Source organism: Chanodichthys erythropterus, chromosome 3 (assembly GCF_024489055.1).
Source record: "Chanodichthys erythropterus isolate Z2021 chromosome 3, ASM2448905v1, whole genome shotgun sequence".
NCBI classification, from domain to species: Eukaryota; Metazoa; Chordata; class Actinopteri; order Cypriniformes; family Xenocyprididae; genus Chanodichthys; species Chanodichthys erythropterus.
The window spans coordinates 34,265,441-34,337,150 of NC_090223.1; the positions used below are offsets into that span (position 1 = coordinate 34,265,441).

Sequence of the window (71,710 nt, forward strand, 5' to 3'; positions counted from 1 at the left end):
ACAGCGAGGAAATCTTGTCTTATTAATTCAAATGTGTATCTTGCAAAGTCAGTCCCTTGGAAACCATTCGGATGTGCATAATATGTCTGATATAACTTCGCCACTGTGTATCTTATAGCATAAACATTAATTAGGGTAAATATTTTAATTAATTAAGATTAATTTAGTGTAAAATATTATAAAATAGATTCTGGAATATATCTTAAAAAGCATACTAAGTGATTTTTTTTTTGAAAATGTAAAAATGCAGAGTTTTCTGTTAGGGTTGTGTTTAAGGGGTTAGGTTTAGGGGATAAACCATACAGTTTGTACAGTATAAAAAACATTATGTCTGCGGAAAGTCCTCATAAAACTTGGAAACCCTTGTATGTGATCTGTCTGTGATGTGGTCAAATGCACAGAATCATTAAATCATTTTCTCTACTGTATGTCCCTTGAATTTTACCCCCAAACCAACATTACTGATACAGATTAATGTTACTGTTTGCTCTCTTTCAGGCGTAAGCTGGTGTCTAATGGTTCCTTCTGAAGAAAGGAAGCAAGTTGCCATTGCAGATGCAGGCAGATAGAGGTGTTAATGAGATAACATCTCAGTCAGTATCAAAACTACTTTTCACACACTGCTGATTGTACAGTAAAACATTCATTTCAGGATGCATTAAACAGAAATAATCCATTTACAAGGTCTGTTATGTGCCGAACACTCATTTTGTTATAGAATGAACATAAAATGATTCAAAAACGAATTATACATTATTATAAAATCACTGTCATCCTAGTTATAATGGCAAATCTATGACTCAATTCATTGCTGAAACTAAGAAAATAACCAGAAGAGCATGTTAACAGTTCCCGACAATCTTTTTCTCATTTTGTGCAAAAAAAAAAAAAAAAGAGTTCCGAATCAAGTTCTGACTTGTGTTATCAAAGAGCAATCTTATCATCAAGAAGCACATCATGTGCTGAAAGAAGTGATAGACTTCACACTCAAATCACTCAAACTCCATTTTAAAAATAGTGTACTGTACACGTCTGTAGTATTTCATGTATTCCCTGTTCCTTCATGTTGTGCAGCACTTCGAGGTACACGCTTCGTGATAGGCTAGCTTTAGTGACCAGCACATAATGGCATGCATTTATAGACAGTACTGGACAGTAGTTATATAACAGTTGGTCAGGATATAGCAGCGGAATCCCATTCACTTCTGCATTCTGACCTGTCTGAGGTCATGTTCTGTGTTCTGTCAGGAAGCTTAACTTAATTATTGACAGACAAGGAAGGATATTTGTCAAAAAGGAGTTAACCCAGAGTTACCACAGCTCATATCCACCTGAACATAAAATAACAGCCGTTTCAGAGTTGTTGGAAATGGGGGGTCACATTTTACATTGCTATATCAATGTTTCATTGTAAGTAGGCCTACTGCTTTTACTATATAATATAATATAATAACATATTGTAACACAAAAATAACAACTGTATAACAACTATAAAAATAACAACGTTGCTACAGTTTGTTAAAAACTAACCTTACTCAAAACATTCAAAAACATTTTTTCTTGTCAAGGCGTATGTGGTTTGAGGGGTTGGCCTGATTCCTGCAGGTGCATAAAAGGTTTGCGCAGGGGGACCCCCAACCAACTACCATAACACACATTACATCCTGACCTGGACCTCTGCTGTATATTATCAAAGCTTGAAGATCCATGAACTCGAGCAAGAACCGGCTTCATCAAATTGCATGTGCTAGAATATGCAGGCCATAACTTTGGTGTTGTAAAATGCATAAACAGACACAAACATTCTTATATGGTGTGTTAGGGAGAGAAAGAGAGAGAAACCACACACTTCCAGTGAGTTGTTCTCAAGCTGGGTTTCCTGTCGCACGCGTTGCCACTCTAGCAGAACTGCAGAAGTTGTGTGAGCAAGTTATTTTAACACTTTACCAGAAACAAACGACATAGGAAATTGCATATTATGCAACCAACATTCATCAACCAAATGTTTAAAGATTTTATACATCAAACTAATAGCTTTGAGGATCTTGTATTCCTTTTACATAAAATACAACACTTTTATTTATTCACCAAAGCTTTCAAACAGTGTTTTTGTTAACCACAAATGGCTACATCAGGCTACAAGATTGTGTCAGAATGTGCTAAACAGACGTTAGTGAACAGAAGTTGTAATTATGGCAACAGTTCGTTGAATTTAATCCATTGAAAGCCATTGAATATTTCTCACAGGGATAATGTGCGCGATCTCAATGCCTTTTTCAAGGGGCGGAGTCAAAGGTTCCGCTCGTTCTTGTGGCTGGTGTGCCGTTCAGCGCTCCGATTTACGCGCTTCGAGGTACTTCGCGGGTGCGCGCGTGCAGGTAGCTGCTGAGTACAGGGTGATTTGTGAGACAGTTCTTCTGCAGGAGGTTTGTCTTTTCTTCGTTGCCGGACAGTGAAACAGCGAGACAACGGTAAAGTAATTGGGTTTGTCTCTAGTTTTATACAAAACATTGAAAGTTGCCACGACCAGAAATAGATGTGTTAAGTTGCTTGCCTCTTGCGACACGCAGCGTGCGCGCTGATACACTTGAGATGCTTGTTTGAACTGTTTGCTTCTGCATTTATATTTGGCATATAAACTGTTGATTTAGAGACGTGCTTAAATGTGCCGTATAATTAACATTATATATTAATGTTGCTGGTCAGGATAGTGAAGGAAAACCCAGGCAATGTCCAACATCACAGGTGGAAACCTTATGAAAGTGATTGAGCGAGATCTAGCTATAATGTAACCTAGAAAGTGTTGCTACTTTGAAGAAGCTAAAATATGTTATATATATATGTAATATATTTTCCACTTCAGCTTCCAATTTCCCTGTTTCTAACGATTAAAAGTTGTTATCTTAATATCAACTCTCAAACTGTGCAAATTGTTTCGCTTTGTTTTACTTGTACATACAGTACTTATAGTGTTCAGTATTAAGTTGATGCAGTCCTCTCCAAAAATATAGAAGCACTGAGCCTCTGCAAAACAGCACATACAGTAACACAAAGAGATCATCTATTGAGGGAATGAGACTTAAGCTAAGTGTTTATTCATGAAACAACTTCCCTGTCACAGCAGTCAAATCAGCTTTCAGTCTTTAAATGGCTTTTTTGTTTTTCTTTATTTATTTTAGCCTAGTATTGATCTGGTGATGTTTGCATGAACTCCGAGGCCTGTATTTTAAGGTTAAGGGATAAACGGAAGATATTTGCCCAAATAATGCCCAAACAGTTTCATTTGCATTCACGTTTATTCATATTTTCACACTGTTTTAGCCATGGTATCTTGATATTACAGATGCTGTCTGTCAGAGTATAACATATGAAAGAGAGCGCAGATCTGCAAAGGGCGAATGAAGTGTGACAGGTTCAACAGCAGTACTGGCAGTGTATAGAAATATTATATCATTTTAAGTTACAAGTGATATTATCAGCGAAAACTGAATTTCACAGTTGAGTACATTTCAATGAAAATCTTAGTATTTGGTTCATCCCTCATTTGCTTTAATGACAGCAGCATAAACTAAATAAACTTGATCATGTTCTCCAGATTTGATATGCTGATATCATCTGACACATGATCAATGTCACAAATCTACTTATTTTAATAATGAGCTAGTAATAGTGTAGAATCTTAAATTTGTCATACTTGTTTTACATTATAACATTTATAATTTTTTCAAAGTGTAAATTTGATTTTGAAACCCTTATTTTCAGTGTATGTAAAAAGATTTGGTTTGTATTTTTGATAAACTTGAAATATTAAAATGAAATATTAACCCGCCTTAAAGTATCTTTATGCAAAGAAAGGATCTAATTTCCTGTAGCGTATTCTGTGAATCTGTCTCATTCATTCTATACTATCTCTCTGATTTCTCATTTGTAGCCAAATTAAGTAAGATTATGCTACAAAACTAAAACAGAACAGCTCTCCTCCTCACAAACTTCGTAACTGTGTATCATTGAACAGAGAACAGACAGTGTTTCTATAACATTTTCAGTCAGGTTTCTAATTATCATAGATGGCACACTTTGCACTCCATTTAATGTGAAATTGTTGCTTTTTGAACATGCGTCATTGGGCCCCCTCTGTCTCTGTCTGCGTTACGGCAGGAGCTCAGTTTAGGCAAAGATAAGTGAGCACCGTGGAACTGACAGAGCACATTAACATGACTGACAGATCAGCTCTTACATCTAATCGCTGCTCATCTGAGAAATGGTTTTTCACAAGGCCAGAGGGGAGAGGGAGGGACGGACCACTCCGAATCCATGTCTCAAAGTGTGGCTCAGTGTAATCAAGAGGTGACAAATTGAAATAGATAACATCGAAAGCTACTGCAAACCAGTACATTAAAAACAGCATGTACTGTATGAGACCAAAAACAACACATGAGATTTAATCGCTAGCATTATTAGTGGGACAAAACATTTTTTTTAAGATCATGCACAGTATTTTTTGAAGAGAATATACGTCAACCCCATTATGGTGCAATTGCAGGGATAAAACATCATTGTCAACTGTGAGACAAAATCACATACAGCTGCTGAAGTGATCATTAGCAGTCCTGTAAGGAAATAACCTTGGTTACATATTACGAGGAATTAAATTTAAAAATTTTTTTTTATTTTTTTTGAAAAAGAGCCTGATGTACTTCTGTATGAAAATATTCAGCAAAAATGACTTATACAGCACTGTGACGCCAAAGAGATAAACGCATCAACATATGCCTGTCTTTATTTACTCTTCTATGACACCTATTAGGCTATTGATTTCACTTGTGAAATGGGTGTTTCTTAAAAGCACAAAAGTGAAATGGACTGTAATTTTAAGGGTCAAAGAGGGAGTGGAAAATGGTATTGAAAAATAAAATTGTTCTGCAATGAACTTGCACTAATTTATAACACCTCAGGGATAATAATAATAATAATGATAATAAAATGTATGATATGACCCCTTGAAATATGAGGTGAAAGGTACCCTGGTGTTAACAGGGGTCCATGTAGTGTTTTTTGTAGAAAGGCCGCTGCGGACCAAAGTTGCTTAATACATCGAAAACGCAAAATGTTTCTTGTCTCATCACATTCAGTTGTGAATCACATGAATCAAGTAAATGATGGCATATTTTGGCCATCTCATTGACATTGACGAGCGCTGTTAGACCACTGAGACAGACCGGCCTTAAAATGTAACTTTTAAAACATTTTGTCATCCTAGCATCAAACAAAGCTGTGTGCTGTATAAAAGTTGTATAGAGTTGTCCATGGACATGTTCACACCAAGGATGATAAATATAACGATAAAAAAAATCTTCTAAAAAAAAAAAAGAGTAGCAGAGTCCACACCACAAAAGTAATGATAACGGCACAGAGAAATGATATTGATGGAATAACTTTCAGAATTCCTTTTTTTTTTCTTTTTTATCTGATGAATGATAAAAACATTGACAGCCAATCAGTGTCCACCAGATTTTAAAGAGCTTGAGCATTTAAAGTGGCAGACGACAAAACGGCAGCGTACACTTATACGTTTTTTAGTTATCGTCCTTTGTGTGAACAGGGCTTATTTCTTACAGTCTTGCTTATTATTGGGTTCTATGTAAGGCTTTTATTACTGCATGTATTTTGTCCTTTTAACAACACTTTGGTGCCTTGTAATTGTGTTGTATATATATATATATATATATATATATATATATATATATATATATATATATATATATATATATATTTGTGAATAAAATAAAAATGGATGATGGCGAGGGGCGGAGGGTCATACAATAAAAATGGATGATGGCCAGGGGTGGTCAAGTTTCAAAAATGACAAAAAAGTACCATAAAAAGTACCATAACAGTAGTCCATATGAATCCTGAGAGAGTTGCAGCAAATAAGACAATTATAAGTGAATAACAATTTAATTTCAATTGAATGACTTAGACAGGGGACTTTAAATATAGCCCATGAGCCTCCCGTCAGCTGTTTTATCTAAAACAGCATGAACTGTTGATAAAGGGTTAAAAGTTTGTATTTACTTCTGAAAAGTTCCTCTTACAGGGAGCCAAAGGCACTTTTCTTTCCCACTCGTGTGTGTTCTCCGCCACCATCTCAAATGGAGGATGGGCAAGAACATGCATCATACTGTAGTGATTAAATATAATTTAATCTGCATTTCCTCCTCAGCTGTTTGTGGAGCTCTCCTTTCTCCTAATGCAAATGATCCTGAAAACCAGCATCCCTTTTTCTATTAACTCTTTCTCTTTCTATTCAGAGGAGAACAGAGAAAATCTTTAAACTTCTTATGTAATCTGGTTAAAAACAAGATCAATTTAATAAATTTGGTTAAAATAATAACATTCTTTTTAAAGATAAACTCTAATGCACCCATTGCAACTATAAATTATACATAATTACATGCAACTAACCCTAAACCAAGCACTAATCCTAACACTATGGTAAATAAATGTATAATTACACTGTAACATGGACACCTTAAAATGAAGTCTAACCGAGTTTTGTTTATAATGAACAAAGGGTTAGTTCGCCAAAAAGAAGATTCAGAGCTTCAAAACATTATTAGTAGTAATGAAATAAATCTTTGTTTCCCTCCTAAAAAGTTTACAAGTTCAGACAACCTGGATTATACGGTAGCGCACATGCGAATGGACTACATGTATGTTTTGTGATACCACAATTAATTTTGCATCATTAATTTACACCTGCATCTGTCTGCTCTTTAGGTGGAGCTGTAATGGCCTCCTGAAGCCAGCTAAACAAGTGGCTCAACATCCTCAGATCACAGACAGTGTAAGTAAGAAAGAAAGTAGTAAGACTTGACCTCTTCATTCAAAATTATGGGTAAATACAATAATTGGCCTGCTTCATTTATTTCTTTATCTTCCCCCATTAAAACCTTTTGGACTGAGCGGTCAAATCTTAGGATACGATAAGCATTGAGAAGCGTTTTTCTCACCAACTTGCTTCACTTTAAAAAGACACACTTTTGCATAGCATACAATTGTGACTAGCCAGCTAACCACAGCTGCACGCTTTTGCTTAGCAAGAACATCAGCATGTGTTTGACCTCTCTGGTCTCTCATAAGCCTGAGGTTAACACATTTACTCTTCATTTTCTGGTGCTTTCATGACCCTGGTTTTTCTAACCCGTAACCTTTATCTATCTCTTTCATGGCAGCTTATAGACTCTCTCCTCAGTTCTACTCAGTATTTTATCATGGAGGCCAGGGGAAAGTATGACTTCAATGGCACAGCAGAAGATGAGCTCAGCTTCCGAAAAGGAGACATTTTGAAGGTGAGTGACAGACGACCCAAACACAAAAATAAAAACTCTTTGGTTTATGAGTTATGAGGCCCTCGAGTCAGGGTTTTAAAACACTGCTCACTGCATGCACCAATCTTTGCACTGACCACCACATGAAAACAGACGCTAGTAAAAAAAAAAAAAAAACGAAAAGTGAACAGAGTAAACAGTGAAAACAAGTATTTGAGCCTATAGGACAAATCCAGCTATTGTTTTAATACATTGATAAGAATTCTTATACACAGAAAGACAAAAAAAATGGGTTCATAAAACTCTGGAGGCTTTATGACTGCACAGAAAGACCTCTTCTTAAAGTTTCAGGTTTTAAACACAAATGTAGGTGTGAAGTTGGACTTATCAAGACACACATTGAATGCATCATGTGAATTGTCAGATAATAATTGACATCAGCAGCCGACGGGGGTCAAAGTACAAACAATCTTTTAGTGAAGCGCTACCACGTCTGACTATAACAGTTACTTTATAGCTAGTGCAAGTGCATTGGGCAAGTTAATGTGAGTCATGTGATGCCTGTCCACTGTCCACCCAAAACAGCCATGACTCATTAAGAGAATAGGTTTTGGACCATGCTGTTTCCATCGTTAAACTAGCAAAAGTGGATTCGGGCACGCCCTAAGTTCACCCGCGCCATGTGCTTCAGACCACGCACTTAGATTGTTAAAACAGAGCCCAAAAGGTCTATTTTGTTTGTCATAATTATTACTTTCTGTCTCATATTCCAGGTTTTTATGTCATAACTGACTTTTTATTCTCATAATTTCGACTCATGTCATGTCAAAGTTTTATTTCATAATTTCGGCTCTTTATGTCATAGTTATGTTTTTATCTCATAGTCAATGTGATATTTTTTTCATCTCATAATTATGATGTATTTTTATCTCATAATTATTCATTAAGATTTACCAAAGCATGATGGTAACACTTTATTTTACAGTGTCTTTGCTAAACATGTTGTTACATGTAATTACTGTAGTAATAACAACAGTAAATTATGCATAATTACATGCAACTAACCCTCAACCAACCCCTAATCTAACCCTATCCCTATAGTAAGTACATGTTGTTAATTAATATTTTACTTAAATGTATAATTACACTGTAACAAGCACACCTTAAAATAAAGTGTAACCCATGTTTTTTTTTTTATGTGACAAAAATGTGCTTCAATTCATTTTGACAAGTAATACTCTTAACAGATCCTGGGATCTCAAGATGACTGGTTCAAGGCAGAGCTACATGGTCATGAGGGCTTTGTACCAAAAAACTATGTTGACAGACAAACGCCAAGGTGAGCTTATGTGATATTAATCTTTGCAACCACATGCAAATAACCTGTGAGTATGTATTAGTTAATAGAGAGAGAGAGAAATTGAAAGACCTCAATAAGCACACAAATGTATTTGGATTCCCTCCCCAGCTGGTTCAAAGAGAGCGCCAGTCGTGGCTCGGCTGAGGAGATGCTAATATCCCGAGAGGTGGGTGCTTTCCTGATCCGTGGCAGTCAAAGTTCCCCTGGAGACTTCTCCATCTCAGTCAGGTAACAAAAATTAGAGGATTAATATTAGGATTTCAGATTTTAATTTTGGCATCAGCACATATCCGTTCTGTTTTGTCTGTGTGTTTACTTAAGTTCACTGAAATCAGCATAAATCAGTCCTGTTATCCTATTAGTAAATATTTCAGCTGGCCCATGAAGGTCACTTTTAGAATGCTGTGAATCTGTAATCCCACAAATTGTCAGTCATCTTACCCCTTAAGCCACGAGGCCGAAAGATCCTATTAGACGAGAGGCTCACACCTGAGCCATTTTCGGCCCACACACACTGAGTCTGGCCTATAGAAACACTCCATCAATAATGCATCAGTAACATCCATCTTATTACAGCGGTCAGACAGTCCATTTGTTTCAGTCATCCTCTCATAAATCACCTTACAGTAGGTCCTCCCTGAATGCACTGTGTAAGACTGAGAGAGCGAATGAGCGAGGGTTCCCTCTAGTGCAGAAAGTAGGTTGTGCAGCTTTTGTTAACCGTAGTTTATAAAAATAAAATAAAAAAAATGGTACTGAAATGAATAAAAATAAATGATTATGATTATTATTAGGCTGACTGTCCCTTTAATAAGTTGCTTTGGATAAAAGCTTTTGCTAAATGACTTCTTGAGTCTATTTTTAGATATCAGTCTGTCATATGACCAAAAGAGACACTGAAATAAGTGTCATTTTTTTTTCTGACATATATCACTTTGTTTTTTCCATTGCTCACAGACATGAGTATGATGTACAGCATTTTAAAGTTATGAAGGATAAATCGGGCCAGTACTACCTGTGGACGGAGAGGTTTACCTCTCTAAACAAGCTTGTGGATTTCTACAAGACTACCTCCATATCCAAACAGAGGGAGATCTTCCTTAGGGATGGAAGTGGAGATGAGCCAAGAGCACCTCCACCTGTAAATAAACTTTTAAATCAAGAAAATACAATAGGTTTGCTTTTAATCATCTAGGTCACTGTTAATACTGATTCTCATAACAGAAGTCCATGAACTTTGAACTAATCCATCTGCTCTTGCTTTTCAAGAGATGTCTGATGTGAGTGAAGCTCTTTGGGGGAGATTTTAATTTCTAATTTTAGATATTATCAATGCACTATATGAGCATATTCTTTCACTCATGCCTTCTAAATATGAATGAATCTGTGTATAGGAGATCAATAATGATCAAATGGTCCTCATTTTCAGTTAAAGAGTCAACCAGAAGTTCGGCCTCCCCCCGGTGGTGGTTATGGCGGTCCACAAACCTCATCACAATACCGCAACACAACGGATCAAACTCACAACCAGAAGGTACATGTGTGTCAACAGTCAAACTCAACCCCAGCTGTGCATGCATTTAAAATTGAAAAACCTTGTTGAATTATTAAAGAGGGTCCATTCATTCGGATTATTACCTGTTCCAACTAACCAACTGTAACCTACAGTCTTGGGAAAACTGATTATTAAAAGACATTTAAAGCTTAAATATAAAATATTTTAATATTTGTTGTATTATTGTATATTTAATTCAGTCCCACTTTATATTAAGTGGCCTTAACTACTATGTATGTACATTTAAATGAATAATTTGATACAATGCACTTATTGTGTACATACATGTTTTTACATTGTACTCATATTTTAAAAACACCTGCATTTGTTGACCCATCCCTTACATCTTACCCCTACCCTTAAACCTACCCATACCACCAAAGCTTCCCCTAATCTTACCCATATCCCACCTCAATAGCAGCAAAAGTGTTTTGCAATTCAATATGAACCCAATGTAATTATTTTTGATGTAAGTACATAGTAGTTAAGGCCACTTAATATAAAGTGGGCCCTTTAATTAAGTTAAATATTTACATGTCACATTTTAATTTTATAATATATAATATTAATTATAAATTATATATTAATTAAAATGTTTAGCAAGAAAAGGGAACTGGCTAATAAATAAAACTGTGCTCTTTCCTCAGAGTAAGAGAGGAAGTGTTGAGGAGAAAGCTAACACTGTGGGTCACCAAGGGAGGAACAGTCCAGCCCCTCGGCGAACCTCTGAAACTTTGCCTGCTCCGGTATGACACCAGAAATTCTCACACCCCTGACAGCAACATAGTGTGGCCCATATCCAGCCCACATCTGGCACATGTGGATTACACGGGGACCAGATGTGGGCCGGATCTGGGCCGTCACTATGTAGCTGTCAGGGAAACTGTCTCACCTGCTGTCAAGACAAATACTGTCTTGTGTGAACTTTTTATTTTTTAAAGATGAGGTGTGTAATATTTCCAGTGTTAAAATGCTTTCCTGTCCCAGCTTAATGTGCTGAGAAAACCAGCCAAAGGCGTGAGTTTGGGGGCAGGACGATCTGTTTGTCCGGCCAATTGAATGTAGGGGAAATTCGAGAAACTTGTTTGCAAACAATTCCTTTTCGTGATGCTAGTGGCACGCTTCACCTTTAAATGGCTGGTTATATAAATATACAGAAAGATATTATTACCTTTTATGGTACTGACACTTTGTGCTTGTGTCTGTGTGTGTCAGAGGTCAACCATACAGGTGAGAGCAATATATGACTTCACTGCGGAGGAGGATGATGAGTTGGGCTTCAATGCTGGCGACGTCATTGAAGTGGTGGACCGTACTGATCCATCATGGTGGAAAGGTCGATTGCGCGGCAGGACTGGTCTTTTCCCTGCCAATTACACAGATCAGATCTGACATCTTCCGACTGCCTGGAGGTGTGGAAGCACCGTACTAAATCCATCGTACTCTCACCAAATGCCTGCCTATAATGTACGGACTGGTTGATTATTTTCAAATTACTTTTATAAAGCTGGCTGCAGAACAGTTGAAGAGAAGTGAGAAAATGACATTACTCATGACAGTCTTTTTGCTTCTCTATTTTTTTATACATAATGTTTTTTTTTTCTTTTTTTTTTCACAAATAAGGTACGAAGAAAGGACTATACCATTTCCCTTGTGTCAAATGCTCCTAATGACTAGACCCTTATGTGAATTACTGAATTATACAATACATACTATAGCCCATACAATGACCATTTTATCGTTTTCATGTCCAGTCCATGTTTATATTTCAAGACTTTCAGTAGGACACACTAACACAGGAGAAGGTGTTACAGTACCAAGCAAAGCTTTCATGTTACTGTACCAATTTTTGTACTAAAAATCTTAATGTCGTCTGTCAGAATAGGCCTGTGGCACAAGCAGAATAGGTATGATTATTATTGTTTTACTATGCAGGATAGAAAATATTAATGGCAAATATGATGATAACAGCGGTAGTATAAAGTATTTGAATAAACATTACCTTTCTGCTTTCATATATAAGTCAAGTGTTATTTTTTACAAGGATAGTTCAATCCAAAAAATTTAAATTCTGTCATTATTTAAAGGATTAGTTCACTTTCAAATAAAAATTTCCTGATAATTTACTCACCCCCATGTCATCCAAGATGTTCATGTCTTTCTTTCTTCAGTTGAAAAGAAATTAAGGTTTTTGATGAAAACATTCCAGGATTATTCTCCTTATAGAGGACTTCAATGGACTCAAATGACAGTTTCAGTGCAGCTTCAAAGGGCTTTAAACGATACCAGATGAGGAATAAGAGTCTTATCTAGAGAAACGATTGGTCATTTTCTTCAAAAATGTAAATGTATATGCTTTATATAAACAAATGATCGCCTTCCAAGTGGTTGTGCCAAAACCGCATTTCCGTATTCTTCAAAAAAGCTTACGCTGTACTTCCTACGCCTTCCCTATTCTACTTACGGAACGAACGCGGCAGCCGTTCAGTTTTTTTCAGTAAGTTGAATAGGGAAGGCATAAGACATACAGCGTAAGCTTTTTGAGGAATACGGAAAGCGGAAGCACTTACAAAGGCGATCATTTGTTTATATAAAGCATATACATTTACATTTTTTTAGAAAATGACCGATCGTTTCTCTTGATAAGACCCTTATTCCTCGTCTGGTATCATATAAAGTCCTTTGAAGCTGCACTGAAACTGTAATTTTGACCTTCAACCATCTGGAGTCCATTGAAGTCCACTATAAGGAGAACAATCCTGGAATGTTTTCATCAAAAACCTTCATTTCTTTTCCACTGACGAAAGAAAGACATGAACATCTTTGATGACATGGGGGTGAGTAAATTATCAGGAAATTTTAATTTGAAAGAGAACTAATCCTTTAATCACCTTTATAACCAAACCTGTACTTTCTTTCTCTTTTCTGTGTTTCAATAAGTAATACAGGTAAATAATAACAAAATGTTGTGGTATTCGTATTCGGTTTCTTGGAAGTTTTATTAAGAGAGAAAGTAGGAAAAGGTTGACGTCATTCAGGGAAACTACCGTGAGTTTCATCCGTCTTTTCTATCTGAAGTTAAAACAAGTGTCGTCATGTCAATTCCCAACAACCTTCTTCCAGGTCTGCGATTCCCCGCCCACAACTCTACCGAAACCCCGCCCACCTGTTCACTCTAATCTTGCTCTGAATTCACCTCAACCAACCACTCGAACAGGTAAAGGTGGGCTGAGCGTACTGCCTGGAGCCACACAGGTAAACCGTTGTTTCCGGGAGCACAGCTGCCATGGCTGAGTCTCAGCTAGTATGCATGGACGATGATCATGTTAACGTGAAAGTACCGGAGTCCAAACCAGAGTTTTATTACAGCGAGGAGCAGCGGGCCGCGCTCGAGCAGCTCTTGAAGAACGGGGATGGCGCGTTTAAGATGCGTCTCAAAGAGGATAACGTTAAAGACTTTCTCTCTGCCAGGGAAATCAAGTGGATGCGGGACACGTTCCAGGAGTATGACAGTGACTCGGACACCTGCTGCTCACGGTCGCCCCACGACACGAGTGAAGACTCAGGTGTTCACTCGACCTACTGGCCGACCATGTCTGATACGGAGATCCCTCCGCTGGACATCGGTTGGCCTAGCAACGGCCATTACAAAGGGGTAACTCGGGTGTCAGTTTACACCCACCCACCCAAAACTAACAGCCCGCATATTAAAGAGGTGGCCCGCAGACTCATTCAAGAATCTACAAAGGTATGAACGTTTACCACTTACTCCTAAAAATAAACTGTTTTAAATGCATCTGTATTTGTTATTAGTAGGCTACTTTTTAAATTATTGCTATTATGTATTATTCCAATGGTAACTAGTATGTCGTTCAGTTTCACAATTCATTAGTCAGTAGTAGTCACCTATGTTTTCAATTAGTCTTCAGTAGCCTACTTATGCATACTAGTATTCACTATCCTAAAATTACAAGTATCTATTCAATTGTTACTGTTTACTATGTGAAAGGATTTGCCATTATTAAATTATGTGGTGTTCTGTGGGTCACAGGTCAACTAGGCCTATTTATTTCATACTAGTATGCTTTTCATGTGTTGCTGGTAGTTTTACTATTAACTTGTATTACTACTAGTTCAGATCCAGGAGATCATATCTAGTTTTCCTGGTGCCAACTAAATAGTATCTATTGCATATTTATTTGACCTCTGTTGTGAATTCCCATACTTGGGTAAAGTTGGTTTTATATTCGCACATTCGGACATCCGTATCAATAGCCTTGTTAATTACACTACATTGGACATTCACAAGTAAATATGCCATTTAAAACAATACTTGCCTATTTTGATCGACTGTGAAAAATGTTGTAAGTTGACAATCGTTGGTTGTCAATATCATGTTGCTGCTTAAAATTTGCAAACATTAATTTATTGCACATTTATTGGAAAGTCTGAATTTATCAGAAGTCCGAATGAGCGAATATAAAACCAACTTTACCCAAGTAATTCCCATTGTTAGTAAAACTAATGCGTTTTTTTTTAAACTATGAAGTAGCAATTCCAACCAAATTAGTAATGTAACTAGTGACATAAGATTGTTACTGGTAACAACTGGGATAGATCTGTCTCAAATAGTTGATATTTACTGCAGATCCACACACTAAAATATAATGAATAGTTAACTTATAATAGTTAAAAATATATAGTCACTTTTGGAGTCCTTTTATTAAAAACAAAAAAGTACTAACAAATAAAGTAGTAAGAGAAATAGACACTAGTTTTATGGAAATAATGGATTGTTAATCAGTGTCTTATATATGACTTTGTTTAAACAACAAACTTAGACAAGATGTTTTATTCGTATCATGATGATGATGATGATGAAGCATGTGGCCTCGTCCAGCTTTATTGTTAGTTTATATGGGGCTGTCATGAAGTTAATTGTCAGTCATGTGATGCTATGCTTTTGACTGAGCATGGCGACACATTTTAAAATAATTAACATTTAACTCTCACACTAACTGTTTTAAAACATGCATAAAGTTGTGGGAAAATGGAATAAATACTAAAGTACAATTATTAAGAGTTAAGTTCAGCTGATTTGGTCTGTGATGAAGAAGTCCGTTTTCTTGGAAACTGATAAGGACTAGTCCCTGCGGATTATTACCAAGTTAGACATGTTCCTGTGTCAACATATTTTGTTGATCCTGGAACAACATCTCCGTCAGAAAATGTAGCACTAACCCTATCTCTACCCCTAAACCTAACCTAACCCTACCCATAATTCATCATGATCGGTGAGTAACACTGATGTAGAAGCACCTAACCCTGGTTTAAGCCCCAGGTTGCGGAGTAACAAAATACATAAAATACAAAATTTGAGTAACTATTTCATTAGTTACATTTTAAATGGGTAGTTATCAAATTACAGTTACATTTAGAAAAGTATTGTAGATTACCAAAGTGATTACTTGGAATTTTAATGTCAATGAATAAACATTAATGTAAACTGTGACAGGCAATTAATCTAAACAGCAATTGGTGATTCTCCGACTCTGACAGGTTGCAAAAGCATCCTAAGCTACATTTCTGCTCATAAGTTTCATGCCCCTTGCAGAATATGCAACATTTTAATAAATTTAAGAAAATAAGAGGGATCATTAAAAATTGCATGTTATTTTTATTTAGTACTGTCCTGAATTAGCTATTTCACATAATGGATGTTTACATATACTCCACAAGACATAATGACTGAATTAATCAAAAAATTGCCCCATTCAAAAATGTACATACCCTTGAATCTTAACTGTCCTGTCATCAACTGGATGATCCACAACCATTTTCATGTTTTGCAAAAAAGTTGTTTGTGAGTCTCTTGTAGTTCTAAAAAAAAAAGGGTATTGCAACTTTTTATCTCACAATTCAGATTTTTTTCCCTTGCAATTGTTAGATTTAAATTCACAATTGCATTTTATAAAGTCAATATTGGGAGATATAAACTCACAATTACAAGTTATAAAGTCAGAATTGCGTGATAACTTGGGTAATCTAACGAAATACGTTACAAATTACCTTTTAAAGCATGTATTTTGTAATCTGTAGTGAAATACATTTCAAAAGTAACCCAGTCCTGTGTAAGCCTAAACTTGACATAAACTGTAAACTTGTCCCTCAAATCTGATTGGTTGATTTGAATGTTGTTCCAGGACCAACAAAGATGTTGATCCAGGAACGTGTTGCATGGGGCTGTGGCTTTTTTTTCAGTTGAAAAATAGGCTTGTTTGGAAATCACCCTGAAGGTTTGAATGACATGCAACAGAAACATCATAATTCTGTTTAACTAATAATGAAATAAACACTGAATATGAAAATTAACTTCAAATTAAAATGTAAATAAATATATACACAGTACAAAACTGATAATTAGCTAATAAAAAATGTGCTGAAAAAACTTCTACATTCATTTAATTTTATGTAAACAAATGTCAATGTTGATTTTTTAGAATAATAAATTATTAAAGGAGGGGAAAAAAGATATTCTTAAGACAAATTTTTCCTGAAGACACACAAAACAGAGGTATCTTGCCATAGATTAGATCAAGTGGCGTGTAAAGGAATATCTCTAACCTTTTCTATGGTATGATGCACGTCATTGTGACTGAGTTTCAGTTAAAAAGGTGAAAGGTGAAGTAATAATCAGTTAAAAATCACTCCCGTATAGCCTTGGGTTTTGTCTGTAATAAGTGCCTTGTCAATCACGCTGCCCGAGGCTTCAAGTCTTCCGTCTTTGCTACCGGTTAACACACACGGTGCGACTTCCTTAACAGTAAATTATAATGACAGACTTCAAGGAACAAAACATTTTGGCGGCCTTCAGTCCACCTCCATATACTGTACAATAACCCTCAATACAGTACAGCTGTAATAAAGGTTCATGGAAAATATAAGCTCAAAAACTCTGCTACATTTCGTTATAACTTGTTATAATTTATCTGTATGTTTCCACTCACAAATGCCTTGTAAATCTGTCATACATTCCAAACACCATGAGATCATATTTAACACATCATTACAATCTTTGAACCTGAGAACTGCTGATTTTAATGGGTCATTTTATAACGGTTAAAATGAATACAGTATGAAATGTATAGCTGGTTAATGCGCTTGTTGGGGTATATTGTATATTTAAACATTTTGCTTCATGTCTGTTCTAGTTTACAATGTGTACTTATAGTGCTTAGAGATGTGACAGGTAAAACTTATTTGTTGGTGGGTTGCGGTGAAACGTATTCAAATGCACTTGTCAAATGAAGTTAATGTAATTCTGGCAGGTGCTGCCCTTGTTGTCTTTAGTTTTGTAGTCACAATCCTGAATAGATCAACTTTATACAACAACTGAGAATGTTTTTTTTTTTTTTTGCCTTTCTTCAAGCACAGCTTTTGTAATACTCTTGATATACAGTATAAATACAGACATTATATGCACATTTATGTCTATAATATTTAATAGGCCTCACATTCTGTGTGAGTTTCTGTTCCATAATCTTTAGTTTGATGATATTTAGACATGCCTTAAAAGGTTCAGAGCCGATTGCTGACTAGCATTTTGGTTTAATTTCAGGAAATGTCAATGTTAGCATTAGACTATGTCCACAGGATATTCCATTTGCATATCATTCAGGTTGATCCTGATTCTTGTGCATATCTTTGATGTCATCTGAATGTCTTTTGATGTTCATCTGAAGCACATGGTACCTCCTCTTGAAGAACTGATAAGAAACATGCGTGTCTTAAAAATAACATTTCCTTCAACTTTAACTTGTGCAAGATGCTTAAAGGTCAAAGTTCTTTGTTTGAAATGCATAGCTTACTGATAATGTAATACGCCTGTCTTAACAGCATTTCTGAAGAAGAAAAAAAAAACCATATGCATTTAATTTTAGCAGAAGAATATAATCTGTGTTATTAAAAGTGATTTAACAGACGCGCCTGTGTTTGTTTTCTCTTTACTGCAAATTGCTTCATTCTTATTTATATAGAGCTTCAATGTGTGAGTCAGTGAGGATGAAGAAGGGTAAGAAAGGCCTAACCTTAAAATCCTTAGGGCTTTAAACAAGCTTTGAATTGATCCATTAAATTTAAACTTGTTTTCCAAGCATTATAAGTTTTATGCTGACCTAGTTTGCATGTTATTTGTTAAAATGCTCAGTGTGTGGTTTATATATAACGCATACAAGCCCTTTAACCCAGATTGGCTGCTTTGTTTTATGAATAGCTTGTGAGAGACTCATGTTGAGGTTGGACTTTGTCTAAAGCCCCCGAGTATCACCTCGCCTCTAATGTGTCTGCTGGAGCTCCCTGTTCTCCCTCCACCTGTATGAGACTTCACATGTTACCTCAAGCTGAGACAAGCTGCACTGTCACTGCACAAAAGACTAGAGACATCAAAAATGGCCAGTGTGGCTTCATACACACCTCAAAGCTGATGCTACGATAAACTCAGTGAATAAGTTAAGCTCTAACCACGGTTTGGTTTCCCTTGGTTTTCAGTTGGTTGCAGTGGTCATGGACCTGTTGACAGACCTACAGATCCTGCAGGATCTCTTAGATGCTGCGAGTAAGAGAGGGGTGGCTGTGTACTTGCTGCTGGAGGAGAACGGCTTGCCGCACTTCCTGGACATGAGCAGCAGGCTGCAGATTTCTACGCAGCATCTGAGGGTGAGCGAAAACAATTGACTGATTCATGAACTTTACCCCATAAATCAAAACAAGGAAAATAATCAATTTTAGGGTAAGAAAAAGTTTTTGTTTTGTTTTCTGGGCATTTTTTTTGGCATTTTTTGGCATTTTGTGTTGACAAGATAGCACATTTCTCCCAAATGTTCACTGCAGTAATGCAAAAAAATCTATTCTTCTATTCACATTACCATAAATTGAAAAAATCTGTTGTACTGGATTTCATTTAAAAATAAATAATAATTTTATGACAGTATTACTGTATTATAGTAATAAGAATCCTCACTGAAAATTACAGGAATAGTAAAAGTAAAATATCAGGGTGCATTATAGTAAAGCAAATATAAAATATGTTGGTCCATAATGTAGGCTTCATGTTTTATTTTATTAATGATATTATCAATTTGATAAAATATTTATATTTATTGTTATCATTTTTATATCATTTTGTATAATTCACCATTCGTTTTAAATGAACACTCCACTTTTTTTTGAAAATAGGCTCATTTTCCAACTCCCCTAGAGTTAAACAGTTGAGTTTTACCGTTTTTATGGCCTAATCAGATTCAATGAACTATGCTAAGCTATGCTAAAAGTGGTACCGCCAGACCTGGAGATCAGCTGAATGGATTCAAAAACGGTAAAACTCAACTGTTTAAATTTAGGAGAGTTGGAAAATGAGCCTATTTTCAACTTCACTATTGAGACTATGGAATTTAAAACAATGTTATACTGAACAATTCTTAATTCAGGATTAATCAGTGTCTGTTCATCAACCCCATTACATTTTTATTTCTTTTAAACCGTTAGTTCTCCCAAAAAAAGAATTCTGTCATTCTGTCCAAAGTCCCTTTAAGACAAGTCATTTCACTCGGCGGCCATCTTTGAAGTGCCTCTCGGGCATCCTGGGCATCATGCAATCTCTTTGAATGGGGAAACATCAAATTCTCCAAAACTGTTCGCCAACCTTACGATTAAATTTCATATTTGAAATCACCAGTGAAATCTAACAACAACCGGCTCATAAATTTAGTTTCTAAACGCTCGAATCATGACAAAAAAAAACTATTTTTCAGGCTGGATCAAGCTACTGCGCATGCGCAGACCTAAATGCGCGTCTCTTCGGAGGCGCGTCTGACTGTTTCTATAGAAACCGGTGATTCTAACGGCTGCTGAAGTGACGCGATGACTTTACCAGTCGGCGATTGGCTCTTATTTAGAAGGCGGGACTTATTCCACCATATTGCGCGTTACACTTTCTCCCATTCAAAACAATACGAGTGACACGTCTTGTGTTATTCTATAGTCTTTGTTCTGTCATTCTGTCATTTATTACTCGCCCTCATGTCATTCCAAACCCACAAGCACTTCATTCATCTTGAGAACACAAATTAAGATCTTTTTAATGAAATCTGAGAGATTTCTGTACCTCCATTGACAGCATACGCAACTACCACTTTCAAGCCTGGGATAGGTAGTAAAGACATCATTAAAGTAATCCATGTGACCCAAGTGGTTTAACATTAATTTTATGAAGAGACACAAGTGCTTTGTTGGTGCAAAAAGCATAATTTAATACTTTATTTCCAACGCGCATTCATGAGAGCACCATGACGCATGCGTGTTGTGTTGGCGCCAGAACGAGTAAATTAGGCTTTTTGCACAAACAAAGCTCTCATTTGTGTTCCAGAGATGAACAACTTTCTTGTGGGATTGGAATGACATTAGGGTGAGTAATTAATGACAGAATTTTCATTTATGGGTGAACTAACCTTTTAAAACAAGCCATTAGTAATCCAACATGATCCCTTTTGCCCTTTTATTCTTAACTCTGTGTGTGATCACACAATGTTAAAGAGAAGACATCTGTTATCAAAACAACTTAATGTTTGTATTTGAATAGGCAGACTTGCCTTATCAGGCTTTCCTGGAGAAGAAGTCAAACCTGAACATGTGACTTACCATATCACACATAAATGCACATGTTAACAGATTGTCAGCTGACCTATAAGGGACCTGTGTGAACCTGAAACTCTGGATGATTCTGTAGCTGTTGCCACAGGGTTCAACTGACTTCCTGGTCTGCTGTGCACATGCATAACTGCACTGTAGAATGAAACCCAGGACTTTCCGCAAGACTGCCCCAAATACCGCCGATCTCCTTGAGATACACTGCCAACAAGCCTTATCTGTGTGGATTGTTTTATATAGGACACTGGGACTTTTCATCTGACACTTTACACTGAGCAATAGAGTTGGATAATTCAGCATTGTTATTTCCTGAAAGAGGATCTGCAGATTTCAATAGAACTAAGAAAAAAGGGCAATTTGATCTCATTTAGGAGAGTTGTGGAGCACTCTCATCTCTCACGCTTCTGCTTTTTCCTTGTCCATGCCAGAATTGTACTCAAAGTCCTTTTGTAGCTACAGTATTCCTTTCTTTTGAGTCCTCAGTGTGCAAATGAAATCGCCACACCTCTGTGTGCAAGGATTTCTTTTTCATTAACCTCACACTAGCTACTTCAACTTGGATATTTGCCCAGATCAGGTGCGTTGATCTGTCACCTCACATATTTTATGAAAGCAAGACTTCCCACTTTATACCAGGAGTAAAGGCCCATTCACACCAAGAACGATAACTATAAAGATAACTATAATGATAACTATATTGGTGTCCACACCAGCAGACGATAGACATTCTGTTTATTATTAGTGCAAGCTGCAGTTTTGTCATATGCTATTAAAAGTCGGTGCATTCTGATTGGCTGTCGATGTTTTTATCAGTCATCAGCTTTTATCAGTCATCATATATATAAATGATTATTTTTATATATAATATATATATATATATATATATATATATATTATATATATATATATATATATATATAATATTATATATATATATATATATATATAATATAATATTATATTATATTATATTATACAAATTTACAAATTTAACAATAAAACAAACAAGCAAAAAAAAAAATATTTTTTTTTTTTTGCTTGTTTGTTTTTTTTGTTAAATTTGCACAATGTGACACCAGTGAGATTTTGGGTAAAAGTTCAAGCAGACTGTGTGTCTTGTACCGTATGCCAGACAGTTTGATACACATCTTAGCTAAGACTTTAATCTCAACTGACTGGGCATTTTAACTGGTCCATGTCTGTTTTAACATCCTCTTTTACATGCATAATTGAAATGATTCCGCAAGAGGATAATTCTTGAGATAAAGTTGACTACATTTTTCTATTATAAGGAAAAACTAGCCTGTGAGTCCAGAGTCAGTTGTGACTGGACAAAAGAGGGATTTCTTCATTCTTCCGAGTGAACCTGTGGTAATTTTGACAATAACTTGACTGGAATGCTAAAAAAATAAGATATTAAATCTTATTTCTTATCACAGGCACCAATGTCACCCATTGCTGTGCTAATTTTGGTTTTCCATTATTATTTCACTAGATAGCCCCAAAATTTTAAATGCGGTTACATTTTTTCTGAAGCATAAGATTGTTCTCATGTTATCCAAGACTGCCAATTTTTCCATTGTGACAAAAGAAATAATTTACAGTTACAGAATGGTCTTTGACGGCAAAACTGTGGCAAAACGATGCAGTGTTCATCCGTCGTTAATTGTTATTTTCTCTTGTGCTCTTTCAGAACCTGCGGGTGCGAACTGTGAGGGGCTCTGGCATGCCGCTGTCCTTCGGTCGTCTGCCCGGATCGCTGTGCTCAAAATATATGTTGGTAGACGGAGAGAAAGTGATGTTTGGGTCCTATAGGTTAGTATGTAGTGTAGATCAAACAGTACAGTTGGCTGTGTGCGTTTGTTACATTACATTTACTTTACTCTTCCCATTTTCATAGCTTTACGTGGAGTTCCTCTAGGATGAACCGGAACACAATTACTGTGATGTCTGGACAAGTTGTTGACTTCTTCGACAACGACTTCAGAGAGCTGTATGCCGTGTCTGATACAGTGGACCTGTACCGTGAGTTTCACATCAGCAAGCCGGCCCTGGCAGTTCCTGTGCTGAAAACGCCCGCAGAACCCAAAAAACTCACAGTTCCCGTATCCACGTCGCGCTTCCAGATCTCTGTAGAGGACAACAAACAAGCGAACCTCAAGGTGCCTGCACATAAATACCACAACCCTAAGTACTCTTTAGTCGTTGGCAACAGTCTAGGTGTGACAGGCTCCCTGCAGGATCTTTCTAAGCTGAGGGACTATGTTGACCATGCCTCTGTGAATAACACGGAAAAATTAATCTACACTAATGGGGACAGTATACATCCACAGTCACCTACATCCCCAGATGGGACAGAGGACGGTAAGGGCGATGGGAAGAAGCCCTCACTGTTTGGTTCTAAAAAGCAGCGCTCTTCCTTCCGCAATTTCTTGAAAGGCAGAGCGAACAACCAGACTACAGATGCTCTCTCTAAAACAACCCATCAAAACACAGATACAAAGCAGATCAATCATAAAGACACCAAGCTTACCAACAGTTCCAAGGAAGCATCTTGTTCGGCCATTCATATTAAGGAGCAAGAAGATGCATCCAAAAAAATTTCTCCCACGACTCGCAAGATCTCAGAGACTGAAAGCACTGATGAAATTGAGGACACCTTTGAGATCATAAATCCCCCACAGGTGAAGTTTAAACTCAAAAAGAACAAAATGGGTCCAAGGAGTGTTTCTCTTCAGACCATTGCCACAGATGGCGAGGATGGTACGTATCCGGACTACAGTCATGTACAGTATTTTCAAATGATGAAATATTTTCATTAAAGGGATGGTTCACACAAAAATGAAATTTTTGTCATCATTTACTCATCATTTACTCACTATAAATTTATTTGTTCTGCTGAACACAAAGGAAGATATTTTGAAGAATGTTTGTAACCAGGCTGACCATAAGTAGTCAGTGGGGGGCGAGATCTGACTTTCTTTCAAATATTTTCCTTTGTGTTCAGAAGAACAAAGAAATTCATACAGATTTGCAACTTGAGTGTGAGTAAATGATCATTTTTGGGTGAACTATCCCTTTTAAAGGGGTTAGTCTGCTAGTGTTTATCTGCTTACCCCCAGCGCATCCAAGATGTAGGTGACTTTGTTTCTTCAGTAGAACACAAATGATGATTTTTAACTCCAACCGCTGCCGTCTGTCAGTCAAATAATGGGAGTGAATGGGAACTTCTACTATAAGAGTAAATAAACCTTGCATAGACAAATCCAAATTAAACCCTGCGGCTCGTGACGACACATTGGTGTCCTAAGACACGAACCGATCGGTTTGTGCGAAAAAACGTACAGTATTTATATAATTTTTTACCTCTAATACACTACTATGTCCAACTGCGTTGCACATCCGGTTGGAGAGGTCTGAACGCACTCTGACAACGGAAGTGATGTCTCACAGACTCGCACTCATTGGAGTATAAGCGGGAGAGATCATTTCCGTCACCAGAATGCGTTTTCAAACCTCACCAACTGTGCAATAGAGTTGGACATGGGGTATTAGAGGTAAAAAATGATATAAATACTGTTCGGTTTCTCGCACAAACCGATCGTTTCATGTCTTAGGACATCAATGTGTCGTCACGAGCCGCAGGGTTTAATTTGGATTTGTCTATGCAAGTTTTTTCGACTCTTATTGTTCAAGTTCCCATTCACTCCCATTATTTGACTGACAGACGGCAGCGGATGGAGTTAAAAATCATCATTTGTGTTCTACTGAAGAAACAAAGTCACCTACATCTTGGATGCGCTGGAGGTAAGCAGATAAACATCAAATTTTCATTTTTTGGTCGAACTTTCCCTTGAAGGTCTGCACGATTTGGAGAAAAATCGAATTAAGATTTTCCTAGTTAAAATTGCAATTGCTGTTTTAAAATGCAATAAAAAAAAATAAAAAAAATCCAAGTTTTTTGTGCATGTTTTTTAGCCCTGCACAATTTGGCCAAAACTCGATTTATGTATCAGTATGACAAAAAAATAATATTAATAATACAACTAATAAAAATTTATTTTTATTATTACTGAATAAGATGACTAAATAAAACAAAACAAGAAATATTACTATTGTAATATTTCACTGTAAAATTGAGTATTTAAGAAAGATATAATAATAATAATAATAATAATAATAATAATAATAATTATTATTATTATTATTATTAGTAGTATTATTTTACATTACAACTTCAAAATTGCAATATTAATATTTTGGCTTTCTTAATCTCTTAATCTTTAAGCGTTAAACCATTTGACCACATTTTGACAGAAAACTGCAGGGAGCCCTTAAAGCTTCTTTTTTTTTTGAAGGTTTTTGGCACATGTGGTATTCCCAAAAGCAACCCAAACTCAGACAAATGCTGAGATGGAGTTTGTGTGGGGCACTGAAATGCTCACTTGTAAGAACCACCCTTCACTCTGAAACAAGCAGTGCAAATCTTTAATTAAAGGGATAGTTCACCCAAAAATTAAGATTATGTCATCATTTACTCATCCTCAAGTTGTGCAGCCCTATTTTAATTTATATGAAAATAACTAACTTCTTTTGTTTCTTTTCAGGCCTGAGAGGGCGGAGGCGTACCCAGAAAAAGGCCTGTATTCAGTCCTGAGATATCCCTGTTAGCGGAATCAAGAACTTGTGCTTACAAATCAGGACCTTGGATTCTAGGACAGGTTTCTATGAGAATATACTAATGTATATGCTTTAAAAAAAAAAAAAAAGAAAGAAAGAAAGAGAGGAAATGTTTCATTATGTTCAGTTTGGACAAGATGTGCGTAGTGATTCTCCCTACAGTTATATTGATTCAGCTGTTCAGCTGAAAATGTAAGTATTGGTGCTGTATTTTTAGAAGGATGTGAGGTTGTTTGAACAGCTTCCAAAATGCTGCTGACACTGCAAGGAGTAGGTGTGAGGAAAAAATGACTGAAATGACTCAGACAAATGTGTGCAGCCTGGGATCACGTGACCTGTCGGTTACAGAGCTCATAGTTGGACTGCAGAGAGTGTCTAAAAATGTAGAATGTTACAATTTTCTTTTTCAGCAGATCTCTGCCCTCCATGTTATCACTGTCCCAATCTGTTCTACTTACCCAATCCTTGAGCCTGTGGCTCCCTCAGAGTCATAGAGGAAGGAGGGAAAAGGTCCATAGCAAAGCTGGCAGATGCCTGATGAAAACATGCCTGATCAGTTACCATTAAAGGTGTGCTCACATTTACTGTTGCTCAGCAAAATTTCACAGGTGAAATCCAGTCATTTAAATAACAATCTGTATGTTTGGAAGATTTGCACGACTGGGAAAAACTGGACCTTCTTTTCTGTGTGAAACTATGCCTCTTGGAAATAATAAATATGGCTCAAAAGATTTTTTGATAATGAGTGCCAATAAATAAATGACGTGGCCTTAAATAAATTGATTCTTTGTGTTTCTTTTTCATTTAACTTCAAAATATGTAATCTTGCACTGTGGAAAACTGCCTAGAAGAAATGTGACTGGTCCATTTTTAGTTTGAGTTTGAATTTTGAATTGACAGCATTGAATTGTGGCTTTATAAGACAATATGAAACGGCAAAAACAGAACTGTGTCATTGTGATATGGTGACGTCCACGTTAATTGAGCTGACCATGCTGGCATCGTCAGAGAAACGTCAACAGGTTGGTTAGACTAACATGGGTGTAACATTTGCCTTAGCTTGTTTGTTAAGAGTATTATGATGTGCGCTGCTAAAACGTACATTACACCAAGCACTTTTATGGATAACATGTATAAAAATACATACATATACATTATTTTATTTCATTTTTTTTTTTTTTTTTTTTTACTTCAGCCAGACTCTTCAGTCTACAAAGGTCACCAAATAGTAGTGCTCAACTGCTGAGTTGGCACTTTTTGTAAAGTGCTTATGACCAGTTAGAGGAGTGAATAGTTAATCTTGCAAGGGAAGGAGTCAAGGAGAGGGCTGAAAAGATGATGAGCGATTGACAGAGATGAAGGAAATGATACACAGGAAGAGGGGAGTGTGCTCTTGTAGACCACAAGTGCAGTATAGATGTAGCAAAGGAAGCAACTGTGTAGCCCATGAGAGTTCAGAATCAGATGTCTGGTTTTTTTCTTCAGTAGACGAACTAAATTTTAATTTCAAATGTTTTAGAAACGTTCTCTCTTGGTCCATCTTAACATGCACATGTATATTCATGTTTGTACTGTATATGTAGTTTGTACAGCATTCAATTCAATGCACGTTTATTTGTATAACCGTTTTACAATACAAAATGTTTCAAGTCAGCTTTACAGAAAAGTATGTTTAAAATATTACAATCCAGAAGCCAGAGGTGACCGTCAAGAGGAAAGAAACAGTGAAGTACTTGCATATGTTAATTTAACTGGAGAAAAGTATTTTTACACATTTACACACAAACACACACACATAAACGCTACAGGACTTGATTAACACTGCCCTCTGCTGGAGAAAAGAGGAAAAGACTTTTAATCAGATCAGCCTAGTGCAGTCATTGTATTTTAATAACATGGTTTTAATGTATTTACAAGTTTATTTAGTAGTTCTCTGTAATTACATAAGCTTATAATCAAATAATGATACATTCATTAAATACATTTCAATCTGATAACAATTAATGCTAACTGGCACTGCAATATTTACAAGATAGACATACTGATTAGATTTAAAAAAAACTATAATTATAATATTATAAATGTTTTAGTCAAATGGAAAAATACACAGGAAAAAAAAAAAAGCCAAATAGTGATTTAAAACAAACACCCTGTTAAATGTAGCTTAATTTAAAGTTTTTTCATTGAAAATAAAATTCAAACATGACTAGAAAAATCCTACAGTTATCAGGTGACACTATACAAACTTTTTCAAGGTCAGAGTTATGGCTTTTTTTTTCTTTTCTTTTTTTTTTTATTTACAATATTTTACAAATAAAAGAAACTGCAATCTTTCCAGTGCTAAATTTTCACTGTAAAATTTCTCGTAAGCTTTAAATAAATTAAATAGGAAATTTTTTTGACAAAAATTTTTTCCTGACCACAACACCACTGTGTGAATGAACCCTGAGGCTGCACACATAGCAGCAGTGACCTCTGCGTGTTGAGAGGGAGGCCTGAGAATTAGCACCCTGAGAACCTCATTCATCATTTCCAGCTCACTCAGTCAGTACCATTGGCTACTGTTGGTACTTCAGTCTGTGTGCAGCTGTTCAGAAAGATCAGATCTTGTCAGTTCATTAATCAGTCAGCTGTCTGATCAGCTTCAGTCGTGTTGTTCGGTGTGGCTGATGATCTTCTTCTTGCGTGCAGACACCAGGTCATAGAAAGGGTCTTTTGTGATACAAGCTCTAAGAACAAGAGAGGAAACAGTTAAGACTCAGAGACTTTTTTTTTTTTCTCAGTTCCTCTGTCAATGCTAACTGTAAAAGCTTTTTTAATTATTTTATTGTTAATGTATGACTAAGTGTGCACAAATTTCTAAACATACTTGACTTCCTCTTTCCCATGACCTACAACAACACATTGCTGCACTCATGAGAAGTAATTTGTTCATGCAAATCTTGATAAAATGTGTGTCGCTTGTTCAGTATCTACATCATATTCTTCTCTCACATTCCTTTTAATGTATACTATTTTCATTTTAATTAATGAATTTTTCGTCAATCTTTGGTTATGTTATTTTTATGTAAAACACTTTAAATTTCCATTAATTACTGTATGAAATGTGCTATATAAATAAACTTGCCTCGCCTACATTGGTTCCTATAATAATGATGTATTCATTAGCACAATGTAAAAACAGAACAGAAAACTGCAAATTTTGCAAACAGTCTAAAACCTTTGACACGTTCACTGCTTAGTGAATGTCGCATAGTGTGTTATATGAGGAAAGAGACACCATTTCAGAAAGTATTGCACTTTTTTGATGTTACATGACTATGATCCTAAATTATGAGAAAATTATGACTTGGAATCCTACTTTAAAATCATGCAAACAGACATATTCCAGCAAAACTGAATTTCAAATCTCATGACGATGTGGTTTGAAGTACATTTGTAAACACTGGATGTCTCGTCTGGGGTTGTGTGCCATTCGGAAATCGTTAATGTTTATTGTATCTGTTTATTTTTAATAGTTCATTTGAGTTCATCTATCATACTGTGCTGTCTGGTACCTGATGGACTGGATCCAGTCTGCACGTTCCTCTTCAGAAGCAGCACTGAGTCTGTAGGAGTGATGTTTGCCCATCACAACTCTCCCATCTGTCTCTGTTTTACATGCCTTTATCGTCTCTCCTTTACGATGAGGGCTAAACAGCTCCAAACAGAACTGAATGCGCACATTTCAAAAGAGGAAATGCATATGCTGTCATTTTCAAAAGGTTACATTCCATGGTTACAAGAGCATGTCATATCACACACATTTAAATGTCGCTTGGTTTTACGACATGCTGACTCAGAAAGAAAAACAGAAATCAGGATCTACTGTAGGTAGAGGTTGATTATAGCAAGAGGTACAGTTATCACTCAGTGACTAAAACAACCATAAAACAGCAGGTGCAATAGGGCCTATAGTGAAACACACTATCTACTAGATCAGTGATAATAGATGAGGTGTGGAATGAAAATACCATTGGAAAAGTACCTGTTTGTGTGTGTCCTCCACCTCTTTAACACATAAGTTCTCTAGGGGAATGATTCCTTTTGGTTCTTGGTCCTAGGGAGGGAAAAGATTGCCTTTTAATGACTCAAATATTCTTATTCAAATCAGAAAAAACAAACAAACAAACTAATTTTAATGTGTTTTATATCAGCGAGCTTGACATCTTTGTAAAGGTGGAGTACTTACAGTGGTATATTGGAAATAATAGAGGCAGCTATCAGTCAGAATGAACCACCTCCTCTTCCAGGTCTTTATTCTGCCACCTATGGATTAACCAGAATTGTTACTAACATTCAGAAATACCAAGATGATCAGAAAGAACTGTTGGTTTCTTGTCCTCTAATCTGATTGGCCGAGCTGCACTGGGCTGCTTCATAGCTTGTAATGCCGCTTGATCAAGCAAATTATAAGAACTAATAATGATGTAAAATGCTTAACTGCAATGCAAACAGAGGTTTATTATAATAGGGATGAAGGTGCCATGTGATGACTTTATTAACTATATTATATAAGTATTAGCTGTACAAAAGAAAAACAAACCTTCTTTTAGAAGCCAGCCCTCTCGATCCGGATTAAAGAAGGTGTGAGTGAGATCATTGCCGTCATCTTCTGGGATCTTAAAGGGTTCGTTCTTAATGCTCTCATAAAGTTTCTACAGAATAAAGAGAAATTATCAACACATGATCATTACAAAATCATGACATCAACAGTGGATTATAAAAATATATACAAATCTAATTTTCCTCTGAAATAAAAAAACGAATAATAATAATATAATTAATGACATTTCTAACTAAATTTACATTTATGCAGTTAGCAAATGCTTTTACCCAAGCAAGGCGACTTACATATGAACTATAGTGCTGTTCAAAATGTAAAAAAAAAAAAACATCTTTTAAATGTTTTTGACAGAAGTCTCTTATGCTCATCAAATCTGCATTTAATTGATTAAAAAATAAAAACAATAATATTTTGAAATATTACAATTTAAAATAACTTTTCTATTTTAACATCTTAACATCTTTTTAAAAATAACTTCTTAACATTTTTTGCTGCTAAAAAATAGCATGTATATGAAATAGAAACATTTTGTAACATTATAAATGTCTTTACGGTCTCTTTTGATCAATTTAATGCATCCTTGCTAAATAAAAGTATTAATTTCTTTAAAAAAAAATAAAAATGGTAGTGTATCTGAATAAAAAATCCTTGGATTATAAAATACAGTAGATGTGAGTGTTTGGTCTGGTAAAGCTGTGATTTGAGGGAAAATGTGACCATGTGACCTCTCTCACCTCGAGTAGTTCATTGGGAAGATCTCCTCCATTGTTGATTCCTCTGTTCATGCTGATGAATCGTTCTAGTGTGGTCTTGTCTTTCACATTGGGGTTGTGCAAACTTGTGTTGAGCATGATGATAGCGAAGGAAAGGATGTAACAGGTGTCTGCAACACAAAAGAAAACACACATATATCAGTGCTTTCAAATTTCTACATGAAAGCAGTCTATAGCAGTGGTTCTCAGCTAGTTTTACTTCAGGACACAGATTACTGTCACCCCACTTTTTGAGCAGTAGATCTAAGCTTAAATGGATGTAATTCATAAATGCTTTGGAACGCAGACCTAACGTTGGTCTCTTTTTAAAGACGCTCAGCATATTATTGCAGAAGTGAAAGCAAAAAATTGAAGTTATAGAGGCAGAATTTTACTGTAAAGTAAATGCACTGAATTAAACATGTTTCCTTTATACAAAATATACATTTTACTAAATAATTTACACTCTAAAATTGCAAGAAAATCATATGTCTATTCAAGTTGTGTTCCAAATTCAAAAAATGGCTTTCACAGAATGAATTTTGAGTTTTTGATGATTACTAAAATATGTGATAGGAAAAAATAAAAAAGCAATGCCAAGTCCCCCTAGCGGGACACTTGTAGTTTACAGTCTATAGTAGGGGTACTCAAATATAAACTTGAAAGGTCCACTTACCAAATTTCCATTTAGTCTGAGGTCCAGAAAAGTGATGGTCAAATTCCAAATAGAGAACACCAACAAAAAAAACAGAGGCAATCCCCAGAAGTTTCGAACTATACACAAAAAACGACATGGTAGGCCTTTTAGTGTGAAAGGTGACACCTTCTTTTTGCCACCAGTTGTTTAAACTTGGGCATAAAAGGTGTGAGGGCCAGGCGGAGGCACTGATGTAAGTGTTCATTGGTGAGTGTGCTGCGGTATGCGTTTTTTACCATGTTCATGGTTGAAAAGGCAGATTCACAGCAGTATGTTGAGGGAAACATTGTGAGAATTTGAAGGGCCATCTTCTGCAGGAGAGGAACACCTGCTGCAGTGACCATCTTCGTCCAGAAGGTGACAGGGTCACAGTGAGATTCCTGCAGTGCTAGGTTTTCTTGCAGCTCAATTAGCTCTGTTTGCAGAGAAGCAGCACTGGCCCATTGGAAGACTTTCGTGGCTTCAGTTGAAAATTCTGCAATATTTTTGACAAGAAATGGATTTTCAATGCACAGCAAGACTTGTTTTCCCAGAGGGAAATCTTCAAAGCGACTTTGGAAATTTTTGATCAGCTTGTCCAGGAATTCAGCATAATTGTGATGATGATGTTTTCCTGCAGTCTGATCCAAAAGTCTTGGGAAGTGAAGCAGGTCCTGCTCTAAGTCACATTTGAAAACCTCCAGCTTCCTCTGAAAAGCACGGACAGCTGACATGAGGCCACACACTGTGCTGTTTTTGCCCTGGAGCTTCATATTAAGGTCATTGAGATGGGAAGTAATGTCAGTTAGAAAAGCAACAATTTCCATTTCCTCTTCATTCTTCATGAAATCCACAAACGGTTTGGCTTTTGCACTCTTCTGATCCAACAGAAATGTCTCCAGCTCTTTCCGCAGTGCCCAAAACCGCTCCAGTACCTTGCCTTTACTAAGCCACCGGACGTGGTTGTGAAGGAGCAAATCATCAAATGTTGCATTCACCTCTATTAGAAATGAGCGCAACAAACGATGTTGCAGAGCAGAGGATGCTCTCAGATAGTTGACAAGTTTCATGACTGTTGTCATGACTTCCATGTACCTTTCTCCAAGGCTGGCACACAAAACCATCTGGTGAATTATGCAGTGGTATGCCATGAGGTCAGGGTGGTGAGCTCTCAAGCGTGCCACTAATCCCCTCTCTCTCCCAATCATACTTGGCGCTCCATCAGTAGCAATGGAAACAACATGCTTCAGGTCTATCTCTCTGTCTCTAAGCATCTGTGTCACTGCTTCATAAATATCGTCCCCCCTTGTGTGTCCATGGAGGTTTGTGACACCCAAAACATCTTCATGAAATTCTCCCTTTTCTTCATCAAAAAATCTGACAAAGACCATGAGTTGTGCATTGTCTGTGTTGTCTGTGGATTCATCCACAGCCAATGAAATGAATTTGGCTTTTTTTATAGCAGAGCTAAGTTGTTCAAGCAAATCATCAGCAAGTATTTCAGTTCGTCTTGCCGCAGTGGAATCAGAACAGGGTATTTGGCTTATTTTCTTGATTATTTCATCCTTTTGAGTCCCTTCAAACAGAGCAGTCACCACTTCACTCATACACTCCTTGACAATTTCAGCATCAGAGAAGGGTTTCTTGTGTTTTCCCAGGACCCATGCTACTCTTAGTGAGGCTTCTGTTGCCCGCTCTTGTTGTGTGGCTGATCTAACTATTACACTGCTTGTAGCTGCATAGGCTGATTTCAGCTGGTTTATTTTTGTTGTCCTCAACTCTGTGTTCTGAGGGAAATTTTGTTCAAAATGTGCATGCTTGGTTTCGTAATGGCGCTTCACATTACCACTTTTGATGATTGCTACCGTGTCGTTGCAGATTAAACACATTGGTTTTGTGCTTCCCACGGGGAGCACGAACGCATATTTTTCTGTCCACTCACTTTTAAACTCGCGGTTTTCAAAATCGACTTTTCTTTTCTTATCAACAGACAGCTTTGAGCACGCCATTTTCACTTTTAGACCGCAAGAAAAGAACGGTTACCGATATTTGCACTGCTCGCAAATGATGAGACTGCCTGTTTATCTGCCTGGCCCAGAGCACGTGACCGGTGGATAAGTCTGACTGACTTGAGTGAGTGACGTTGCTATAGCGATGCAGTTACAGCTGATATGATCGGACATAGATGAAGCAGCCAAACCGAATAGAAGCCTCAAAGATATATAGCGCGGAATCACAATTGTTCACTGCACTGAAAACTCATTTGGATTATGATTAAAATAGCATGTTGGTTTTGGCATCGGTCCAGATTTAACCGTGTCTGGGTCCGGAAACGGACCGGAGTCCGCCTATTGAGTACCCCTGGTCTATAGTCAAACACTGAAATGTTTTAAAGGTGCCCAAGAATGCTTTTTCACAAGATGTAATATAAGTCTAAGGTCTCTCCTGAATGTGTCTGTGTAGTTTCAGCTCAAAATACCCCATAGATTTTTTTAAATTAATTTTTTTAACTGCCTATTTTGGGGCATCATTAAATATACACTGATTTTGGCAGCGCCGCCCCTTTAAATGGCATGCTCCCTGCCACACGAGCTCTCGACTATAATACAGTGCATTTACAAAGTTCACACAGCTAATATAACCCTCAAATGGATCTTTACAAGATGTTTGTCATGCATGCTGTATGCATGCTTCGAATTATGTGAGTAAAGTGTTTATTTTGATGTTTACGTTTGATACTGTATGAGTTTGATAGTGCTCCGTGGCTAACGGCTAATTCTACACTGTTGGAGAGATTTATAAAGAATGAAGTTGTTTATGCATTATACAGACTGCAAGTGTTTAAAAATGAAAATAGCGACAGTCTTGTCTCCGTGAATACAGTAAGAAACGATGGTAACTTTAACCACATTTAACAGTACATTAGCAACATGCTAACGAAACATTTAGAAAGATAATTTACAAATATCACTAAAAATATCATGATATCATGGATCATGTCAGTTATTATTGCTCCATCTGCCATTTTTCGCTATTGTTATTGCTGGCTTACCTAGTCTGTGCACAAATCCAGACGTTAATACTGCCTTTCCTAGTCTAATGCCTTGAACATGGGCTGGCATATATGCATATATTAAGGTCATACATATTAATGATCCCGACTGTTACGTAACAGTCGGTGTTATGTTGAGATCCGCATTTTTTCCGGAAGTCTTTTAAACAAATGAGATTTATATAAGAAGGAGGAAACAATGGTGTTTGAGACTCACTGTATGTCATTTCCATGTACTGAACTCTTGTTATTTAACTATGCCAATATAAATTCAATTTTTGACTCTAGGGCACCTTTAATATTACCATGAACTACATAAGCCAAACACTATGCTATATTATTAAGAATAAGGAAAAAGGGCATTTTGGTTTCTAAATGTCTCTTGAATTGTTGTTGAATTGATTGAATTGATGTTTTCATTTTCTTGGTAGTCAAACATGAAACCTATCCTCTAAATTCAGTGGCAAACTACCTGTGGACTGAAAAACCCCAGCATTACAGGTGCAGTAGCGCAGAGCAAAGGCCTCCATCATGCGGTCGATCTTCTGAGCCTCACCAGGTAGACGGAAACTCCACAAGAACTGCCTATATCCACAATCAAACAATCACAGATTCCCCCAAATTAGTATTTGAATATGTTACAACAATATAAAGAAATGAAACAACAAGATGTGGACCTCCTCTCACCTCAAAGCCTGAACTAGATTAAGGTTTGAAAACTCATGAAGGTGAACAAAAGCCTGCAAGATCTGAAGGTGGATCTCCTCCCTGTGGATACAAGAAAGAAACATCTTTTTCTCTATATCAGAGCCACAAGCAGTATTCGCCACAAAAATATCACCACCATCATACCTTTCTCCTAACAAATTGCCAATAGCTGTTTTATTGAGGCCTTCCTCTTTGTAGAGGAACTCCGCCACAGCCTCTGGTTTCCACTCCAACAGTTCATTATCCACTAGGTACTGGATACCCTGAAAATAACACACACAGTTAACCTCAATGAAATAATGCCAATTTTAAACCACAGACCACTGGCATTTCTGTTACCGACCATTCATTAAGAAACAGGATATAACATACAGATTGTGACGCATGATTAGCTATTGGCCTAAGTACTTATTTACAACAGTGCTATCTCTGTTTTAACTGGAATCAAGGCATTGAATCTCTTTTGTGGGTTGTACTATTTTGTGTGTTTTTGGATTGTTCTGCTGATGAAACACTGCAAGAATATCTTTTCAAGAAATTTCAGTAGACAAAGACAAAATTATAAGCGATCTAGGAGCTTCATACAGCTTTTTACAGTGGATGCCACTGAAAACACAGTAAGTCTATCCCTCATTGCTTTCATACCTCCCTGAGAGCAACATAGTGTCGGGCCAGATCCGGCCCACAACTGGTCCGCGTGTAGTCCACAGGTACCAGATGTGGGCTGGATCTGGCCCGACACTATGTTGTAGGGCTGGGCGATATATCGCATCGCAGATGAATCGCCTTCGATAATGAACACGATATTGCGTGGCTTGTCAGTGATCTACGGCTCTGTCTATTAAATGGCGCTCCATTTGAAAGCAGGTGATGGCGATTTAGCGGCAATCAGGGAACCGGCTTTACTGACGAAATGCGCGTGACAATCGCATGCGATACATCGCCCAGCCCTACTATGTTGCTGTCTGGGCTGTCATGGCACTGCTTTGTAAAATCTTTCATATGTAAGTTTCATATGATTGGGGGGATGCTTTGGTGAAACACGATCAAAACTGGTCATTGTTTTTAACACACTGACCATGTATATCGAGCTACTCGGAAAATGCAGTGTGGCTTCAGCTCACTTATTCTACAGAAAACACAGGATGTGGTTCTATCTCTCTTTCTCTGTCTCTCTCCGCCCCCTCTTCCTCTAACCTACTTTAGCTAAATCTCCTTGTAGATGTGAAGCTGTTACCCACCCTGCATGCATCACACTGCAGCGCTGCATGCAACTCAAATGATTCTTTGTTCATACCTTTTTTGGGTCCATGTTAAACTTCTTTTTGCCACACTGGATTCTCTTGTTCTTCATAACATTTTTACTAGAGGAGAATGAAAAAAAAAAAAATGATGTTGTTGTGACAAAAATGAAATACAATCTCGGTTCCACAAAATATTTGATGACAAGAGAGTGTTGATTCAGCTTAATCATGGTGTGAGTGTATAGTGGTCGATGAGTATAACCTGTCTAACATTTTCTGTGGCTTAGCCTGTCCACATATAGAGTTAGCAACGTCAAAAGCTCTTCTCGTAAAATTGATACCAAGAAACAGGAAACAGATACCCACGCTTATTGATGGTGTTTCGTGATGTGCAATAAACTGAACCTGCAAATGTTAACCGGTAGAATTCAATTCAAGGAAGATTCTGGAAACACACTTGGTGTTTTCTTAAACTTAAAGACTCAATGCAACTTTTCCTGACTAGTGACTATGGAACTCACATTGCAAGGTTAAGATTGAGGCCCGAATTTATTGATCACATGAGTCAGGAATCAGTTTGTACTCAGTTTTAGGAGACATTTAGATGTACATGGATTTAGACTGCTATGAGAAAAGACGTGGCTTCATTTTATTAGACAGTATAACTTGAATATAACTTGAATATATGTGTACATTATGAAAGTGGATATGAAAATGATTCATTCTTGTCATGAAGAACGATGAGAAAGAAACTACACAGCAAAAATATTATGTAGCAAATGCCCAAATCGATTTTTGTTCTAGTTGCTATGGTACCTCAGAGCTGAGTGATAGCGGTGAATACTCACTTCTCATCATCTGCCTCCATCGTTTGAATTTCTGTCATCATGTTTTCGATCTCCAGCCTGAGTTTCTGCAAGAGCAAAGACAATGATCTTTGTCTTTGTCATAATGGCATGTAGCTCACAAGTACTTCATCAGTTTTGCATTACATTTTTCTTTAGCACAAAATTGTATTTATTTGCTTAAAAGCCTTTGACACTATAAATAATCATGATATGCAGAAAGAGACTATAAAGCCAAATACCTGAATGTCATCTAGAATCACATGCTTATGGACGTCAGACTGCTTCTTGTCATTAGTTTGATACGCTAAAGGTGCTGAAGATGACAAGGGAGCAGGAATAGATCAACAGTTAGCATCAGATCCCTAAACTCACACTCATGCAGAATGTGGAAACACAGCCCAAATTTCTCAGCTAAATATAACATTGCTACTTCTGTTTTGGAGAACTGCTCCACATAGGATGTATTTTGGTCTGTTTCTGGTTGCATTTACACAACACTGACATTTCTGTGGATGACATCACACAAAATATTTATAATAAATATTTTCTACAGTTTATGATATTATTATCATTGTACACATTATTATTGTATCATTAAGTATCATTTTTAAGTAATTTCCCTCGAAACCACACAATCACAAGATTAAACATAAATAGCAAGCATTGCAAAAGCAAGTAAAATAATACGTAATATAATAAAAATGAATAAAAAGTGAAGAAAAAAAAACAAAACAGATGTATGGTTGCTCTCTTCAAGTCTCTTCAAGTCCTTCATTTTAACACCAATTTCTGCTGCTTTAATATCTCACAAATACTGTAGGCCTTTACGAAATGTCCAGTGATCAAGTTTAGATGAGGCTGATATCACAGGTATCCAACTACAGGTGCACTGGAACATTTTGCCTGAAAAGCCCCTAATTCACAGAACTTGCACAGCAGTCTCAGACCTTCAGCAAATGATTAAAGAAGAACATACCTTTCCCCCAGAGGAAGCTGTCCTTTCTTTGGGTTCCCATGTTGGCTGTGCTGCAGGGGGACTGCAGGGAAACAGGAAGATCAGGCTTCGAGTCAGTGAACAGACACAGATTGCATACTAAGACACATGTTAAATCTCGAAGTGCTGCAGTTACTATATTAGACAAAAGTCTATTAAAATAACGAAATCGAAATGTATTATGATAATGTCTTGATGAGGCCAGTTTTTCAGCTTACATATAATATTATTAATCAATTGATAATGTTATAATAGCCTTTTCATCCCAGCAACAACCTAACTGTCGAAAAAATCGAGGGGAAAAGACATACATATCATAACAAAACGATTAGTAAAATAGGTGAGATGTTATGGAGGTATAAAGATGTAAAACGTCTTTCTTGCCACTACTAAGGAAATCAATTACAAAGTAAAGATTAAAATGGAGGTTAAAGAAAGTTGTCAAAAGCAAGAAAAGCGGTGAAAACGCATACCTTCATATGTGTATCTCAGTGTGCAAGCACTCGCGGTCGTACAGTACGAATGTAAACGCCAAATGCGCTTTAATTAATGAACAAGCGCCGAGTTCCTGCGCGAGGAGGGTGACGTCAAGACCATGAATGACAGCCGAGCTCTTGTTTCCTCAGCATTTCCTCAACATGTCACAATTATTCTTTCTTGAATAAGATTTTTATCACAGCTCTATTCAGAGAATACGCTGACAGAAAACATGAGACTTTCGCAATACAACCTTTTTCAAAATCCTCCCCCTCACGGTTGAAAAAACAAAAAACAAATAGTAAAATAATAATAGGCTAAATTAAATGTATTAAATACTAATAAAGTAATACATTACAAATAATGAATAAACTACCCTATTTCAAATGTGCAATCAGTATAAATGAAATTAATATTCTAAAGCGAGTAGCTATAGGTTATGATGTCTTGCTCCGTGTAAAACGTAAATGTGCAGATTTTGCTACAGGTTATTGACATGACTGGAAACTACATCACACGTGCACATTATTTCATAATATGTTTTACCTATTATGTCAACTTCTTTAGGGCTAAAACTTTTTTTTGAAGGATTAGTTCACTTTCAAATTAAAATTTCCTGATAATTTACTCACCCTCATGTCATCCAAGATCAAGTTCATGTCTTTCTTTCTTCATCTTAAAAGAAATTAAGGTTTTTGATGAAAACATTCCAGGATTATTCTCCTTATAGTAGACTTCAATGGAACCCAAGCAGTTGAAGGTCAAAATTACAATTTACAGCGATCCCAGATGAGAAATAAGGGTCTTATCTAGAGAAACCATCGCTCATTTTCTTAAAATAAATAAATAAATAATGTAAGTTTTAACAATAAATGCTCATCTTGAACTAGCTCTCTTCTTCTTCTCTATTTGAATTCCAGCAGTGTAGACGCTGCTAAGTGTATTACTGCCCTCCACAGGTCAAAGTTTGAACTAATTGTTATATACTTGCACTTAGGGGTGTAAATCGGACAGTTCATCACGGTACGATATGATATCGATTCTTTCAGCCAGCAATACGATATTTGCCGATACCTCAAAAATTTCCACGATACGATTCGATTCGATTCAGGGCTATATCGATTGATTTATCGATATTAAGATATTATGTGCCAGGTTTATACAAGTTATATTTTTATCAACTCACAACCACAACCAAAATTGATAACATGAACTTTTCTTTTAATCTCTTTTTTTTTATTACACAATTGGGACATTTACAACAACAACAAAAAAAACTAAATTACAGTTTTTTTTTAAATGACTCACAAAGTCACATAAAATAAATCAAGCTTATGATGGATGTCAATAGTCAATTAAGTCTTACAGTCTTTTGTGCCAAAATGTGCAATAGTACAATCACTGAGGTACTCAAGTTGTAGAAGAAAAAAAAATATATAAAAATCCGAACCCATGATTTGCATCCTACAGCAGGCACAAACTTTTCTGCAGCTGCTTTGTTGCTGCATCGCATTCGCAATCTGACACGCAGGCAGGCTGTATGGTGAGAAAATGAAAATGCGCACTTTGGCGGAAATGCGGACGCTACATGAGGTTGTGGAGGGTGTCAAAATAAAGGTACCTCATATCGATATTATAAATGTGGCAAAAAAGATTTTATAGCCAACATTTTAACCATAAATGCTCATCTTGAACTAGCTCTCTTCTTCTTCTCTATTTGAATTCCAGCAGTGTAGACACTGCTAAGGGTATTACTGCCCTCCACAGGTCAAAGTTTGAACTAAATTGTCATATTCAATATGCTAGTGCAAGTAGGGGTGTAACGATACATCTATATGGATCGATGCATTGATCAAACGTCTAACGATATGATGCATCGATGCCACATTTATAATATCGATATGAGGTACCTTTATTTTGACACCCTCCACAACCTCATGTAGCGTCCGCATTTCCGCCAAAGTGCGCATTTTCGTTTTCTCACCATACAGCCTGCCTGCGTGTCAGATTGCGAATGCGATGCAGCAACAAAGCAGCTGCAGAAAAGTTTGTGCCTGCTGTAGGATGCAAATCATGGGTTCGGATTTTTATATATTTTTTTTCTTCTACAACTTGAGTACCTCAGTGATTGTACTATTGCACATTTTGGCACAAAAGACTGTAAGACTTAATTGACTATTGACATCCATCATAAGCTTGATTTATTTTATGTGACTTTGTGAGTCATTTTTATTTAAAAAAAATTTAATTTTGTTTTTTTGTTGTTGTAAATGTCCCAATTGGGATAGAGGGTGTGTAATAAAAAAAAAAGAGATTAATAAAAGAAGTTCATGTTATCAATTTTGGTTGTGGTTGTGAGTTGATAAAAATATAACTTGTTGTATAAACCTGATAAAAAATATCTAAATATCGATAAATCAATCGATATAGCCCTGAATCGAATCGAATCGTAATCGTATCGTGGAATTTTTTGAGGTATCGGCAAATATCGTATTGCTGGCTGAAAGAATCGATATCATATCGTATCGTGATGAACTGTCCGATTTAAACCCCTTAGTGCAAGTATATAACAATTAGTTCAAACTTTGACCTGAGGAGGGCAGTAATACACTTAGCAGCGTCTACACTGCTGGAATTCAAATAGAGAAGAAGAAGAGAGCTAGTTCAAGATGAGCATTTATTGTTAAAACTTACATAATTTATTTATTTATTTTAAGAAAATGAGCGATGGTTTCTCTAGATAAGACCCTTATTTCTCATCTGGGATCGCTGTAAACTGTAATTTTGACCTTCAACCGTTTGGGCTTCATTGAAGTCCACTATAAGGAGAATAATCCTGGAATGTTTTCATCAAAAACCTTAATTTCTTTTAAGATGAAGAAAGAAAGACATGAACATCTTAGATGACATGGGGGTGAATAAATTATCAGGAAAATTTAATTTGAAAGTGAACTAATCCTTTAAGTGTACACAAAGGCGCGTTCAATGATGATTCGACGTCGCCCTCTTGTGGACTGTAATGCATATTACGCACTGAAATAGAGCGCGTTCATGTCTTTCACTTGTAAGTTAAATACTTCCTCGTACAGTTCGACACTAGACAGACACGTCCAAAACTGTCACAACCACATGAGCGAGGGCGCAGATTGGAGAGAGAGAGAGAGAGAGAGAGAGAGAGAGAGAGAGAGAGAGAGACAACTGACACACTGAAGAAGCAAATCTGTTTCCTGTATTACAACTTAGTTCCTTAACAGTTGTTTTACAGCGGCAGCCGGCAAAGGTTTTTCAAAAGTATAGGAAAATGCAAGCAATAAAGTGTGTGGTGGTCGGAGATGGGTGAGTGAAGAAAGTTAACTCTTAAATGAATTTATTAGCAAAATCTGTTTTTCACATTTTACCTTTAAAGTTGTTCGTAGACATTACAGTGGGTTATATTTTCTTGTTTATTAATGTATACTCATTTGAAACTGGCTTGATAGCTTTTATTGAAGTTTTCAAGGGCGCTGCTAATGTCTTATAAAGAATTTATTTTATCTGCTTCGTCTGTCGGTTAGTTTTAATTTCCTCATTTGTCACGTGAGATACTTTGTATTATAGTTTATATAGCCTCAGGCTCAGGTTAGTTGCTGAACCTATAAGGTCATGTCTGAATACACATATATCTCAAATTTCTCTCATTCTGTTTTGAGGTGTATGGATATAAAATACTTACAGGTTTCATGATTTAACATGAACTACTGTTGTGTTTGGCTGAAAGATAAGCACTGAGATGAGCAATATTGGTATAGTCATATTGGGGGTCACAGAGATATTCACGGTCAAGTTAATACAGTGTCCAGGAAGTTATTCCACACATAATACCTGATTTCCATCAAAAAGGAAACAGCAGTCGCACTTGGGTCACAATCCTCTGGAGGTTTTATATACTTTCTTTGTGAGTGACAAGATCATGATGAGCATTGTTATGAAATCATATGGTCTAAACCAGTGGTTAAGAACGGTTGCAGGGTAAGATTTAGATTTTGCTTTGTTAATTGATTAAAATAAATTTGTGAGGGCAATAATAATATTAATAATTCTAATTAATATAGGAGTTAAAATGAACCCATTCTAGGTCTAATGTGGCTGAAGCCAAACCTTACTGATGGGCCTGTTGTGGTATAAGAGTCAAAAAACGTTGGGGAATGTTTGCTTACACAATTGGGCACTTCATCAGGCTGTAAACATTTGGGCTGTTACTAGTGAACCAAGCATGTTTTCCATGAAGTATGCATCATAGCAGTGCAAGGAACACAACAAGTATCTGTTCTTGGTACGAGTGCAGTCATATAAAGTCAAGTCATGCAGTCAAAATGGTACCGTTTAGTCTGTTTTCAAGATGACTGACAAGACAGAGAAGGAAATTCTCCTTTATTCTTTTAGACCCACATATGTCAAGCTTGTATTTTTCTTTCTGTTAAACACTGACAAACATGTTAGGTGTTTCTAGAGCATATGCTGACCTACAGACAGTCATGATTCAAGATGGAGGATGAGATGGCTCTGATTTCGAAACATGTGAGTCTGAAGCTGCTTTTCAAAAGGAGGAGGGGAAATTTGCATAGGCACAACATATATGAGGTTTTGATTTGCGACATCACTTTATCTCATCTGATTTATATAATGCAGGAGACAGAACTGAAAAAATAAAAGCAGTGCTGATGTACAGATCTGGAAGCAGGGCAGAATGCTGATGCAGGAGTTATTAGGGACGTAGTTTGGAGGTTTAAAGTGCTGAAATGTTGTAATTCGTGAATGACATGTATCAAAATGCACTGTTAATGCATTGCTTTTTGGCCACATTCAGTGGAACATCTAACATCTGCAAATGGCAGCAGGGGAGAGGTGCTTTCGCTTTGAGGATATCCTGTTTAAACCCTGTGCACGGTTCTCCATTTTGAAGCTGTTAACTTCCTCTTGCATTTGATGCTGTGACCCAGCTGCTTAAGTTCCTCATATTGATCGAAGATGAACTGGCTGAATATTTCTCCTTTTACACCTTAGGGGGAAAGACATGGTGTAAAAATGAAAATTCTGTCACTATTTAATTATTTAAAAAAATAAGGAATCTTCATATAGATCTTTATCATAGAATGACAGCTCGGAGTGACCACAGACTATTCAGCTGCAACAAGGTCAAAAAAACATGCACTTTGTAAAGCCACAAATTGGACTGTGCTACGTTTGCCCTCATTACGTTTGGTTATGAGACTGCAGAACCAATGACACAATGTTATATTTGATTTGAGAGCCTCGGCGGAGGTGAAAATTATACTTCAATAACTTCAAACTTCAATCAAAAGATTTAGTTATCGCCTTGGAATTGTCAGGTTCTGTCTGACAATTTGACAAAATTGAGTTATTCACATTCTTATTCTTTCAACCTTTTTACATTATGTGATGTTTTTATTAAGTTGTGTACATTTTGGGATTTTTTTCCCCCCCTCCTGTCTACAAAAGAGTAGGCCTATGGAATGCAAAAACTTTGAAGCTTAATATCTCAAAACTGCTCAGAATGCAGATTGAACCTTATAATTCCAAGGTGGCGATTATTTATTTATTTCTCTTTTTTGTACAGGGTCCTTGGGTAGGGGTGGGTAAGACTGTTTGGAACGTACATGTTGTATGATATGTGTAGTTTATGTTAACTGTGAGTGGTGAAGTTTATTGCTTGTATCTGTCGTGTATGTAAATGGTTTTGACATTGAAATGAATAAAAAGTTCATCACAAAAAGAGATAACTTCAATCTGGCTTATTCCTCACGCAAATATTTTGTTTGACTTTTGTGTACTTGAAATCTAGTGCATATAATGGACAGCCTGTGGTCACTGTGAGCTGTCATTGAATGGAAAATGTTAATGTGAAGATTCTTTAAAAGTTATTTTATTATTAGTCATCCTCAATTACTGCTACATATTAAAACCTCTAGAACTTAAACTTATGTGCATCATAAGGGATTTGTGGAGTCAAAGGATGGTTACAATATACATTTCATTCCACTGAATTTCATTCCAAGCTCATGTGAATTTCAGTGGGTTCCAAATTTTAGTGAATTCTGACCTGCGAATTTCATACCACAATAAGACGTGACACAGTAAGGCTCTTAGCTGAATTAAAAGAATGCAAACTTTAAAGGGTTAGTTCACCCAAAATTGAAAATTCTGTCATTAATTACTCCCCTCATGTTGTTCCACACCCGTAAGATCTTAGTTTATCTTCAGAACACAAATTAAGATATTTTTGATGAAATCCGATGGCTCAGTGAAGCCTCCATTGACAGCAAGTTAATTAACACTTTCAGATGTCCAGAAAGCTACTAAAGACATATTTAAAACAGTTCATGTGACTACAGTGGTTCAACCTTAATGTTATGAAGCAACAAGAATACTTTTTGTGTGCCAAAAAAACAAAATAACAACTTTATTCAACAATAACCGGTGATTGACGATTTCAAAACACTACTTCATGAAGAAGTGTTTTGAAATCACCCATCACTAGATATTGTTGAATAAAGTTATTATTTTGGGGGTTTTTTGGTGCACAAAAAGTATTCTTGTTGCTTCATAACATTAAGGTTGAACCACTGTAGTCACATGAACTGTTTTAAATATGTCTTTAGTAGCTTTCTGGACATCTGAAAGTGTTAATTAACTTGCTGTCAATGGAGGCTTCACTGAGCCATCGGATTTCATCAAAAATATCTTAATTTGTGTTCCGAAGATGAACGAAGGTCTTACGGGTGTGGAACGACTTGAGGGGGAGTATTAAATTACATAATTTTCATTTCAACTAACCCTTCAACAATGCAGATTTTTTGCATTGCAGTAATGTGGAATAGATTGTATATTATTTCATGCATTGGCAACTGAAGTCATGCATGTCAACACACATCCTGAAGCACTTTGATTTTTTTGTTTTGTTTTTAACTCTGATGCTATCACATGATGTCTGCTCAGTTCTCTGAACTCTCATGGCATCTGGGTGGACATTTTCTACTTTTTCTAACACTTCTGACACTTCCCAGTATCAGTTTGCTGTATCGACCCTCTCTTGCTCTCTGCAGAAGCCAGCTCTGCTAAAGCACGAGGCCCTGCACTTTAACACGATCAGCTCAAGATCTGTAACACAAAAGTACATGTACACACTAATATTAATCACATTGTTATACAGCAGTAGGAGATGCAGAAAATGTTTACATTTTACAATCAAAGAGAGAAAAACCGAATGAACAAGTTGAAGCGACCAGGGGCACATTTTCAAAGACACACTTCAAAAAGAGCCTCGCTGTCTCTCTTCCTGGATGACACCGCCCAACTTCCTGTCATCCTGTCACGACAATGCCAGGCCCCATACTGAGTTTTCTCTCGCTCTCTTTCTCTCTGTATCTATCTATATCTGATTCACAACTTCAAAGTGCCTCAGAAAGCACCTCTTAACGGTTATCTCCCACTGTTTTCTAATTATGTTTTCAGCGCACTGTCTCCAGTGTGTACTAGAACTCGTGTAGATTAAAGTTTATTCAAGTATGCTCAGTGATGTAAGGCATGTTTGATTTCCGCAGTGGCTGCACTCTGACTCAATTCTGTTAATATTACATTATTTCGTCCTGACTTGTCAAAATGGCTTACAGAAATTTTATGTGGACTTTTTCTGTTTTTGGTGTTGAATCATGCCTTACGGTGCACAATACACCAGAGCCTAGCCCTTCAGTCAAGTGCACACAAGTCTGGATAACTCAAATCATGTGTGGTTGTTGCCACATGTGAGTACACATGTGTTTTTCCATGTATTTTTTTATGTCTACATATTAAAGAGAGCAAGAGAGAGAAATCAGGCACAGTAGTGTGTGTATTAAAGATAGCAAATAGTTGTGATGTGACTGAACGCGTATAGCCAGAGGCGTGTGATTTTGGCCTTGCCCTTGAGTAGCTCCAGTGATTCTTGATGTGAGGGAGATGTAGCCACAGGCTCCTGAATCCCAGCATTCCTCACTTTCGCTGCCTACATGCATCAACATGCGCTCCACTGGAATTTGTGTCTCGTACACTCTTATTTCAGCCCAGGTGTTTATTGTGCAGTTTCAGGTGACCTGTTTTCGTACTGAATGCCATTTTCTCTTTTTGAGTTTTCAAGCATGCACAATTGTTTTGAGGTATTTTTAGTTGCTTTATGGTCTGCTGTCACAGCTCTGCATGTGGCATAACTATCCCTGGATCTGACTGTGAAAGCATTTTTTTTCTAGTTGTGTGAAAGGATTTCTGAGTATATACAAATTATTTTGCCCTGAGGGTAATCTTCTGTTGTTGATAATACAATAAGAATTTGCAAACGGAATGCACACACACATAAAATTTTACACAAAAGAACAGTGTTATTTACAGGAGTGAAATACATCAGTAAGGGGCTGTTTAAAAAAATGAAGAAAGGTAAAATTAATAATAGAAGAAAAAAAAGCGCAGCGCAGAATGCTCAAGCTTTTATTTAGATGGTTAAATATCTTGACCTGTGTGCAGTTCAGGGAGTGTGAAATTCCATTGAATATCTTTTTGCATGGGCTCTTCTCTGAGATTGCATCTCATGTTAACATATATGTTCAGTGCTTGTTTACACTGCTGTTGAACACTGTGAACAAGCACCGAATTGCCTCTGATTTTAAGCTTTTATCTGCAATATCCATTAACTGTCGGTGAGCAGAAAATCAGGCCTATAGTGTGTGGACGACAAATGGACGACTACTCTTATGGCGTTGCCAAAAAATGATACACTGCTGCTATTGTAAACATGTGTGTGATGCAGCATGCCCCAAACCGACAGCCGTGCTGGGCTTTAAAAGTCAAAGTTCTTTTGACTTTTAAAGAGTCGACATGAAGACAAAGTTGCGATAGTCTTTTCTTCCCAGTTGTGACATATATTCGAGTGAAACGGCTTGTCAAACAAGAAAATATAGGGTGAGACTTGATTGGATAGTTGGATCATTGTGGTTTGCTATTGCTGTGATGTCATGTGAGTGACAGATTGTCCCGCCCTCATGCCAGTAAACACATCATAAGAGAAAAGATGTTGCAGCAAGAGTGAAGGGATATTATTTTGAGGTTTCTGTGATTTTCCCAAGGAAAAGGTTTAGGAGTAGATATGTTGATCTAGGAACATCTACCCCTAAACCTAACCCTACCCGTAACTTATCCCTAAAATCAGAGGCAAATGATGAGTGAATAACACTGATGAAGAAGCACCTAACCCTGGTTGTAAGCCTAAACATGGCATAAACTGTAAGCTTGCCCCTCAAATGTGATTGGTTGTTTGGAATGTTGTTCCAGGACCAACAAAGATATTAACTTGGTGAAATCATGTTTACTGTTATTTTGATTAAAGATCTAGGGTGCATGAATTTTAAATAAATAATGATGTGCACTGATGAATTATTTATAATAAATGCTTAATTATTCCATAAAAAAAACAAACAAGATTTGGCAACTTTGATTTCATGGTGACTGTGGCGAGGGGGGCGTGGTTCAGCGAGGTCTGCAACCGGAGAGAATAGCGGGAGACGCTTGGTAAGTGAGTGGGTTGGATACAAATCCACTCACTTACCAAGCGTCTCCCGCTATTCTCTCCGGTTGCAGACCTCGCTGAACCACGCCCCCCTCGCCACAGTGACTTTAAAATTTGAAGTTCTATAACAACACTTGCTTCATGAGGGAGACACTGGACGCTGTGCAATGGTAAAAGACGTCTGTTTACATTGAAAAACAATTAAAAAGCAGTGCCGTGGCGTGCAAAAATTCATTCTGTGTGAACTATTCCTGAGATAGTTTAGCTTTGAGCAATGACAAGCAATAATACAGACAAAGTGGATACAGAATCTCTCCTTTCATGTATGGCATTGCTGTATGCGGTTAGGATTTAAACATTCAATGCCTAGTTCTTGAAAAAGGACCACATACAATGTTCTTTGTATTTGAGAACAAATGTGTGAAATCACTATGAAAGTACAGTGCACCTGTTCCTCTTATTAAATGGTTACAACAAACACCTAGCGTACCTTGAAGTAATTTTAGCAGCATGTGTTTTACTGAAAGTACATTATGTTGTGTGTTTTCCAGCAATCTGACAGAAAACTGTATCTGTTTTTCTTTGTTGTTTGTATTTTTCAGAGCTGTGGGAAAGACCTGTCTTCTCATCAGCTACACTACCAATGCTTTCCCTGGGGAGTACATTCCCACAGTGTGAGTACCACAACAATAGAGGAGGATTGAAGGATTGTTTATATTTTTATGTTGAACTTGACACTCATGGTGAAATATTGAGAGATTGTGTGGGTTGATTATTTTCACTCAGGTTTGATAACTACTCAGCAAATGTAATGGTGGATAGCAAACCAGTCAACCTGGGCCTCTGGGATACAGCTGGACAGGAAGACTATGACAGACTGCGGCCACTGTCCTATCCTCAGACGGTACACACCACCATATACATTTAATGGGACACATCACCTTGATTATCTATAATTGTGATCAATCAATGTTTTTTTCAATGATAGATTTTAAAACCTGGGGTTGGAATTTTTTTTAAATTTATTTTTGAAAGAAGTCTCTTATGCTCACTTATTTGATCAAAAATACTGTAAAACAGGCATATTGTAAAATATGAATACAATTTAAAGTAGCTCTTTTCTATTGTGATATAGATTTTAAACTTTAATTTATTCCTGTGATGGTGAAGCTGAATTTTCAGCATCATTACTCCAGTCTTCAGTGTCACATGATCCTTCAGAAATCATTCTAATATGATGATTTGCTGCTCAAGAAACATTTATTATTATTATCAGTTGAAAACAGTTGTGCTGCTTAGTAGTTTTTGCTGAATATTTGGCTTGTGGAAACCATGAAGTATATTTTTTTCAAGATTCTTTGATGAATAGAGTTCAAAAGAACAGCATTCATAATAGAATATAGAATTGAATAGAAATGATCAAATGAATATGTCCTTGTTGGATAAAATGATCAATTTCTAGTAAAAAACAACAACAACAACATAAAAAACAATCCAACTAACTCCAAACTTATGAACGGTAGCATTTGTTCAGTTTATTCGTCAAAATAAACATCCTCTGATGGTATTTTTGCAGGATGTGTTTCTCATCTGTTTCTCTCTGGTGAGCCCAGCATCGTTTGAAAACGTCAGAGCCAAGGTAAGTCCTTACAAGTGGTTTAATCGGGATCTTAAAGGGTTAGCTCACCCAAAAATGAAATTTCAGTCATTAATTACTCACCCTCATGTCGTCCCAAACCAGTAAGACCTTCGTTCATCTTTGGAACACAAATTAAGATATTTTTGATGAAATCCGAGGGTTTCTGAACCACACATAAGCAGCAACATCACTGCACCTTTTGAGGTCCAGAAAGGTATTAAAGACAATGTTAAAATAGTCAATGTGACTACAGTGGTTCAACCTTAATGTTATGAAGCGACAAGAATACTTATTGTGCGCAAAAACAAAACAAAAACTCTGTCAGTCTCCTACACAGCTGACGCAGTGCAGTCCGAACTCCAGCTCAGTATTGACCGACTCTGTTCACGTGAGCACCACGACGCTTGCGTGTGAATCTGACGCAGGAGCCGGGCCAATAATGAGTCTCTGTAATGTGTCTTCATCAAAAACTGTGTAGGAGAATGACAGGGGAGAGAAGACATTGTTAAATAAAGTCGTTAATTAATAAAGTTGTTTTGTTTTTGCACACAAATAGTATTCTCGTCGCTTCATAACATTAAAGGAACACTCCACTTTTTTTGAAAATAGGCTCATTTTCCAACTCCCCTAGAGTTAAACATTTGAGTTTTACCGTTTTCGAATCCATTCAGCCGATCTCCGGTTCTGGCAGTACCACTTTTAGCATAGCTTAGCATAGTTCATTGAATCTGATTAGACCGTTAGCATCGCGCTTAAAAATGACCAAAGAGTTTTGATATTTTTCCTATTTAAAACTTGACTCTTCTGTAGTTAAATCGTGTACTAAGACCGTCAGAAAATGAAAAGTTGTGATTTTCTAGGCTGATATGGCTAGGAACTATACTCTCATTCAGGCGTAATAATCAAGGAACTTTGCTGCCGTATCATGGCTGCAGCAGTGCAATGATATTACGCAGCGTCTCTCACCAACGTCTCCATGGTTGCAGTACGTTCCCTGTGCAAGCAGGGGCTCACAGGCGCTGCATAATATTGCACTGCTGCAGCCATGAAACGGCAGCAAAGTTCCTTGATTATTACGCCTGAATGAGAGTATAATTCCTAGCCATATCAGCCATATCAGAAAATCACAACTTCTTATTTTCTGTCAGTCTTAGTACACGATTTAACTACAGAAGAGTCAAGTTTTAAATAGGAAAAATATCAAAACTCTGGACCTCAAAAGGTGCAATGATGTTGCTGCCTATGTGTGGTTCAGAAACCCTTAGATTTCATCTAAAATATCTTAATTTGTGTTCTGAAGATGAACGAAGGTCTTACGGGTGTGAAACAACAAGAGGTTGAGTACTTAATGACAGAAACTTCATTTTTGGGTGAACTAACCCTTTAATAGAATAGAAGCACAGTCACACCAGCATGAGCCTATATACACAATCCAGTAGCAAACAACAACATTCACCCACTGCCATCCTTGCCACATTCCCACATGTACACATACCCTCATGCATGCCGTTAAACACTTGCTCTGTACTGCACTGGACACTAGATGCCACTGTGCATTAATTCAAGGTGCATTTACTGACCTTAATTACAGACTTTCACTAAATGTAAGAGTCATATTGAAATAAATACTCAAAAATACTCATAAAGAGGACATGACTTAAACGGCAGCTGCTATAAAATGTGGGTGGCCTTGTGAGTATTCAGACGTTCACAAATTAAAGGCTGAGTTCCATCAATGGCATTCAGCTGTTTTGAAAGAGAAAGCTTTTTGTTCTCAGGAAGCATTTATCACGCACAGCATCATCTTTACCTGTATGTTTTCCAGCCAGCCAAAAGGTTCATTCAATACTGACTCTATTTAGTAAGTTATTTGTCTACTTCACACTCTCCAAACCCGCCGAAGGGAATATAAAAACAGTGCCGGCTCAGCTCAGGTGACCTTGCCGTGTTCTCCGTTAATGCAACTGTAGAAGCTTGACAGATACACACCACTTAGTGTCCTGCTACAGGTACCGTGTTTAAATTGATTCCATTTCACCCTGACAGAGAGCATCTTTAAGAGTGATCCCAAAAGTGAATGCTGTTTCATAAGTCAAAATGACAGTTCTCTGCTGAGTGTGTAGTGCAATCAGAAAATAATCTAGTGTCCTAGGGGCAAAAAGAGATCGTGTCCTACTGCCTGCAAGCATTCAGGCAATATAGAGCGGTTCAGGTTGGTCAGGTTACCTTTGAATCTGGTTTGTGATTCTGCGATTGATATCTTGTATTACTATGGTAAGTCTTTACTCCCTTAAGCCATTACTTGGATTCTATCTAACAATGTAGTGTATTTTCTTAAAAAAAAAAATTGTTTCAGAGACAAGTATTTTCCATTAGTGTAAATGCGTTTATCCTGATATTAATTTATACAACTTAAAATGTTGTAAATAGTATTAGGATATGGAAAATAAGATTGATTGTTAAATGCTGTAAAAGTTAATTGGCATTGTTACTAATTTTAACAATGTCAATTCAATTCACATTTATTTGTAGAGTGCTTTTCACTTATCGTTTCAAAGCTGCTTTACAGAAAATGCATGTCAACATCACAATTTAGAGTAATCTGTTATCAGAGGTGACTGTGTCCAAATTATGTAATTTCAGAAATATACATGTACAAATCACGCAGTTAACTAACAATATTTTTAAGCAATGTATTTAAGGTAGAAACAACGTGCTCATGGAAGTAATGAATACATGTTAACAATGATTATAGCAAAATTTGGAATGGTGAATGTTGATCCAGAGTTTGCGTCATCTGAAGTCCTCGCAGGGGTTGGGGTCGTCTCTTCACAGATGTTGGTCATCTGAAGTCTTCAGAAGAGGCTGGATCCAAACTGGAGCTGATGTAGCTACCCTGGGACGGGCATCTCGAGATAAAACAGAAAAGCAAATGGAGAACAATTAGTGTAGCTGCTATTCATAACTTTAAGCAAAGATAGTCATGTGCATTTGATCTGATATAACTGCAGTACAACGATATGAGATGCATTATGTGAATGCTTGGCTAAAGAGATGCATCTTTATTCTAGATTTAAACTGGGTGAGCCTGAGCCCCGAACTTTATCAGGAAGGCTATTCCAGAGTTTAGGAGCCAAACGTTCACAACTATTTTTTTTACCAGCCCTAAGTGTTACCTATGCAGTTGATTGGCACCCAAATGATCTCTATTGTTCTGTTACTTTGCCATCAGCTATCGGATTAACTGTGACTTTGAGAGCAAAACTTTGTATTACAAATATTAGCCGAAATGAGCAATATAAAGCTGCATTAGTGAGACGGCAACTGATGGTGTAGACATTCAAAGAGAATTGACAAAAAGAGATTCACACTTACAAAAGGAATCCTGATAATCAAACACAAACAGGAAGATAGCTTTATAATATTCTTCCGGCTTATATTTCTTTTCATTAATAAAGACAAAAATGAACGAGCAAAGAGAAAGCAAGTTCCTTTTCTGTTGAGTTGTTATTATGCCAGACCTCATCAAGGCCCCCGCAACACGTTTAAGGTGCCTGAGATGGAATGGAAAGCAAATTGTTTGTGATATCAATAACTCCAGAAGCACTCGAGGCTTAATCCGGTCCAATTTACATTGCTTAAAATCAGCGCTCGCATAAACAAGTCCGCAAACAGCCCTTTGAATAGTTATTAACTTCAAACAATGGCAATCTCATCTCGCCGGTTCCTTAATGCATTTTGCTTTCATTCCCAATCAAAGATGTTCAGAAGCTTCTTTCACTCTTTGCTTTTTCTACCCTCCCGGTCTTTCCCTTTATTATTTCAACAGTATATTCCTGAGTAGTAACCATGGCAACACTGGCCATATGCAAATGTAGTCTTGATAGATTGTGAGAGGTTGAGGAGACAAATTAAAATCTATTTAAAGTGGAGAGGAAAGCGCATAGATGCATGTTGCAAGACGTCACGTGATCCGTGCTTGCGCATTAATTCGGTAGCAATTACCCGTCACGGACAACTTTAGTGTGAAGAGATCATTTCTCATTACTGACACAGGCTGATAGTATGTGAAAACGTGGCACTGCAATAATGGTTTGCTTTGACTGAGAAAGCGATGCTTAGAAAGCGCCCCACCCACCCGGCAATCATATATGCTCACAAATGCCACTGGAGACATGCTGATCCCTAACGAAGCGCACCGTTTTTTTGTCTCTAAACCCTTTTATTAATATGTTTGAAGAGAGGAAACAAATAAACCTTTGCATACTAAAGCACTATTAGTTAATCTTCTGTAGATCAAATGCATAGGACTGAAAGGGAACGGATGGAAACGTCAAGAAAAGATTTGTTTATTGCTCTATTTAAAGTGATCTTTTGTGTGCACTTTAGTTCACAGTACAGTGTCTGGTCTGCATTTGTAAAGCTACAGCTTTTTTAACTATAGTTTAAAACATAGCAGTAACATCATCTACAGTTTTAGCAAATAAATCGATGACTGCTTTATTTTAATTGGGGTTTTGCCATTTAGAACTTGTCTGTTGGGATGGCAAGTATACCGTGGGCTTACTGTAGCAATGCTTTTGTGCTCATTGACCGTTCAAGGTCTGACTGCATGGGTTGCTTTGTGTATGGAAACAATGGTGTTTGTGAGAGTCAGATTAAAGACCACATTCAGAGGCCAGGCCTTGAAAAGTGCAGCAGTCCTTGTGCACTATAGGTTTTCATAAATCGTTTTCCTTTGCTCTGCAATGACTAACTTAGAAACAGTTTTTGCTGCATTTTTCACATACTCTGCACACTTTCTGAGATACCACTGACATTGTTTGTGTGCTGAGCTTTAATAAATTATTCGGTTGGTGCTTTTCTGAGGAAATTTTTTTTCAATGAAAAGGCCTTGGCACATCTAAAATTGACAAACAAAGGGGAACAAACAGTACGTGTCCATTAGCCTGTATTTTCACTTCATTCTGTATTGGAACTGAGTGATAGATTGTACAGGGATTGTGGCATTGGTTGCAGAAAATAGCAAGCATTGGAAACATCAAAAAGTAGAGAAATCTCAAGTCTTTGCATATTGATAGCTTTATAGCCCATGTATTTGAAAACAGACAAGCAAAGAGAAATACCTTAGAGCAGGGGTGGCGAACTCCAGTCCTGGAGAGCCACAGTCCTGCAGAATTCAGCTCCAACCCTGATAAAAACTGTAGCTTTCTAGTAACCCTTCAGACCTTGAAGAGCTTGTTCAGGTGTGTTTGATTAGGGTTGGAGCTAAACTCTGCAGGACTGTGGCTCTCCACCCCTGCCATAGAGTCTAGAGATGGGCTGATAAAAAGCAGTGAATTAATTGTTTTGATCTGCTCCTCTGCTCCCTCTAGTGGTATCCAGAGGTGAGGCACCACTGCCCTTCCACTCCAATTATTCTAGTTGGCACCAAGCTCGATTTGAGAGATGAGAAGGAGACCATCGAAAAGCTGAAGGAGAAAAAACTGGCACCAATCACTTACCCACAGGGTCTTGCATTGGCCAAAGAAATAGGTGAGGTGGCAGAGGTGGATTTGTCCTTTTATATTGCTGGATGACAGTACAATACTGTTCAAAATTTGGGGTCAGTAAGATTTTTTTTTAAAAGAAATCAATACTTTTATTCAGAAAGGACACATTAACGTGACAGAATGACATTTATTATGTTATAAAAAATCTGTTTAAAAAAGGCTGTTTTTTGTATTCATCAAAGAAACCTGAAAAAAAAAAAAAATATATATATATATATATATATATATATATATATATATATATCACAATTTCCACAAAAATATTAAGCAGCACAACAACTGTTTTCAACACTAATAAGAAGAAGAAATCAGCATATTAGATTGAGTGGAAAATCAGCATATTAAAATGATTTCTGAAAAATCATGTGACACTGAATACTGGGGTAATGATGCTGAAAATTCAGCTTTGACATCACAGGAATAAATTAAAGTTTAAAATATATTCAAATAGAAAACACTTATTTTAAAAGTAATAATATTTCCAAATGACTGCTTCTACTGTAGTTTTTGATCAAATAAATGTAGCCTTGATGAGTATAAGAGACTTTTATCAAAAACATTAAAATATTTGTTACACTTGTTACAGTGTAATTATACCTTTAATAACAAGTTGCATGTAATTATGCATAATTTACAGTTATTGCTACAGTAGGTACAAATAACATATGTAACAAGGACACGGTAAAATAAAGTGTCGCCCAAAAAATCTTGCTGACCCCAAACTTTTGAACAGGAGTGTATTTGAGTTATATACTTCTGAATAAACAACCATTTGAGCTCCAGAATTAAACAGTTTATAGGTGCAACAATTCTGCTGGAAATCTGTTCATAGAAAAAAAAGAAAGAGAGAAAAAAATAAAGCTTAAGATACAAGACAAATGCAAAAAACATTTATTGTCTGGTTCCTTTGTAACATATAATTACCCCATAGTCTCTAAATACACAAAATTACAAAGCACTACACATCGGGCTGCAGATTTAGATGCTAAATGCAATGTGTTCTCGGTGCGATTTGAACTAGCATTTGGGAGAACACATGGGCTAGTCCTCCTACACATTCAAGTTATGACAGATTTGTGCACACCTAATACACCCAGACATCTGGTGCTAAGTATCCCACTCAGAACAGATCAGAGATGACTCAGTACTGTGCTTATAATATATATAGAGAGAAAGGAGGTGCTATTAACAAACCTGTTATGTGTGCTTGTGAACAGATGCCGTAAAATACCTGGAGTGTTCTGCTCTCACTCAGAGAGGTCTAAAGACAGTGTTTGATGAGGCCATCCGGGCTGTGCTATGCCCACAGCCCACCAAGGTCAAGAAGAAGGGCTGTGTGCTGCTCTAAGGATGCACGGTACATTTTTATGTGTGTTATTATTCTGTTGAGACTGTAAAATTCAGAGAAGGGCATGCATAAAATTTCAGATGCAACCTCAATTATAGCGAACAGCTTTTGTTCTATTGCTGTTGCTGCGACTTAAAACGCACTTCCAGGTGGAAGTTAAAGACAGTAATTCTGATTTATGTCAAAAGATTTTCTTTAAAAAGAGGATGTGACGAGATGCAAAAAGTAGAAAACTGACCTTTTGTTCTTTCTGCTTCCAGACTTGTCACTGTAAAACAGGTACCAGAGAAATCCACTGGCTTTCTCCCACAAACCAACAAAGGATGCAACAAGGGATTACATTACGAAAACCTTTCTTCTCTTTTTAGCTGAATATACCACATTGATGCCAATGAATTAATATTGTTGTTGACAATATATTTAATCATATTTTAACTGATATTTTGTTATATTGTGACTGATGTAGTTGAAACATTTTATTGGGTACACAGTTGTGTATTGTCTTTTCGAGACAATATAAAACATGTGATCTTCATTTCTAGACCAAAAAAGCACAAGTACTTGTTACACAGAGTTGATTTTTTTAGACACATGAATCACATCCACATAATACTTAAATAGTTATTTTTGGCAAAAATGGCAAAAATAAACTATACAACTCTGTTTCCAGACAGATGTGTTTTTTTTTTCCATCCACCTGATTGTCTTTATGTGCCACTCGAGTTCACTCATAACACGCATATTGAGTATACAATTTTCAGTGAATGTATTTGTAATTCTTTAACAAAGCTCTTTGATTTAGGTGCTCTAAGGTGCCAATTATAGTGCCTGAAGACGAGAATGTGATATACACATCAGCATGATTTCCCCATTGAGAGCAGAACAACGGCTTGAATAGCTTCTCATTGCTTCTTTCATTACTGAAATTCTAGCAGCAGAAAAGTGAACGTTTCTGTTGTTATGATGGCAATCTCTCACCTTATCAACCCTTCCTCCTCTATAAGCTGTGTGGACTTTGTGACATGACAACACGCCAACATTGACTTAAATGTGACTGTCGTGAACTTGCATCAAAATGTTGCCATTTACAGCAAGTCTAGATGTGGTACATTCTTCATCTCGTAAAACAAGTTTCACTGCTGAGCCTATTTTTGCCATGTGCAGCATGCTAAATTCAGCACAAAATATGGAGAAAATGCACAATAAACCTATTCAACTACAATTTTTTTTTCCATTTTAGCTTTTATGCAGCTAAATAAATAAATAATGGAGTACTGTTTGAGAAAAGAAACACCTTTCAGGCTTGATACAAGTTTTCTCCTAAGAGTAAAAACCAAATAAATAAAAAGCTAATTGAAACTATATCTTAAATTATGACAACACATAAGCTATTTCCTGTGAATGTGCAAAACGTCTCAGGTTACAGATGTAACCCTGGTTCCCTGAGTAGGGAACGAGACGCTGCGTGGTAACGCATTGGGAACCTTCTGCGTGATGTCGTCACTGAAGCACTCATGTATCTAACCAATCGCGTAGCGAGACGTCAGAGACGGGTGACGTCACGGACCAGGAAACTATAAAGCATACCCGGATGCAGAGCACGCTAGCTTCTGGATAAGTCTGAGACAAATGCTCGCAAGTATGCAGGGGGTACGGCAAGAGACGCAGCGTCTCGTTCCCTACTCAGGGAACCAGGGTTACATCTGTAACCTGAGACGTTCCCTTTCGTGGGAACTGTCGACGCTGCGTGGTAACGCATTGGGAACGCTATCCCAACTGTGCCGTAGCGGCAAATACTTGCCAGGTTATCTTGGCAGAACTGATGACCCCGGAGTGGAGCCGACATCAAGGTTATAAAACCTTACAAACGTGTGCTGACATGACCAGCCAGCCGCGTCACAAATGTCACCGATGGAGACACCTGACATCAGGGCTTTTGATGCCGCCATACCCCGCGTAGAATGGGCACGGACATTCAGAGGAGAAGGCTGTCCGGCCGCATCATATGCAAGTGTGATGGCCTCGACCACCCACTTGCTCATCCTCTGCTTAGATGCAGGGCCCCCTTTTTAGGGGACCCATAACAGACAAAAAGCTGATCAGTCTTACGCCACAGGGCAGCTCTGTGGACGTAAGTATCCAAGGCCCTCACAGGGCAGAGCAGATTTAGTTTTTCCTGATCCGAAGATTTAAAAGGAGGAGGGCAGAAAGCCTGGAGCACAATGGGACCTGGAACGTGGGTAGGGACCTTAGGGACATAGCCCGGTCTAGGATGCAGGAATGCTTTCACCATTCCTGGAGCAAATTCAAGGTATGAGGGAGCAACTGACAGTGCTTGTAAATCTCCTATCCTTTTCAGAGAAGTGATAGCAAGTAGAAAAATAGTCTTTAGAGTGAGGAACCTCTCAGGAACCTCCTCTATTGGTTCAAAGGGCGCCTCGGCCAACCCTTGTAAAACCACGGCCAGGTCCCAGGCCGGAACCCTTGTGCGCACTGGAGGCCTCAACCTCAGTGTGCCACGGAGGAAGCGAGTGACCAGGGGGTCTCGACCCACCGAAAGGCCACCTACAGGGGGAATATGAAAGGCAGATATAGCCACAACGTAAACCTTTAACGTTGAAGGGGATAGGCCCTCCGAGAACTTTTCTTGGAGAAATGTAAGCACGTGGCCAATAGAGGCGTGGACAGGGTCCACATTAATACGTCTGCACCAGGCAGAGAACAGATTCCACTTGTATAAATAAAGCTTCCTCGTGGCGGGAGCTCTGGAGTTTAATATGGTCTCCACAACCTCGGTTGGGAGACCAGCATCTACGAACCTGGCCCCCTCAGAGGCCAGGCCCATAGTTTCCATAATTCTGGGCGGGGGTGTATTATCCGGCCGCCCGCTTGTGACAGGAGGTCCTGTCTGAGGGGAAGCTCCATTGGGGAGCCGTCTAGTAGGGACACTAGGTCCGAGAACCATATTCTGGTTGGCCAAAAGGGAGCCACCAGTATTAGGCTGACCCCCTCCCGGCGTACTTTCTCCAGAACTCCCGGGAGCAAGGCGATCGGGGGAAATCTCGGCCACGTCTGTACCATGGCATCCAGCCCCAGAGGTGCTGGATGGGTGAGGGAGTACCAGAGTGGACACTGGGTTGACTCTCCCGAAGCAAATAGGTCGACTTCCGCTCGACCGAAATTTTTCCATAGGAGATCCACCACTTCTGGGTGAAGTCTCCACTCCCTGGGCCTCGGGCCCTGCCTCGACAGGGCGTCTGCTCCCATATTTTGGCGCCCTGGGATGTAAGCTGCTCTCAGGGAGAAGGCCCACAGGAGGATCTGACGGGCCAAGTAATAAAGTTGGCGAGACCGCAAACCCCCCTGATGATTTATATAGGCGACCACAGCAGTGTTGTCCGTGCGGACCAACACATGATGGCCTCTCAGGTCTGGGAGAAAGTGTTTCAATGCCAGAAACACCGCCATCATCTCCAGCCGATTTATGTGCCAGGAGAGCTGATGGACCTCCCATGAGCCCTGAGCTGGATGGCCACTCATGATCGCCCCCCAGCCCGTGAGGGAAGCGTCTGTCGTAAGCATTACGTGACGACCAGAAGTCCCCAGCACGGGTCCCTGGGACAGGAACCAGGGATCTTTCCACATGACCAGAGCACGAAGGCATCGTCGTGAGACTTTGATCATGCGAAAAGGATTTCCCCTCGGGGAGAATCCCCTGGTCCTGAGCCACCACTGTAAGGGTCTCATGTGCAGGAGGCCAAAAGGTATCACGTTGGACGCAGCTGCCATCAGACCCAACAGCCTCTGGAACTGTTTTACAGTGAGTGACTGGCCTAACTTCACCCCTTTCATAGCCATAAGAATGGCACTCACCCGAGCGGGAGACAGATGTGCCCGCATCGTGGTGGAGTCCCAAACTACCCCCAGATAAGTGATAGTTTGAACCGGAACTAGCACACTCTTTTTTGCGTTGAGCCTCAGCCCAAGCCTCTCCATGTGACGCAGAACAACATCTCGATGCTGGACTGCCAGTTGCTCTGACTGAGCTAGAATCAACCAATCGTCGATGTAATTCAGCACGCGGATGCCCTGAAGCCTTAGCGGGGCCAGAGCCGCATCCACGCACTTCGTGAATGTGCGGGGTGATAACGATAGGCCAAACGGAAGAACCTTGTACTGGAAAGCTTCGCCCCCGAAAGCAAACCTGAGGAACTTCCTGTGAGAAGGATGGATGGACACATCTCCCCCAGCAGGTCTGCTTGATATGCTTGAAGCAGCGACATGGTGTGTAGACATGCCGCCGCCTGACCTGCTGCCGTGTATGCTTTGCCCACCAAGCTTGATGTTGTTCTTAAGGGCTTGGTGGGCAACGTCGGGGCTTTTAGTGACGATGCCGACTCGGGCGAGAGATAGCCCGCAAGCGTCTCTTCAACCCGGGGCATCGCCGCATAACCGTGCCGTTTCAACCCCACTATATTACTATATACAGACGTTTGGGGGCTGAATACGCGGTGCTGCACGGGCCTTTTCCACGACCTCGACACCTCGGTGTGGAGGTCCGTGAAAAAAGGCAAACCTCGACGCTGGGGTAGCGACCGAGCGGGCAGAAAGCGCTCATCTAGCTTACTTTTTGGTTTCGGTTCTGCCCGCTCTGCTGGCCAATCAATCTTTAACTTGGCCACAGCCCTGGTCACTACCTCCAGGAGCTCCTCATATGCTGGGGAAGAGGATGGCGGGTCCTCTTCCCCAGTCTCGACGCTCACCACATCAACCTCCTCGGAGGAAGAGAGGTGAAGCGCCGGTGTCTCTCTCCGGGGGGAAGAAACCGCAACGCGTGCTTCCGCCGCCTGAGAAGAGACACTGGGGCTGGCGGGTAAAGGGCGAGATAAGGCTGGGCCCGTCTCAACCCCCTCCGCCAGCTCCATCTGCGAACCCCACGACAGTAGCCGGCGCTGCGCCTCAGCAGCAGCAGGACCCGACCCGCGGGGAACGCTCGCCGAGGCACCCTCCTCGAAGAGTGCTCGGCGAGATCTCAACACTCTGAGGGTTAGTCTCTCGCAATGCACACAGACAGCTCCCTCGAGAGCTGCCTGGGCATGCTCAAGCCCCAGACAAAAAACGCACATATCATGTGTGTCCCCGTCAGGAATGTATCTGGGGCAGGGATGCACACACTTCCTGAAACGTTTTTCCTCCGCCATTATAATTGTCTTATTTATATATATATATATATATATATATATATATATATATATGTGTGTTTGTGCAACTCTTGTCCTCAGACGAAGAGATATTGTAATGATACGGGACAAACAACACCAAATAAGACAGACAAGATAACATAGAGCGCTTTGTTGAAGACACAGAAGCTAGCGTGCTCTGCATCCGGGTATGCTTTATAGTTTCCTGGTCTGTGACGTCACCCGTCTCTGACGTCTCGCTACGCGATTGGTTAGATACATGAGTGCTTCAGTGACGACATCACACAGAAGGTTCCCAATGCGTTACCACGCAGCGTCGACAGTTCCCACGAAAGGGAACTTTGGATTCATTGTCTGCTATAGGTAAATAACTCAAGATAACAGGGCAATAATTTGTAAAACTATTTACACTACAAGTACTACAATAAACAGTGTGTTTATGATTACAATAATATATTAAAATTATATGATACAGTAAATACTAGTTTGCAGCAACAAGCAGCTTAACAGATAATCTAAAATAACTGGAAGCGACTGGAAGTTAAACATGACCTCACCCACTCTTACATTAAAAATAAGGTAGATATTTAGACGTTTTTTCTCATAATTACGACTTTATATCTCAAAATGTGACATTACTTCGTACAGTGTGACATATTTTGTGGTGTGACATTATAATCTTCAATTACGACTTCATTCTGACTTTTGAAATGGCAACTCAATTTTTCAATTGTGCCTGATTTTGTATCTCACAATGTGATTTAGTTAATTGATCTCACAATTAGTTTTTTCTTCTTCTTACTCTTGAGGTGGAAACAGGCTTTCGTAAACTCCACACTCAGTGACAGGCACACAAAACAGCAGTTTCCATTCAGTAAATCTGTCTGAATCCAGATGATTAAGTAATTGATAGCTACATTTTGGTGTTTTACGTGGATTAATTTCCATTTAAATGTAAATGTGGACCCCTTTCCCATGTAAATTAGATTTAACCATGCTTAGGTTTGTAATAACTATCAATGGCCCACTTTTGACAGCCATTTTATATTAAAAGAAATACTCACTGAAGCGATCAAGAGATAACTTTATCTTCTGTACAGAGTCACAGCTCTGAGCAGAAACACCATCAGTGTGAAAGCATAAAACACACTGTTAATGCATGTGGTGTGAAAACGGCCTTATGGTGCTTTCAAACTGTTAACAACCCAGTCTCATGATAAACCAGCTGATAGTTAAGCAGTATCTCAGGATCGCTCACAATGACAAAAGGTTGTGGTACCCTGTAATTAGATGAATAAACCAGGACACCATGAAATGGAAAATATTACTTAGATATTTTTCATTTTTTCCCATGCGGCAAGGTATTTATTTCATTGACTCACAAAGAAATCAGTATGACTCACATATCACAGCGACTTATAAATAAAGCACTCCAAGAGGCAGCCTGGGGTCAGTGCAATGACCAAGGAATGGAATCAGATAAAAAAAGACAAGATGAGATAGAGAGAGAGAAACACAAACACAATCAAGTGGAGTCAAGAGAGATCAGTTTCCCATCAGCCATCTAAGGGGTTATAAATTATGTGCCAACACGTGTGGACGTAAACAGGCTTCTGAGGCCGAGCTGTGCTCTGAGATCTTGTGAGGTATCATCTGATCTTCAGAAACCTCCCGGTCAGTTGTGATGTGATGAGACTGGAGCGCAATCCTACCGAAACGCCACCGGAATATCAATCTAAGTAACTGTCTTCAACAGAAAGGAACAAATGAAAAAGCTTCTGGGCAGAAAGCTAGACGGATACATAGGCTACATAAATTGACAGAGTCTGATGTCGTGCGATTTGTCTCTCATTTCTTGCTCCCACTCTCATTTGTCACGGCAGAGTATGAAAGAATCGGTTTTAATACAATGGCAATCCATCAGCATCAAATTGTATTTCAATGCTTGAATGAAGCATTGTTAAAATGTAATTTTTACTATTTAATTTAAAAGTAGACATCTAAAGAATGTATTCATATAGGAGGTCTACCTATCAACGCATTTAAATGTCTGGTGCGATTTCCAGAGATTTGCTGATCACAAAAATATTCAATATTTAGTGTGCTGAAAAAAGCATTGAGAACCTGCTGTTGAGTTACTAAGGTCAGAATGGGTTAAATAAGTGACTGTGGCTCATGCACTGTCCACACTGCTCTCTGTGATCACTACCTTCTGTTTTTAATTTATTTTTTATCAACATGAACACAGGTCCACACTGGTTCATTCTATCCAGTACAATGAGCAAAGGGACAAACTTGTGTTTTCAGTCTTCATCGGCTCATCTGCACTGTACTGATTTATGACGTAACAACAAATGAGAGATGTATTTAATGTGGATTGAACGGATGATTATTTTTATTTTTATTATTATTTGAACTAGTCTTGTCACATACAGTTAAAGAAGCCAGTTAGATTTTTTATGAAAGAAATTAATATTTTTATTCAGCAAGGATGCATTAAACATTTATGTTACAAAAGTAAAAATAATTCATAATCTATTCATATGATACACAGCAAGGGAAATAAAAAAAAAATATTATTATCAGCACTGATAATAATAATAATAAATGTTATAATAAATCAGCATATTACTGGAGTATGCTAAAATAGCTTTGCCATCACAGGAATAAATTATATTTTAAAAATTATTAAAATAATAATAACAAAAAAAACAAAAAACAGTTATTTTATGTTCTAATATAATTTTACAAAATTGCTGTTTTTACTGTATTTTTAATCCAATAAAAGCAGCATACGCATATAAGCATATAAGAGACTTCTTTCAAAAACATTTAAAAAATATTATTGAAGCTAAACTTTTGAAAGGTAATGTATAACGACATTTTATCCCTTTTAAATAATATTTATTAAACAATTATCAAACTTTGTATATTCATATTGCTACATATAGTACATAAATATTTTACTTAAACCTTACAGGTGACACACTGAAGCTTGAGTTTGTTTGATTTTTTTTTCTCTGGCTTGTGGTCGATGTGTGTACAAACCCGATTCCAGAAAAGTTGGGACACTGTACAAATTGTGAATAAAAAAGGAATGCAATAATTTACAAATCTCATAAACTTATATTTTATTCACAATAGAATGTAGATAACATATCAAATGTTGAAAGTGAGACATTTTGAAATGTCATGCCAAATATTGGCTCATTTTGGATTTCATGAGAGCTACACATTCCAAAAAAGTTGGGACAGGTAGCAATAAGAGGCCGGAAAAGTTAAATGTACATATAAGGAACAGCTGGAGGACCAATTTGCAACTTATTAGGTCAATTGGCAACATGATTGGGCATAAAAAGAGCCTCTCAGAGTGGCAGTGTCTCTAAGAAGTCAAGATGGGCAGAGGATCACCAATTCCCCCAATGCTGCGGCGAAAAATACTCAATTTTTCTCTGAAAAACTCCTTTCTGATATTGCTCTACGCAATTGATTGATTTTGAAGTTATCATCATCTACAATGCATAATATCATCCAAAGATTCAGAGAATCTGGAACAATCTCTGTGCGTAAGGGTCGAGGCCGGAAAACCATCGGCAGTGCATCACATACAGGAATGCTACTGTAATGGAAATCACAACATGGGCTCAGGAATACTTCCAGAAGACATTGTCGGTGAACACAATTCACTGTGCCATTCGACGTTGCCGGCTAAAACTCTATAGGTCAAAAAAGAAGCCATATCTAAACATGATCCAGAAGCGCAGGCATTTTCTCTGGGCCAAGGCTCATTTAAAATGGACTGTGGCAAAGTGGAAAACTGTTCTGTGGTCAGACGAATCAAAATTTGAAGTTCTTTTTGGAAAACTGGGATGCCATGTCATCTGGACTAAAGAGGACAAGGACAACCCAAGTTGTTATCAGCGCTCCGTTGAGAAGCCTGCATCTCTGATGGTATGGGGTTGCATGAGTGCGTGTGGCATGGGCAGCTTACACATCTGGAAAGGCACCAACAATGCTGAAAGGTATATCCAAGTTGTAGAACAACATATGCTCCCATCCAGACGTCGTCTCTTTCAGGGAAGACCTTGCATTTTCCAACATGACAATGCCAGACCACATACTGCATCAATTACATCATCATGGCTGTGTAGACGAAGGATCCGGGTACTGAAATGGCCAGCCTGCAGTCCAGATCTTTTACCCATAGAAAACATTTGGTGCATCATAAAGAGGAAGATGCGACAAAGAAGACCTAAGACAGTTGAGCAACTAGAAGTCTGTATTAGACAAGAATGGGACAACATTTCTATTCCTAAACTTGAGAAAATTGTCTCCTCAGTCCCCAGACGTTTGCAGACTGTTATAAAAAGAAGAGGGGATGCTACACAGTGGTAAACATGGCTTTGTCCCAACTTTTTTGAGATGTGTTGATGCCATGAAATTTAAAATCAACTTATTTTTCAATTAAAATTATACATTTTCTCAGTTTAAACATTTGATATGTCATCTATGTTGTATTCTGAATAAAATATTGAAATTTGAAACTTCCACATTGCATTCTGTTTTTATTCACAATTTGTACTGTGTCCCAACTTTTTTGGAATCGTGTTTGTATATTATGCTGTTCCTAAAGGACTTTTTAACAGGTATTATTTAAAATTTCCAGTCTTTCTCTTCTGAAGAGTAAAACATTTTGATGACTACTGCTGCACTACACAATCAAATGCTCTCTAAAATGAGAAAGTCAATTCCAGGAAATTGCCAATGACACAAAGTGTATATTTTGGGTGCTTGTCATTTATTTGTGCGTCTTCGTTTACTTTTCTTGCGTCATAGCCCCACCCCCTTAGGACACAAGGGGAGGATACACCTCCTCACTCCTTGTTCTTCGCCTCTTCATGGTACAATTAGAGAACTGAGATGTCCTTCAAGATGGCTGAGTTCAATCAGTTTCCGAGTCACGGGCTAGAGGACGGAGGAGCGAGGAAATGAGGAAGCATCAGTTTGAGTTTTGAGAAGCACCCTTTATTTGTTTATATATGTACAGATACAAGGGGACTTCCTGTCATGTGACCGTTTTTCCAGCTTACAACCAAACTACAATGTATCTATAGAGGTTTATATACTCAGTGACCATGTCTCCAACATCCTCTATCTGAAGCATCCAACAATATCCTCATGTGTGGAGTTGGGAATCACTTCTCCATTTTGATGTTTATGCACAAAATGGATTATGCATCACTCATGACATAAGGTGTATTCAATTCAATTCACATTTATTTGTATAGTGCTTTTCACAATACATATAATTTCAAAGCTGCTTTACAGAAAATGCATGTCAACATTACAATTTAGAGTAATCTGTTATCAGGGGTGACTGTGTCCAAATTATGTAATTTCAGAAATGTACATTTACAAATCACACACGCAGGGGTTGGGGTCGTCTCTTCACAGGTGTTGAGGCATCTGAAGTCTTCAGAAGAGGCTGGATCCAAACTGGAGCTGATGTACTTATACTCTCTAGTCATCTCGGGACAGGGATCCTGAGATAAAACAGAAAAGCAAATGGAGAACAATTAGCGTAGCTGCTGTTCATAACATTAAGCAAAAATAGTCATATCCATTTGAGATATGAGATGTATTATGTGAATGCTTGACTAAAGAGATGCGTCTTTAATCTAGATTTAAACTGGGTGAGTTAGTCTGAGTCCTAAACTTTATCAGGAAGGCTATTCCAGAGTTTAGGAGCCAAATGTGAAAACGCTCTCCCTCCTTTAGTGGACTTAGATACTGTATCCTAGTTACAGCCAGAAGTCCACAATTTCATGATCTTAAAGTGCGTGAAAGATTGTAGGGCGATAGAAGATTGGTTAAATACACAGGAGCTAACCATTTAGGGCCTTATAGGTCAGTAGCAATACTTTATTATTGATACTGAACTTTATAGGTAACCAGTGTAGAGATGATAAAATTGGTGACCTGGTAAGAACTCAAGCATCTGCATTTTGGACTAATTGTGGCTTGTTTATTGAGGATGCAGGACAACCAGCTAAGAATGCATTACAGTAATCTAGTCTAGACGTCATGAATGCATGAACTAACTTTTCTGCAACAGAAACAGATAACATGATCCGTAGCTCAACGATGTTTCTGAGGTGGAAGGAGGCTGTTTTTATAACATATGAAATATGATTTTCAAAGGACAAGTTGCTGTCAAATATAACACCCAGGTCTTTTACTGTAGAAGATGGAGTAACAGTACTTCCTTCTAAATGCAGATTGTAGTCTGAGAGATTCTGTGTAAAGGTTTTTGGTCCAATAAGTAATACTTCAGTCTTATCTGAATTTAATTGAAGAAAATTACTAGACATCCAAAGTTTTATATCTTTAACACACTGTCAATTTGGATAATTTAGAGATTTCATCTGGTTGTAATGAAATATATACAGTAACCGAGTGTCATCAGTATAGCAATGGAAACTAATTCCATGTTTTCTTATAATTTGTGTTGTCAATTTAGGGATTTTCTCACTAGATTTAGCGACCTCCCCATGACAAATCTAGCAACTTATTGGACAAACCTTATCTAGATTTTTTGCCCTCTGATCTATTCATATTTATATAGATCAATGAATTTGCCATTATGATTGCTGCTTTTCAATTGAAAGCAGTTGGCAACATTGGCAGCATATATATTGAACAAAGCAGAGGGCCTAACACAGATCCTTGCAGCACTCCATAATTTACTGATGCGATCTTAGATTTTTCCCCGTTTAAATATACAAAATGTTAAAATCTGTTAGGTATGATCTAAACCACCTTAATGCCTGTCCCTGAATACCAATGTAATATTGTAGTCGATCTAAGATAATTTTATGATCTATAGTGTCGAATGCAGCACTGAGATCAAGTAAAACTAGTATTGAGATACAGCTTTGGTCAGAAGCTAGAAGTAAGTCATTTGTCATTTTAAGTAGCACAGTTTCTGTGCTATAATGAGGCCTGACTGGAATTTTTCATAGATATCATTTTTTTGCAAGTAGGAGCACAATTGAGTCGATACAGCGTTTTCTAGCATTTTAGACATAAATGGAAGATTTGAAATGGGTCTGTAATTTGGATCTAATTGTGGTTTCTTAATGAGAGGCCTAATAACTGCCAGCTTGAACGGTCTTGGGACATGACCTAGTGATAAATACGAGTTAATAATATTGAGAAGAGGCTCTTCTGTAACAGGTAACAACTCTTTCAGTAGTTTAGTGGGTACTGGATCTAATAAACATGTTGTTGCTTTAGATGTAATGATAAGTTTATTTAGCTCTTCCTGTCCTATAGTCGTAAAGCATTGCAACTGTTCTTGAGGGGCGATAATTGAGGCTGAATCATAAGATGCTGTCAAAGAATGTACATTTACAATTGTATTTCAGTTGTAAAGTCATTACTAAACTGTAATGGAACAATTTGCTCTGGAGATGTCTGTTCATTTGTTATTCTAGCCACTGCACTAAACAAGAACCTTGGATTGTTTTGGTTATTTTCTATGAGTTTGCGGAGATGCTCGGCCCTGGGTGCTTTTAGAGCCTTTTTATAATGGGAAGTGCTGTCTTTCCACGAAATTCTAAAGACTTCTAAGCGAGTTTGTCTCAATTTTCGCTCTAGATTACAAGTTTCTCTCTTGATGGTGTGAGTAATACTATTGTACCATGGTGCAGTACTTTTCTCTACCAGTGAAAATGGTGCACATACTGCTAGTCATTTCCTCAAGTTCCTCATCACTTTGCGGTAGAATTTCTATATCAGTAGTATTGAGTCCATGTGATATAATTAAATCTAGTGAATGATTAAAACGATGAGTGGGTCAAGTGATGTTTTGATTGATCCCATAGGAGTTTAGTAAATCTGTAAACGCAGCCCCTAACGCATCATTTGTATTGTCTACATGAATGTTAAAGTCTCAAACAATCAGCGCTTTATCGACGTTGACCAATAAGTCTGAGAGAAAACTCTTTTAGGAAATCAAAATAGGGCCCAGGAGGTCTATAAACGGTAGCCAAAAGCAAGAGATAGTAGGGACTTTTTTCTTATAATTGACAGTGCAGCAGAAGGGGCTTGTGCTTATAACAGTAGCCTGGTGGAGTTGATTCATTAAGACCGAAATAATCATTTGGTTTAAGCCAAGTTTCAGTAAGGCAAAGTACATCAAAACTATTATCTGTGACCATCTCATTTACAATAACCGCCTTAGGTGTCAGCGATCTAATGTTTAGGGGCACTAGCTTTAGAAATTGTTTTTGTTCAGAAACTTTGAGATTTTCTGGTTTAATCACGATCAGATTTTTTCAAGATCCTATATATTTATTGTTTGACCTCAAGGGAATAGACACAGTTTCTATAGACTGTACTACACTCACATTTCTATCAATTAAGTGGGCAGAACACACACTGTGATTTGAGGTTTGACTTACTAGTCATATGGTGCGTATAGCATCTTGGAGGTGTTGTCCGACAGAAGATCTTCTCCGATTCTGCAGGGGTGCAGGCCATCAGCATGGAAGAGCCTAGATCGCTCCCAGAAAAGATTCTAATTATTTACACCAAGACATTAACCAATCATTTAAAGCAAATAATCTACTTAACCTTTCATGTCCTTGTCGGTACACCAGAAGCAGTCCGGACACGATGATCCTCGTCGCCGGCGATGTGCTGCATACCGTCTCGATCAGGCTCATGAAGTCCTGCTTCACAACCTCCGTCTGCCGCAGCCTGATGTCGTTCACCCCCACGTGCAGCACTACAGCTCCGATGCTCCCGTCACCATTCAGGATCATGGGTACCTGCACAGCGACATCTGTATTTGCACTGTATTTATTTGTGCTATTGTTTGTAATTTGATTATTTGTTCTCATTTCATTACTGTTTACTTGTCTTTAAAAAAAAATAGGCTATTAAAATTATATTAATTAAGCTTGTAGTTTTAACTGTGGTATCGAAATTGGAATGGAGGATTGTGAATTTTCACTAGTATCTAAAATATTGGTGTCATGACTGCCTGTTTTTGTTTCATGGCTGGTAAAAAATAGTTTTGGCTGGTAAATTCACCAAAAAGTCACCAGCCGCTGGTGTGGCAAAGTTTTAGGCCCTGCATACACATACGCAAGAAATGCCCCTTAAAACATTTTACCATAGTCATTACTCAATAATTAATTATACTTGGTCTTAGTTTTTAAGAGTAATGTCTTTTTGTCAGTGCAATGGTCCACTTGATGAATAAATTACACAAAAGTTATTCGTGCTGTGAAGAGATACATGCAAATACATTACCAACCTAACCTAAACACATATTCTTTCCATGAGTGTTGTCACGAGTCGCTCTCTCGCAGATATACCTGAT

The 71,710-nt window shown here is 37.8% G+C and overlaps 4 protein-coding genes and 1 long non-coding RNA gene across 8 annotated transcripts; 3 read left to right on the forward strand and 2 right to left on the reverse strand.

The window, feature by feature from the left end:
* The first annotated feature begins 2,327 nt into the window (after positions 1–2,327).
* Positions 2,328–13,818, forward strand: grap2a (GRB2 related adaptor protein 2a). 2 transcript variants are annotated; one of them, XR_010894610.1, is made up of 10 exons: positions 2,328–2,471; positions 6,781–6,847; positions 7,236–7,352; positions 8,579–8,670; positions 8,800–8,919; positions 9,649–9,832; positions 10,121–10,225; positions 10,894–10,992; positions 11,462–11,713; positions 13,718–13,818. XR_010894610.1 is itself a non-coding variant. In XM_067381902.1 (9 exons), the coding sequence occupies exons 3-9, from the start codon at positions 7,275–7,277 to the stop codon at positions 11,636–11,638; spliced, it is 855 nt and encodes a 284-aa protein (XP_067238003.1). In that variant the 5' UTR covers positions 2,328–2,471; positions 6,781–6,847; positions 7,236–7,274; the 3' UTR covers positions 11,639–12,371. The 2 variants fall into 2 exon arrangements, 1 of the variants encoding a protein (XP_067238003.1); XM_067381902.1 differs by lacking the exon at positions 13,718–13,818 and having other exon boundaries at positions 11,462–12,371.
* On the forward strand, positions 11,606–26,390 carry fam83fa (family with sequence similarity 83 member Fa). 2 transcript variants are annotated; one of them, XM_067381901.1, is made up of 6 exons: positions 11,606–11,713; positions 13,718–13,994; positions 18,794–18,961; positions 22,644–22,765; positions 22,851–23,713; positions 25,558–26,390. In XM_067381901.1, coding segments are annotated over exons 1-6 (1,482 nt in total). In that variant the 5' UTR covers positions 11,606–11,711; the 3' UTR covers positions 25,608–26,390. The 2 variants fall into 2 exon arrangements, with proteins under 2 accessions (XP_067238002.1, XP_067238001.1); XM_067381900.1 differs by lacking the exon at positions 11,606–11,713 and having other exon boundaries at positions 13,124–13,994.
* An 852-nt stretch (positions 26,391–27,242) lies between these two features.
* cyth4a (cytohesin 4a) lies at positions 27,243–39,118 on the reverse strand. Its single transcript, XM_067381903.1, has 14 exons — positions 38,984–39,118; positions 38,493–38,553; positions 37,756–37,829; positions 37,517–37,581; positions 36,722–36,788; positions 35,569–35,687; positions 35,404–35,484; positions 35,189–35,301; positions 30,971–31,119; positions 30,216–30,327; positions 29,862–29,938; positions 29,658–29,729; positions 29,188–29,342; positions 27,243–28,359 (listed from the first exon to the last, which is right to left on the reverse strand). Exons 1-14 carry the CDS (start codon positions 38,987–38,989, stop codon positions 28,275–28,277), a joined length of 1,236 nt encoding a protein of 411 aa, XP_067238004.1. The 5' UTR covers positions 38,990–39,118; the 3' UTR covers positions 27,243–28,274.
* A 3,036-nt stretch (positions 39,119–42,154) lies between these two features.
* rac2 (Rac family small GTPase 2) lies at positions 42,155–57,710 on the forward strand. 2 transcript variants are annotated; one of them, XM_067381905.1, is made up of 7 exons: positions 42,155–42,323; positions 49,182–49,253; positions 49,366–49,483; positions 50,156–50,218; positions 55,594–55,753; positions 56,988–57,139; positions 57,379–57,710. In XM_067381905.1, exons 1-6 carry the CDS (start codon positions 42,289–42,291, stop codon positions 57,116–57,118), a joined length of 579 nt encoding a protein of 192 aa, XP_067238006.1. In that variant the 5' UTR covers positions 42,155–42,288; the 3' UTR covers positions 57,119–57,139; positions 57,379–57,710. The 2 variants fall into 2 exon arrangements, with proteins under 2 accessions (XP_067238006.1, XP_067238005.1); XM_067381904.1 differs by having other exon boundaries at positions 42,158–42,323; positions 56,988–57,127.
* On the reverse strand, positions 57,379–59,079 carry LOC137017541 (uncharacterized). Its single transcript, XR_010894611.1, has 2 exons — positions 58,829–59,079; positions 57,379–58,513 (listed from the first exon to the last, which is right to left on the reverse strand). It is a non-coding gene; the product is annotated as an uncharacterized lncRNA (long non-coding RNA).
* Positions 59,080–71,710: the final 12,631 nt, after the last annotated feature.

What these genes read in the sequence shown, in the direction of transcription:
- grap2a (XM_067381902.1), top strand. Translation starts at nt 7,275, where the DNA reads ATGGAGGCCAGGGGAAAGTATGACTTCAATGGCACAGCAGAAGATGAG. An exon ending in ATCAAACTCACAACCAGAAG is followed by an intron (nt 10,226 to 10,893) that starts GTACATGTGTGT and finishes CTCTTTCCTCAG; the next exon opens with AGTAAGAGAGGAAGTGTTGA. An exon ending in CTGAAACTTTGCCTGCTCCG is followed by an intron (nt 10,993 to 11,461) that starts GTATGACACCAG and finishes TGTGTGTGTCAG; the next exon opens with AGGTCAACCATACAGGTGAG.
- fam83fa (XM_067381900.1), top strand. Translation starts at nt 13,533, where the DNA reads ATGGCTGAGTCTCAGCTAGTATGCATGGACGATGATCATGTTAACGTG. An exon ending in TCATTCAAGAATCTACAAAG is followed by an intron (nt 13,995 to 18,793) that starts GTATGAACGTTT and finishes CTTGGTTTTCAG; the next exon opens with TTGGTTGCAGTGGTCATGGA. An exon ending in TGCCACAGATGGCGAGGATG is followed by an intron (nt 23,714 to 25,557) that starts GTACGTATCCGG and finishes GTTTCTTTTCAG; the next exon opens with GCCTGAGAGGGCGGAGGCGT.
- cyth4a (XM_067381903.1), bottom strand. An exon ending in ATGGAGGCAGATGATGAGAA is followed by an intron (nt 36,789 to 37,516) that starts GTGAGTATTCAC and finishes ATTCTCCTCTAG; the next exon opens with TAAAAATGTTATGAAGAACA. An exon ending in GACTGGATCCAGTCCATCAG is followed by an intron (nt 28,360 to 29,187) that starts GTACCAGACAGC and finishes TCTTGTTCTTAG; the next exon opens with AGCTTGTATCACAAAAGACC.
- rac2 (XM_067381905.1), top strand. Translation starts at nt 42,289, where the DNA reads ATGCAAGCAATAAAGTGTGTGGTGGTCGGAGATGG. An exon ending in GGGGAGTACATTCCCACAGT is followed by an intron (nt 49,254 to 49,365) that starts GTGAGTACCACA and finishes ATTTTCACTCAG; the next exon opens with GTTTGATAACTACTCAGCAA. An exon ending in TGCATTGGCCAAAGAAATAG is followed by an intron (nt 55,754 to 56,987) that starts GTGAGGTGGCAG and finishes GCTTGTGAACAG; the next exon opens with ATGCCGTAAAATACCTGGAG.